Source organism: Agelaius tricolor, unplaced genomic scaffold, assembly GCF_023055355.1.
Source record: "Agelaius tricolor isolate 1412-34295 unplaced genomic scaffold, bAgeTri1.0.p SCAF_4, whole genome shotgun sequence".
NCBI classification, from domain to species: domain Eukaryota; kingdom Metazoa; phylum Chordata; class Aves; order Passeriformes; family Icteridae; genus Agelaius; species Agelaius tricolor.
Window position 1 is genome coordinate 54,667,454 of NW_027269264.1, and position 72,089 is coordinate 54,739,542.

A 72,089-nucleotide genomic window follows, 5' to 3' on the forward strand; every position below is an offset into this window, starting at 1 on the left:
TTACCTGAAGAAATGTGGAGGTGTCTAATGTGGGAGCTATTAAGCTAGAATTTATTCTGGTAAAATAAATGAGAGACTGGGTGTTGGGTTGTTTTGTTTCATGTTTTCTCCTCTTAGAGTGTTTCTATCTTTTCTGATATATAAACAAGGGGGTAGTTTCTCCTATGAGACCACTCTGCTGACTCTTCTTCTCCATCGTGCCCAGCAAGGGGAGAGGAGGAAATGGTGAAAAATTTTGTCCAGGAAATTCCCCCTGGACATGAGGCAGAACTTCTGTCCTGGGCAGTGACCGAGCACTGGGACAGATTGTGCAGAGAGGGGATGGAGTCTCCCTCACTGGGGATATTCCAGACCCCTCTGGACACAACCCTGTGCCCTGTGCTCTGGGATGGCCCTGCTGGAGCAGGGAGGTGGGACCAGATGACCCCACTGGGGTCAATTCCAGCCTTGCCTGTTCTGGGATTCTGTGATCAGCTCCCCAAATGGTCACACACTGAGTGCTCCTCCCCTGACACTGCCCGTGATTTCATCTTGAATAGATGCAAGTGTGATGGGCTGTCTGAAGCATTGCTTACTGGGCACCCTTTCTATCCCCATGGGACAGGAGGTATAACATTATCAGATGGACTCACAGACTCAGACCCATACCCTCACAGCAAATTTTCACTTGATACTGATGTTTCATGGTAATATATATGGGAAAGAACAAGTGCTGCTTATTCCCACATTTGCATTTGCACACGTATCCTTACTGTCTTACTTTCCAATTAAACACAAGCTTTCTGTGGCATGTCAGGGACGACCAGCAGAGTGCAGCAACCATTTGAGATGAGGGTCTTGCACGTTACTCTTTTTAGCATGTGCCTGGACAAAGAGAAGGCCCCTGAAGGCAGATTTCAAGCCCAGATGTGCACACATGCCAGTTTCCAGGACTAGAAATTTCTCAGTGAAGCACTTCCAGAAGGCTGCTGTAGAAAGGAAAAAAAATTGTTCCTCATACCTAATTCTGTGTTAATCAGTCTAAACTAGAAAAAAAAAAATGTGAGCACATGATCATGCAGAAACTGAGAAAAGAGACACTAAGTGCACCTTTTTAATATACAAATAGCAATTGAAGGCCTAAGTATCCTACTGTAAGGTCTGCATTACATGGAAATTTTTCATCCATTTATTGATGAACAGGATAATGATGGAGAGTAACCTTTCACAGACTGAACATGTAGAGACTCCTAGAAGGTCAGGGAGACTTTGCTGCTGGGACGATGCCACAGGGAGGCTCCTGTCTGTGGCATTCCATGTTGAACACACCAAAGGTAGAAATAAAAAAGGATGTTGAAAATGTTATCAAGTCAGATTCCAGAAAATGCATAGTAAACAGCAAGGACAAAGTAGGTTAAAATTAAGTGGGCTACTCACTTCCTTTAATGTGCCTGAAAATGAGTGTGTTAATAATTAATGCAAGCTCAAAAAAGAGTATATGAAGACAGACAGTGGGTCACATATATTAAATTTCCTCCCAATAAAAGATAACTGTCCTACTTTTTAAGAAAACATCTTGTTCAGTTTTTAAGATGAAGCACAAAGTAGACCCACAGCAAAGTGACTGGTTTGAAGAGTGATTCACATAAAGGCACCCAGCATGATTTCCCAGAGGGGTTGGATGTATTGTGAGAAAGATGGGATTCCCTCAGTCCCATTCCACAGATTTACCTAGAATATCCTCTGAGCTGGAGAGGACATAGAGTACTACAGGCAGGCCATAAAATTAAAAGCACCATCTTCTCTCATATTTGTTTAACGATTTAGCTTGATGCAAGTTTAACAACCGGAAGGAATTATAGATGAGATTTTTGGCATATTATGACAAAGCTGAAGCCATTCAGCAATTCCCAGTGCACCTTATGAATCAGTTTGTGTGGAATGCTGGATAAAAGGGTGGACAATACTTAGGGCTTCCAGCTCTTAAAATGCAGTCTTTGAAATACAGGTAAGAAAAATAACTGTTCGGTATAAAACATCTAGTACACATTGTGGTACCCAGGATTTAACTTTCAGATGTGGGTACTTACTGTGGAAAAAGGTAATGGGTAGAGGAAAAAAGATCATAAAGCAGCAGGTGTGAAAGAGTTCAAGTCTCTAGACTCTTTATCTACTCCTTCTCATTAAATTAGATTGCTTCCATATGCTTAGTGGTGTAAATATCAGTTTACCAGCTAAATTTGTAGCTCAATTCGGTCAGAACCTTTCTGAGGTGTTTATGTTTCAAATCCAGGTACTTGAACTGATGCTTATTCTTGTCCTCCTTATCCAACCACAGGCTTGTAAGTTTTCTTCCTGGTCTCCCCTAGTTTGATCCTAGCTCCACAAGAGAATTTCACAGGAGACATTCCACTTTGCCCCTTCCTGAAAACAGCTCCTTCTTCTGTAACATGCAAACTGGGTACAGATAATAAGAGAATGCTGGGCTGCCCTCAAGGTCAGAATTCCAGAAGCATACCCACACTGCCAGGAGCATCCAAAGGAAATTCTCTCCCTGGTTTTAGTGCTTTATGTCCTTTCCTCTTAAATTAATAGATCTAGTCTTGCATTTTTTGACCAAATCCTGGAGAGGTATAATGCCACCCTTGCGCCAAAAATCTCAAAACTTGGTCCTCCACAGTTGCAGTTAATTGAGCACAGCCTTTCAGAGAAAAACTTGTGGATAATGCTTGATGAAAAACTCATGAGCCAGCTGTGTGCACTCAGAGCCCAGAAAGCCAAATGTATCCTGGGCTGCATCCAAAGGAGTGTGGACAGCTGCTATGAGGAGACAATTTTCCCACTTTGCTCCTCGGAAACCCCACCTGGAGTCCTGATCTGGTGCCCCCAATGGGAGAAGGACATGGAATTGTTAGAGCAAGCTTGTTGATGAGGTCGTGAATTTAATAAGAGGATGGGAGCACCTCCTCTCTGAAGACAGGATGAGGAAGTTGGGGCTGTTCAGCCTAGAGAAGAGAAGGAAAGTGGAGAACTCACAGCACCTTCCAGTATCTGGAGGGGGCTGCAGGGAAGCTGGACAGGGATTCTTCATCAGGAGTTGTAGTGACAGGACAAGGACTAAAGGGGTTAAACTGAAAGAGGAGAAATATAGCTTAAATATTGGGAAAAAAATGTGGCACAGAGAAGCTGTGACTGGTCCATACCCGAAATTATCTAAGGTGAGGCTGCACAGGGTTTGGAGCAACCTGGGATAGCAGAAAGTGACCCTGCCCATGGCAGAGGGTGGAATGGGATGAGTTTTAAGGTACCTTTCAAATTAAACCATTCCATCATTTTACTACTCAAGAACCATGGTTGTGAGGGGATTTGATTTAGAGCTACCTATTTACTTAGGGTACTTACCTATTTAACACTTTATATTTACTTAGGACACAAAAGCCTTTATCTGAGATTCAGTGAAGCTCTTCTGAATTGTGACCCATCAAGTGATTTTCAATTATTTTCTACCTGGATCTATTGGAAATATTTTGTGGTCACATCACCTTACCTAGTGATTATCTGTTCAGTTGATTGCTAAGTAGAACTGCATTCTGTTTTCTCATTGATGATTTTTAATTATAATCTGAACTCTGTCATGGGCTCTAATCAATAAAGTGCCGGGAAACCTCAGAAGCTGAAAGAGGGAGAAATAATCATTAGATGTTATTAAAGTGATGGCCAATAGAAGCACAATTCTTTGTATGATGGCCAATGTTTCAAGTGCTTATTGATTTGCTTTTATAACAATTATACTGCACTCAGAGAAGCTGGGAAGTTGGAGGAAGAAGGAGAAAAGTCAAGGAAAAAAGAAAGAAAAACACAAATCCACGCAAGTTATTCATGCCTCCATGCACAACCTGGAATATGCCCATTTAGATGATAATCTGTTCTCCTAAACCTTTACAAAGAAGCCATGCTTTCTAAATGCATTTTCTTTAATTTTTCTTGTTAAATATTTTAATACTGCCGTTGCCTAACATGGGCCTACAAAACACAGTGCTAGCTATGCCATGATGTCCCCATTCCATGCAGTGTGATAATTCTTCAGACAGCTTTAATATGAAAAAAGTGTTCCCCATGCATGATTTATAACAGCTTTATAAGGTGAAGTAATTACATTATCAGATATCCCTGATGTGTTTGAGCAATAAGACACCTTCATAATAACAGACGACATCTTATAATTACCACAAGGCAATTGCACTCCTGGGGAGAGGAGGAGGTCAAAATACATGCCTTGCCTATACAATGCCCCCAAGGAAGTTATTATCAGGATATAAATAAATAAATTCAAGGAAAAGAAGAACAAGGAGGAAGAAGCTGATACTGAATAATGTTGAGCTGTCATATAATGTAATTCAAGATTTATGGGAAAGGGCAAAAGTGTATTTTCACGCTAGGATGCAATGTGACAGTTCAGAATATCTAAACAGCAATTTTGAGTGAGCAGAGCTAATCACAGAAGCTGACCAATCTCCTCAGAAATCTCCTTGGCCAATCAAAGCCATTTGGTAAAAAATCAGACTGTACTGAGAAATACAATTAATATGCAACATGCTTTTATGGCTCACAAAACTGTTGCAGTTTATGTTTCCAGGTGATTTAGCACATTCATGATTCTTACGTCAAGGTTTCTCCCTTCTCCTAAATGTTCTTATAGGTCTGCTAATGGAATCCTACAAACCAGCCTTGTCTTGAGCTGCACCCAAGGGAGTGTGGGAAGCAGTTAAAGGGAGAGGAGTCTGCTCCTCCACTCCACTCCATGAGAATCCCATCTCCAGAGCTGCCTCCAGTTCTGGGGCCCCCAAAACCAGAAGAACATGGAGCTGCTGGAGCAAGTCCAGAGGAAATCCAAAAGATGCTCCAGGGCTGGAGCCCCTCTGCTCTGGAGCCAGCCTGGCACAGCTGGGGCTGTTGAGCTGCACAAGAGAAGGCTCCAGGGACACCTCAGAGCCCCTGACAGGGCCTCCAGGGGCTGCAGGAGAGCTGGGGAGGGACAGGCAACGGGGAATGGTCTTAACCTGAGGGAGGGCTGGTTTACAAGAGATATTTGGAAGAAATTTTCAGCTGTGAGGGTGGTGAGGCCCTGGCACAGCTTGCCCAGAGAAGCTGTGGCTGCCCCATCCGTGGGGGCAGGTTGGATGGGGTTTGGAGAGACCTGGTCTAGTGGAAGGTGTCCCTGCCCATGGCAAGGTGTTGGAATGAGATGAACTTCAAGGTCCCTTCCAACCCAAACCTGTGATTCTGTGATCTGATAAACCTGCTATAAGTTTTATTATCTTTCTCTTCACAGAATGCAAGAGGGGAAACAAAACATTTCTGTCAGCAGAATCTGGTTTAATATTGTTTTCAGACTGTTTGCCTTGTTTTTGTGCTAATTCTAATTAGCCAGATCTCTGGTGTGTGTTATATTCAGAAGTCCATTCAATTATCCTCCATTCACTGCTTTTAAGAAATTTTTTATTTCATGGAAGGCCTAAAAAAGTTTAAGCCAGTGACTAATCTGATGGGCAACAAGATAGGCAACATTTATGTATGTTGAGAGAGCATCCAACATCTGTTGATGGGAATTAACAAAATTATGTTCCCAAACTCTCTCCAGGAGGAACAGATCAGAAGATAAACACAGGCTGTGGAGTGGGAAGGCAGTGCAGCACTGCAAGAGGTTACACAGACCAATCTAAATACTCAAAGGATTCGATTTATTTTCGCATCCTCTGCCATACTACATGCTTCTAGTTGAACACAGGACATGGAAATAAATTTAAGTACCCTTTCCCACCCAAAAGTTACTTGGTGCTTTTTTTTCTCAGCTCAAAAGGATTACATGTCTCATGTTGATGTTTCCATTTTGCAATTAAACTGAAGTTCTTAATCAAAGAAAATCGTGTCTCAGCAGGAAGCCAGAAGTGGGTAAATAGGCTGTAGGGGGCAGGGAGAATACACAGTGTTACCTAGCAGTTCATGTGGCTCAAACATTACTCAAATAATCAGTAAATCAAAGAAGCTTTGTCTCCTATACTGCATAGGGCAGAGCAGGCCATTAACTTACTCGCAGTGACAAATGGGGATAGATGGATTTTAGTTTCAGGTTTCATTCCTGAGGTGCATTTCACGGTACTCTCCAGAGCTTCACAATGTGCTTTGTTTCCCATCAGAACTTCCCTGACAACTGCTACTAAAGCTATTTATGCTTTGGGAGCTTTAATGTGAAGGCAGTTTTGTCTGGTTCCTGCTAGCATAAGACCTCTAGCACAATACACAACCAGTTAGAGATGTCACAGCAAATTCTTGGGAATTTGTCTGGGAACACATGAAACCTGTTTTGTACAGACAGGGTGGCATTGTAGAGTGTCTGTTCATCCAGCTCTCATTTCTTCTATCTTATTTTGTTTATCCTTCTTCAGTCTCCAATTTTTCTTTGCTCCTTTTTTATGTTTCTTCTTTTTTTCCTCAGTTCTCCCAAGTTCTTCTTTTTTTTTTCTTCATTTGTCCTTCTTGTCAGAAATCATCCCTACGCTTTAGCATAAACAAACATATTTCCCAAAACAAAATTCTTTCTGGAGTGCACAGAGTACTCTCTAATCTGATTTTAATGACCATGTTCAGCTAGTGGTATGATTCAACCTGTTGGTTAAAGTACATAAGTTTAGAGATTGGCATGTAGATAGCTAAACGTGACCTCAGTGCGAGCATTGCCATTGCGGACAGGGACATGAGTCAGCTGCTCTGGCACAAAAACTGAATACTCTCTGAGATTCCTAAGGCATCCTGAGTGACCTCCAGCTGACTAAAAGTACCCTGTAGATCCTGATGCAAAGGCAACCATCTTCATTTAGTCAGCTGAATGCCTCCATTGGCTGTACTGGCTAGATCTCCAATGTGGAGACCTAGCCAGTACAACTAGAGTTCAACACAGTGGAAGTGATGCCAGAAGCATGTTTGTGAAAACCCATATTCAGCCTTTCTGCAGTTGAATACCAACTTTTTTGCCTCCTAAAACTAGGATTAAACATCGTGAGTTGTGTACCTGCCACAAGGAAAGATGAAGTAAAGGACTGCTGCTAGTTTTGCCTAACTTTTCCAGCAAATTGGCAGATATGTACAAACAGTAGAGATTTGCACAGGTGAAAATAGGAAATCTGGATTTGTTTCCCACTGCCAATACTTCCAGGCCTCTGTTAAGCATTTATAAATATTTATAAAATACCTATCAGTATTTTTTTATTTCTTTTTTACTATAACAGGGACATATGTTTGTTTTTCAAAAGCAGCATCTGCTTTTCCAGGTTTCCTAAGAGATATTGGTCTTCCATGTAAATTTATATATTATTAGCAATTATATTTCTTAATTAGAAATAGAACCGTTAGAAATACCTTAAGATTTTTTATTAGTCTGAGATATACTCAGCATATGTTATGTTCTGGGCTTGGGGTTTTTTTTTGTTTGTTTGTTTGTTTGTTTTTTTACTATTTTTTTCTAGTTTCTTTGTCTTTTGCATTCTTGAAATAATGGGATCTCGGTGCCAGTTCAGTAAAAAAAAATTCACATTTTCCTTCAGCTGAATGTTACAGCAAAAGGACAAGTCCATAAAAAGTATAATTCAAACACTGAGATGAATATATCTATTAATGGCATTATGTAAGAAAGTGTTTAGTTCTTTCAGCTGTCAAACTTTGTGAGACATGAAAATAGTAAAAACACTGGTGATATCACAGAAGAAAATCTGTAAGCAAGTTCATAAGACTTAAAATGTTTCATCACTAAAGAAAACAAATAAGGATTTTCACAGTACACTCACAAAGCAGATGCTGGATTCCATATCTGGTCGAAAAAGTTATTTATCAAATCAAAGCCAACATCTTAATGGGTAGAATGTTCTCATTAAACTCTAACAAAAGTCTCAACCATGAGATAAAATCCATAAGACTTTATTTTAATCCTACTAAATCCTGTCAGGAACTTTTGTTATCAGTATCACACACTATTCCCATACTATTCCAAAAAGAGTCTGAAGTTTCTATGCTCTGCATCATTTTTTTTCCCATTAAAATGTATTCTTACCCTTATATTAGAAAAGTATTATACAAATAAAACATCCAATAAAAATCCCTTTTAAGAATGTTATGTTACTATTAAACATTGCATAAATTTAATATGAATTAGATTCTATTAAATTTAATAGGTTTTGAGTTATTGAGTTTAATTCATTTTCAATAAATTTCAATTAAGCCCAATTTGTTTCAATTTTTTATTAATTCCAGTCACTATCAATTATCTTCAATTAATTTCATCTTGTGCTACATTTTCAGGTAATTCTCCATTACTTTCAATTAGTTTCTATTAATTTCAAGTGGGTTTTGTGTCTGTTAACTGATTTCATAGGAAGCAAATGTCCTTCTTTAATGTGGGTCTGCAGTATTACTGCTCGTCCTCGTGCCATAAATGGGCAATTCAGGGCCAAACCCTGAAGTGAGGATACTGGCACAGTCCCAGCAGTGTCAGTGCATCATTGCTGAGCAGGAACAGTCAGAGGGCCGATGCTTCCCGAGAGCTAAGGACTGTCTGGGAACAAAAATCAGCATGAATTTCACCTGAGTCTTCCATGAGGTCTGGATTTCACCTAACTTTTCCAATCAAGTGTACTGATTATCCTGCCTTACTCGTCTCATTTCTCAGTAACACTGTGAGACGGAAATTAATGGTCAAGAAAATGTGGCTCCTCTCATCATGAAACAAGATAAGATCACCTGCATTAAAAGAAGTCCTGTGATTCTGCATCTCTAAGCCATATTATCCATACTGGCTGCCTCCACTGATTACAGTAGGAATTAAGATATTTAGGTTTAGACGTAGACATTGGTTGAGCAGAGATGTGAAAGTAGGTCAGAGGTTCATCAATTCAAACATGTAGGGTTTGGTAACTGGCCTGATTTCCATGAAGGACAGATGAAAGATAAAGGAATGATCTCCTGTGCTGTTTCCAGTTCAGTGCTCAGTTTAAGCTTGTGATGGGTACAATTAAAACCCCCAGTACTCTAAGTACATTGTTGTTTTGGGTAAAAGCAATTATTATGATGGGAAAATTCAAGTGGTAGAACAGCATACAAATATCCTTTGAGAACATGGATGAAGAGATTCATAATGGAGTTTAATTGAATAATGGAATCACAGGTGAGATTGGAAGGGACATTAAAGACCATTTAGTTCAATCCCCCTGCAATGAGCAGGGACACGTTCAACTGGATCACGTTGTTCAGAGCCCTGTACAAAATGGCCTTCCATGCTTTCAGGGATAGGATATCCTCTACCTCTCTGTGCAAGCTCTGCCAGCATTTCACCACCCTCATTGTAAAAATCCAACCTAATTCTACTCTCCTTTAGGTGAAAACCATTACGCCTTGCCCTATAGCAACAGAGTCTCTCCTCACCTTTCCGCGTGTATAATTGTACTGATTTATTTATTGTCAAAGCAGCAGTTACCTCCAAACAAACTCTGCAAAGCCAGGCAATAATCTTGCAACTGCACCAAGGTCACCTGCAACAAACTTTTATTTTATTATGTCAAAATTAAAGTTAAATAACCTCTTCAGCATTTCTGTACAGCAAAATTAATGAGAGACTCCAGCAGATTTTACACCCTAGAAATTCTTCTCATCATTCAAAAGTGAGGCAAAACTGTAATGTAGTTTAGCTGGAATATATCTCTGGCTGCTCAGCTTGGTTGGGTCTCTTCTATCCATGAGCCACCTCTGCTGTGACACGTGCCAGGCATCAAAATCTGGAGGAAGAGCCAAGGCTGGTTGGAGGCTGGAGGCTTCACATTTTCCTTCTCTCAACTTTTGGGGAATGTCCTGAAGCACAAGCAGCCCAAGGCTTTGGTGACCAAAGCTCTGTGTTTATTTTAGTCTGATATTAATCATCCAGAAGCCTGAAACTCAAAGGTCTGTTCAAGCACAATGATCAGGTTTTGCAGACTCAGTGATACATACGAAGGGAGAGCTGGCTATTTACACACCTGGATCTAGGAAGCAATTTCACTGTGCAGCCACACAGTTAGACAGTTTATTATCACTGACTTTAATTCTCACCTCCTCCAAAATTACCATCAAGCAAAGATTCCTGGTGTTGGTGAACCTCACCAAAGCAGTTTCAAATTTTTTCATCTAGTAGCAGAACCTGCAGGGGATGCATGAATACAACTCTCTTTTGAACAGCTGAAAATGTAAGTGATAGAAGCACTTTTCTGGATTAGTATATTCAACTAATATAATAACAGTTTTGATTGTACAGATCAGTGCTCAGAATAAGTTAATACATTCAGACCAACCAGATAGAAATGTCTCAGCACCTCCTTTCTAAAAGCTTTTCCTTTGGGTGGTCCCATTCCATGACTATTTCAGAATACACAGATGTCAAAGAACTAGAGGACTGCAAAATAATTACAGGTATATATTGGAAAGTTGCCTTCCTTTCCAGATTAATTTATAACATTGGACTACTGCTACTTAGAAATTGCAGGCAAGAGTTTGCCTGGAATCACAGGCAAGAATTCTGCTTTTGAAAGTGTTTCTATCAGAAACAAAATAAATCAAACTAAACAAATATAGAAAAATGTTCAATAAAGATGAAATTGAAAAGAGGAAAGATAGCATGTTATCCGCTGCTGTGTCAGCTGACACTCAGGAAGCTGGTGGGTTTTATTGAATATACACTGCTTTGGAAAAGTGTATATCTATTTGCATTATAAAAGCTCATCTACAAATGTACTTTGGGTTTAAAATCCCATATGTTGGCTGCCTTGCTAATATTGGTTCAAGCAAATTATGGCTTGGCTTCACTAAATGCACATATCTATTTCAGTTAGAGTGTTCTAATTTGGCAACAAATACTGTATTATTTATTCTGTGGCACAGATCAGGTTATATAAAATTAATGCCTGAACTTCATTCATATGGACTGAATTAAAATGCGTTGGTCAGAATGGAAATGAAGGGGAGAGAAAAAAAGAAACCTGGATTTGATTATATTTATGTCTGTTCCAGTATCAGCACAGCACAGTGATGAACAAGTGCTGGCTGCACTTAATACATATTAATTAAAAAAAAAAAAAAAAGGATGGCATAGTCTCATAGTCTTTGCTTGTGGAGGTTTTAATTTGCAACATATTGGGTATTTCAGGTACCAATTTAATTTTAATTTGTTTTAAAATGCCCAAAAAATATTTATTGTTTTCAAATATCACTGGTTTTCTTTGGTTTTTATGTATGGAAATCTCAGGCAAATGTATTCTGGATGGCCTAGAATATTCTGAGTGCTGCTTCTGTCTACATAAATAGCCTTGTGTTATCTTGTCCACATGCATATCCCAGAACCCTTCTGCAATGCTACATTAACCAGCTCTGCCCAGCAGTGACAATCCTTCCCTACAGATTCCCCATCCTCTCCCATCCTTACCAGCATGGCAGAGAGTTTACCAGTCAGTCAGGACTCCAGAGGTTCTGAGGACAGATAGGAATGACTGCAGAAAATGGTTGTGCCATTGATAAATTTTTCCTCTTCCTGTGGCACACCATGGACAGGAATCCCTTATTGCAGAGCCAGGCAGGGTCTGGATTTTACTGCAGATTTTTGGAGTGGTGGTGCAGTGGTTGGAGTTTCTATTAGCAATGGTGCTGAAAAACATCAGACTTGATATCCATCCATCCATCATCCATCCATCCATCCGTCCGTCTGTCCATCCATCCACCATCCATGCACTCATCCATGCACTCATATCCATCCATTCATCCATCCATCCATCCATCCATCCATCCATCCATCCATCATCCACCCATCTATCCATCCATCCATCCATCCATCCATCCATCATCCATCCATCATCCATCCATCATCCACCCATCTATCCATCCATCCATCCATCCATCCATCCATCCATCATCCATCCATCCATCCATCCACTCATCCATCCACCATCCATCCATCCATCCATCCATCCATCCATCCATCCATCATCCATCCATCCATCCATCATCCATCCATCATCCATCCATCCATCATCCATCCATCCATCCATCCATCCATCCATCCATCATCCATCCATCCATCCATCCATCCATCCATCCATCCATCATCCATCCATCCATCCATCCATCCATCCATCATCCATCCATCCATCCATCCATCATCCATCCATCCATCCATCATCCATCCATCATCCATCCATCCATCCATCCATCCATCATCCATCCATCCATCCATCCATCCATCCATCCCTCCATCCATCCATCCATCCATCCATCCATCCATCATCCATCATCCATCCATCCATCCATCCATCCATCCATCATCCATCATCCATCCATCCATCCATCCATCCATCATCCATGCATCCATGCATCCATCCATCCATCATCCATCCATCATCCATCCATCATCCATCCATCCATCATCCATCCATCCATCCATCCATCCATCCATCCATCCATCCATCATCCATCCATCCATCCAAAATGTCTCAGGGTCATCCACATTACTACTGCCCTTCATTTTGTGAGATCTGGCTGCATCTCCAAATAGTGACACACATGCCTACCCAGCCCCACACCTCCTGACATGTGACTACATCAAACTTAGGTAGACAAGTGTCTATCAAGCATAAAATAAAAAACAAAAACAACCAAGCAAAAAAACCAAAAACACCAAAACAAAAACAAAAACAAAAACAAAAACAAAAACAAAACAAAACCAACCAACCAAACAAACAAAAAAAACTGAAACAAAAGAAAAAAGTAAAACATACCCTGATGGAAAACAGAGCAATCTGTCTCCAGAACAGCTGGAAGTAAACTTGTATTTGAGCTGACCCTGCTGACTTATTACATGAAATCAAGAATTTTCTCCTCAGTTTCCAAAAATCCCATATTTCTTTATCCACGTTATCAGAGAGATAGCAGAGGGAAGCTTCACTCCTCACAAAAATCCAGAAGGAAACTCAGGAAAGAAGGAGACAAAAGTGTTTTTGCTACTGGTGCACATTGTGAGAGTTGCTTCTGGAACACATCAGAGTGACTGTAAACCTCAGCAGTTTCAGAACAAAATGTAAAACATTCTTCCATTGACCTCTCTTTCCCACAATAACACCACATAAAATAACAGAGAAAGGAAAAAAAAATACAGAGTGCTTTATGAATGTACTTTAATAAATCAATAGGGGGTTTAGATACCACAGTGGTAGATGCTGTATAAATACCCAGACAGGAAGATCCTGTCCTGGAAAATTAGAATAGGCAGTTCCTGAACCTGTTATTGTCCAGTTTTGCTTGAAGTAGGAGAAAGTGTTATTTTTTTCCCCACTGTCAAAGAAAACTCTGTTATAAATAAATATATCTCTGTGTCGCTGGTGCTGGGTATGACACCCAAGATGTTTTCTGTGTGATCCAGTCAGGGGAAGAACTACAACTTGTTTGTATTTCTGGTTATGAAGAGATACAGAAAAAGCATGGAAAAGATGAAATTCACTTTCATGTCTGCATGTAAGTAATGAAAACAGAAGAAGAAAACAAATGGTGTGCAAGATATCCATGTATTATTTCTGAGTTTCAGAAAAATGCTGAGAGATATTTTACACTCTTGGTTTCCCTTGTTTTACTGATGCTTTCAACAAGTTACATTATCCTCTTCTGAGAGAATACTGTGTTTAAGCTAAATTAACTGATTTTAGTCTGAGACCTAAGGACTGACTATCACACAAATTCTCCAAAAGGCAGCACAGCAAACACACTACATTTCACTACAGTACAATGCTCTCTTTTAGCTTGGAAAAGGAGAGGTGGGATGGATGCCATCTACAGGGACATAGAAAAAAAAAATAACCTTGATTAAGCTGAGAAGCAGGGATTCCAAGAAGGCAGTATTTTAAGTAAAACAACTGAAGAAAAGGAAACGCAGAATGTGAAAGCTGGAAGAGACCAGGCTTACAAACAGGCAGGACAGAGTGCCATGGGAAGGTCAAAAGCCAATTAAGACCATGATGGAGCAAGGGCCAGGCTTGTTGCAGCAAAGTGGGTGATAATGTCAGGAAGGTGCAAGGAGGATCCCATCAGAAAATAGAAGAGCAATAATAGTATGTGGCTGGGAAACGAAGCTGTGAAGAATTGGATGTAATTGGAAGTAGAAATAGAGCTGCAGTGGATGAAAGCAGAAAAGAGAAATGAAAATTAGATAGAAGATCTCGAGGAATGGATTAGCCAAAGTCCATCTTTGCAGGCTGAGAGATGAAAGAACAGGAAAAGCTAGTCTGGGGCTTAATTGCCACTGTCATAGCTAATGAATTATTAACAAGTAAATTATGAAATTGAGTAAATTCTTTCTCTATCTCAGCCAGCTCGCACTTCTGACAGTCACCAGTGAAATGCAAAGCTCTTTTTACAATTCCTTTCCCTGCTCTTATGCAATGGCTGGCAGTACACTCATTGGATGTTTTCCTTCAGAGCTGTTGGAACCTCTCCCTTGGCTCTTTTGGGTGGAATTCTCCCACCACAGGCTTCCACAACATAATGAGTTCTTGATAAAGCTCTGCTAATGACATCTCTACAGAAATTGCTCTGTTACTTCCATGGGTTATTCCAGACTTAAAGGCCATCATCATTACCATGAATTTATTGAAACCAGTGCTGTAAGCCAAGCTTAATGATGTTAAGAAATATGTAAAACCCACAGACCACAATGCTAGATTTTGTTTTCTTGCTCAGAGAACTTCCTTTCCAGATTATACTGGAACAAGGAAAGGACAGGTAGTTAGGAGCCCACTTTTAAAATGTCTACCATGAGTTCATTTATAATTGACAAAAAAATAAAGGATAAATTAGTACAATATCATTGAATTAAAAACTATCCACAGCACTTTTCTAATCTTGGGTATGGGCATCACACAACCTTTTGTCTTTCCATCCTGGAAAAGGATGCTTCTGCATCCTTTTCCAGCTAGAGGAGACAAGCAGAATTTTGCCTCAAAAAAAGGAAAATAAATAGGCTGCCAGGGATATAAACTGCCAAGTTTTGAGGGTAGAAGATGTGAGGGCACAACAGTTTCATCCTCCACTAGTTCTAATGCAGTTATAAATCCTAAACCTGAGAAGTCCTGTCCCATCCCCTATACCTCCATAATCTCCCAACCATGATTTTTCAGAAATTTCAAAGAAAGTAACTGTTTAACCTAAACACAGAATATGCTCAACCAAAACTAACATCTTCTGTCTACAGCAGATTTTGCTAATTTTAGTCAAAAAAACTTTTCATTAGTGAGGTTTTTTTTCAGCTAACATTTACTGACTCTATTTGGCTTCGCTGCAGGGTTGTATGTCCCTGCTGCCATAAGCCTGGTATAGGCATTACATGTGCTTGCAAAACAAGAGAATGCACAAATGTCACTTAACTGGCCCCTGAGACGATAAAGGCAGAGAAGAGAATTCTGCAGCACCTTCTATGCAAAGGCAACCAGAACAGACCAAGGAAAATATGCACAGCCAGATTTAGACAAGACATTAAACATGAGGAGCTTCTGGTGGATACAGAAATATGGGCATAATTAACCCGGGGTAAAATCAGCACTCATGGATCAGCAACCACCCAAGGGAGGGACCAGAAGATCTGCTGCTGCTCTGTTTAGCTGGCTGGGATTTGTTGCAGCTGACAGATTCTCTATGCTTCCTTCAAAAGGGGGACAACACAGCCTGAAGCAGCCACTATCTGGTGATGCTGACCAGAAACAAAGCCTTGCTGCTGTCAGCTCCAAAAGTTTTGCATTTTACTTTTCTCCTTGCCAGCTCTGTGAGCAGCTGTTTGCTCTCCTCCCGGGTGTAAATCAGGAGTAGCTTCAGTCAACATGGTGCTGTTTCTCTGTTCATCATGTGGTAAAGATCTAATACATTCTTTCTCCTGGGAGGGCAAAATACAGCCAAGGATATATGTTGATCTTTTTTTCCTTGCTCTTACACCAGCATGTGACTGTTACCATAAGAGATTGTTTTTTTTTTTGTTTTTGCTTGTTTGTTTTTGGTTTTTCAATGAGAAAAATTATCCATCTAGATGAAAATCAGGAGGAAGCAGCCCTGTGTGGTGCATCCTTTTTTAAATACAGTAATGTGAAAACAATGCAAGAAGTAAAGTGGGTAGCTGTATTAAGGAGTTCAAGATCTAGCAATATGCTTCTTGTGCATCACTGGGACTCTTGGTACTGATTGCAGATATGAGGATCAGCTTGTGCTGTGACTGAGGTGAAGACATCGTGCCCAAAGCCTGGCAGAGCTGATCATGTTCTCAGACCCTCCTGCAAATGGGATAATCAGTGGGATCTCCTCATGACCAACTCAAATTTGTGTGTCCTGCAGTGCAGTTTCAGCTTTCTCAGAAAACTGCTGGTAGCCTGCAGATCTGGTAGAAAGGGAGCACCATATTAAACACTTCTTACTGTCAGAAAGTAAATGAAAATGTGTTTTCTGGCTTGGAAGGCTTGAGCAGTTTGAGGCTTGAAAGTCATCCTCACTTAAGCTGATTTCATGTCAAGGTATCAAATGCACCGTGACCTTTATCAGTTGAAAACCAGCACAACTTCAGAGACCTTCTAGGGGCAACCAATTTCTGTCCAATGTCAATACCCAGTTACATTTGGGTGAGAGGGATTATCTCATGCATTAACAAGTACATATAAATAAACAATAAGGCCATGGGATGAAAAGGTAACTGTTGGCAAGCTTCACTAACTTTAGTTGGGGGCAGCAGAAGTCATGGAATCATAGGATCATAGGATCATTCGGGTTGGAAAAGACCTCTAAGGTTGTCGAGTCCACCCAACACTGCCACGTCCACCACTAAACCATGCCCCCAAATTGACACATCTTTGAAATCCCTCCAGGAGAGGTTTTGACTGGATATTGGGAAAAATTTCAGCAACAAAAAGATTTTCCAGCCTGAGCACAGGCTGCCCAGGGCAGTGGTGGAGCACATTATCAGGGGTTGAAAATTTCTTCTCTTAGGAGTGATTAAGAGATAAGGAAAAATGTAGTGGGAGCACATCATTTGGTTTTGCAGTGGGGAGAGTTTAGCAGACAGTGTCCCCATGAGCCACCCTGTGCCCACTGTTCTTCACAGTATCCACATGTAATCTGAAAAAGGAGCAGAGCTTGCAGGTGTTAAAAATTATACAGGGCAGTCAAATCTAATACAGACTGCAAAGAGTCAAAGAATTACCTTGAGGCACTGTCTAACTGGGTAATAAAATGGTTGGGAAAATTTAATTTCTACAAATGCAAAGTAACGTACATGTGGAAAAATAACCCTAACTATGCATATCCATTGATGGCTCCAAATAAGATTTATATCACTGTATTTCATTTACGTATTCTGAATAGAATATACTATCACATTGTCTTGCAAAGGATATAGTGGAACTGGAAGACATAGAGAGGTGACAAAGACAAGTAAAGGCATAAAACACCCACTACAAAATGAAAATAAACTGTTATGGTGGATATAACAGATATCTATAGAATGAGGAATGGTGTGAAGAAAATAAGGAGGGGAAATAATTCACTTTTTCACAGTACAATATCTCCAAGACTCCAAAGGAAATGGTTAGACAGAAACCTTAAAAGGTGGGCTTTATTTTTGTTTATTTTGCTTTGCTTTTGGTTTTTTTTGTTTGTTTGTTTCTTTTTCTTGTTTTGGTTTTGGTTTCGTTTGGGATTGTTTTCCCATTCAACTGTGAAGCTTTGTCATAGAATTTTCCAGAAAATAAAAAATTATCCACAGGTTCAAAGAAGAGAATAGACATCCATGGAAGTCCACAGATCGAGCTGCTATTAAACACAGCAGCCCATCTGTGGCCTCCAGTTCAGCACTCCCTGTAATTCTCACTGCTGGAAAGTTGTCCCAGGGGGATCACAATGCCCTTTTCACACACCCCAGGCTTTTTTTTTTACACTCTTCTGGGCATCTGCTGTAGCTACTATGGAAACAACATCCTGATAAATATCTGTCCTGATCCAGTATCCTACATCTCTTTATTGTGAGGGGGAAAAAAAACCATGAAAACCCTGACTAGATTAGTAAGATTAGTGTATTAATTTAACCCAGATCCTGCTGTTTTGCTTCTCACAGAAATCATCTGGGCCCACAAAAATTCTGTGACCAATTGTAAATACAATTTGCATAAATGATCATGCTCATTTGCATATAGTTGCTTCCTTTGCCTCCTTCCCTCAGGGACTGACAATCTGTTCCCTCTGCAGTGAGTTTGGGATTGCCTTGCACCTCTGAATTATATAATTTTACTTCCTTTCTCTTTCCCTCTTTTTCATTTCTTACATTATATCATGCTTCTTTCCAGGCTCAGCTGAGTCCTCAGCTTACCATAGTTCTTCCTTACCTTATGTCTCTTCATTCTTTCCAAGAAAATTCACTATTCTTTTTGATGGATATCCCAATAGTCCCTATAATGTGTAATCACATCAAAAGAAAAGATTACTAACTTTTTATCCTTTTGATGTACATTCAGCTTGCTCCAGTTCAAAACTGTAAAATACATACAGACAATATGAGAAACAGTTTGGTATGAGGAAAATATATTGCTTATTGCACCCCTCCATTTTTTAAATTGTGCTAAAATGGCCCAAATTGTAACTTTCAGGAGAATGAGATTGACAGGCACTTTAGGTAATTTAAGTCACCTCTCTCCCTCGAAAATCAAACTTCCTAATTCAAGTGGAACAAATGTGCAAACCAGACCCTGTATTTTATTTTCTTTTAGTGAGAAGATTTTAAAAAGAGGTGGTATTTCTGAACAACTTAGCACCCTTTTTCCAGGTTTTAATCCAAATCTCAAGCAAGATGAAGGTTATTTTTATGATTAATAAATGGACCTTCACTGCTCTCCTGCTAGCTGGCCATAGATGGCTGAGAAGGATCAGAGCTCAGACTTGTTTTTTTTTCCATCAAGGTGTGGCTGGTTTTCCCTCTGTGACTGCTGCTGCCTTCCGCTCAGCATTATTTTAGATCTGCAATAATGAGATTATACAGGATGGCCCCAAAATCTGGTAAAATCCCAGAAAAACTGAATTTAAGTCTGAAAAACTTTAAGATTAAAGCTGCCAATGTTTTCTTGCTCCACAACAGTCTTAAGAAGAATTCATGAGGTTATAGGGATACCAAACCTCATTTGATGATTAAAACCTCCTGTCAGACAAGACTGCTCTGGATCACTGCAGCTATTTTCTGGTCATCAAACACCCATCATAGAGGAGATAAAATAATTTATAGGGTGAACAAAATTAAAGGGTACTTCAACCATAGGAATACAACCTTCCCAGCCTCTTTTCAAATCTGAAATTATGTAGTTCATGTGATTTTCATACACTGCTAAAATTTATCTGAGGGAAATTATGTGAGGCTGTAATTGAGGGATGGACTTTTATTAAAGGATAGTTCTAGTGTCCCCATTCATTCTCTCCCAGAGTTGACAGATGTGGGGCTGTTGGGCTGAGTTTTCATTGTCTCACAGGATGTGCAAATGTCTCCTGTGAGACAATGCATGAGCACCTCGTGGAGCACCCACCCAGAAGAATTTCTCCTGCCAGAAGCAAGTATTCAAACATCAGTACTGGGATGTGTGCTGGGACCCCTGGTAAAACACATGCCACAAAATGAGATGGGATCCACTTCACAGGCAGCACGAGTGAAGCATGAAGCCACCAGTCCCACAAGTCTATGCAAATGTATGGAGCAAATCCGATTTGGCTAATAGCCAGCTGTATATTTTAACCACCAGGCAGCCCTTTCTCTCCCATTAGAGGGTACAGTCATCACCTCTGCAAAGCTAGAGTATCACTAAAAAGAGACCAGCTGAGCTTCCCTTCTGTTTCCTTGAGATGTGTGATGCTGTGAAAATACTACAGGCAGCGAGAGCTGGTGCACGAACAGCGCCGCGGATTAAAGAGCAGCATTCTTTTCAGCTCTTGTGCTGGAAGCCATCGCTTAGAGAGGAAACCAGCAATGATAAATGGGCTCGCTCTGTGTGAATCACCACAGCAGAGGGAGGGAACATTAAAATGTGGTAACACTTTGGGATAGCGTGGTCCAAAGAGGACAATGTCTGGTCAGGTATGGTACCAGCCGCCTGAACCGCTGTCTCATTTCCAGGTCATCTCCAAGCTGTGCTGCATATCTTCTATGGGGTGTTATTAGCTCATGATAATCACACTCTCTGCAGTTCCTTTACTGCTATTATAAAAATGCTTTTATGTTGGGTAGATGTGTTATTTATTACGTGCTAGGAGGAAATGAAGTTGGTAGTTCTGAATGTTGAACAGCAGTTGGAGCTGAGCTGCACAGTTCCCGGTCCCAAAGAACCCTGTCTCCTGTTTCATAATAATAATAGTGATTTATCCCCTGTGTTATTAAGCCATTTGAATGACTCCATGCAGATCTCGGGGCCAGCATTTTATTTCTGTCATCTAAGTTGTAATAGCTGTAATAGCAAGGACTTTATCTTTTTTCTTTTTTCTTTTTTTTTCTTCTCTTTTATTTTTTCTTTTTTCTTTTTTTCTCTTATCCTTCCTTCCTTCCTTCCTTCCTTCCTTCCTTCCTTCCTTCCTTCCTTCCTTCCTTCCACCACTTCCTTCCTTCCTTCCTTCCTTCCTTCCTTCCTTCCTTCCTTCCTTCCTTCCTTCCTTCCGCCACTTCCGCCACTTCCGCCACTTCCGCCACTTCCGCCACTTCCGCCACTTCCTTCCGCCACTTCCTTCCGCCACTTCCTTCCTTCCTTCCGCCACTTCCTTCCTTCCTTCCGCCACTTCCTTCCTTCCTTCCTTCCTTCCTTCCTTCCTTCCTTCCTTCCTTCCTTCCTTCCTTCCTTCCTTCCTTCCTTCCTTCCGCCACTTCCTTCCTTCCTTCCGCCACTTCCTTCCTTCCTTCCTTCCGCCACTTCCTTCCTTCCGCCACTTCCTTCCTTCCTTCCTTCCGCCACTTCCTTCCTTCCGCCACTTCCTTCCTTCCGCCACTTCCTTCCTTCCTTCCTTCCTTCCTTCCTTCCTTCCTTCCTTCCTTCCTTCCTTCCTTCCTTCCGCCACTTCCTTCCTTCCTTCCTTCCTTCCTTCCTTCCTTCCTTCCTTCCTTCCTTCCTTCCTTCCTTCCTTCCTTCCGCCACTTCCTTCCGCCACTTCCTTCCTTCCTTCCTTCCTTCCTTCCTTCCGCCACTTCCTTCCCCCACTTCCTTCCGCCACTTCCGCCACTTCCTTCCTTCCTTCCTTCCGCCACTTCCTTCCTTCCTTCCTTCCTTCCTTCCTTCCTTCCTTCCGCCACTTCCTTCCTTCCTTCCTTCCTTCCTTCCTTCCTTCCGCCACTTCCTTCCTTCCTTCCTTCCTTCCGCCACTTCCGCCACTTCCGCCACTTCTGCCACTTCCGCCACTTCCGCCACTTCCGCCACTTCCTTCCACCACTTCCTTCCTTCCTTCCTTCCGCCACTTCCACCACTTCCGCCACTTCTGCCACTTACTTCCGCCACTTCCTTCTGCCACTTCCTTCCTTCCTTCTGCCACTTCCTTCCTTCCTTCCTTCTTCCACAAAATCTTCAGGGAAACGTCTATAGCTGGGAAAATGGTACAGTTCAACATTTTTTGGCTCATACCCCTGTTGTGAGGACTGTTTTGAAGTTGATATTGTTATGCACTAAATGAAAGTTTTGTTTAAACTTCGTCTAAAATTCCATTTTTAATTGGAAAAAAAAAAGTGCAAATTTATTCTCACTTTTGATAGGACACTGATGCAACTCCAGTAAAATGGAGTTTTTAAATGGGACATCCTTCTCAATGACTAGGAATTTTTTCAGACCAAGCTTTGTGAACACCTACTGTCCCATGTGTTGTCTGAGTATTTAATGTTTTGAATGAGGTCAATGGGTTTAAAAAAATATCCAAGCAAAGAAAAATCTCAAAATAAAACAAAAGGTTACTTTTCTCTTGCTCTATGATGTAAAAAAACGGTGCTTGAATTTGACCAATAATCAGTCCCTTGTACACTTGATTTGGCTTCAGCCCACCTTAGCTTCAGAAGGGGGACTCAGTTCACTGCTTTAAAGGTCCAAATAAATCAGTATCTACCTACATAAATAAGTTCACTTTTCAGTTAACTCAGGTATCATTTGGTTCCCCAGACTCCATGAAAGGATCTCACAGTCATGTCTGGAGATGGAAGTGGGACAGTTTCCCCTCTTGTAAAGATTATTTTCTCCATAGCGGAGGAATAGAGATTACTTCATTCTTTCAATGTATATGCCACCAACTGTGCAATGAAATTCCTTAAATTATGATGAAATTGCTCATTTCCTGAAGTGAACACAACAAACTAACAGGCACAGTAATTTTTAGTAGATTTGGATTCAATTCAATTTTCCAGATGTTCGCCTGCAATCAGCCTAGGAACTCAAATCTCAGAACGGTACTATTCACACAACAGCTGTTGCAAATTTTTCTTTTGAATCACACCAATCTAAGTGTGGATTTGTTTACAGGCAGCCTTAGTCTTACATGAGGAACTGACTGATTACATAAAAAACAAAATCTCAAAAATGTTCTCTGACCATTTACATAGTTTCTTTGTTATTATATTATGGTACCTTTTTAAAGTGATTTTTCTCATGAATTAGTAAATTTAGTTCTCTTCACCAGTCAGTGAATTTTGTTGGTGAATTTAATTTTTTTAAAAAAATTTTTGTTGTTTTTATTTGACTCAGCTTCTTGTGAGGAATGTATTAGAAGGAAATAGCAGAGTAGTCACTGAAGACCTATTTGGAGTCCATTGTTATCAGCATTTGCATAAAGTAATATGCTCCAAGGAGTGTAATTAACAGGTGCTCAGTCCAGCAAAGATTAGCAGCACCTTTAGTTGGACTTTGTATAGTTCACACCTTAAATTATAACCCTCTACAGAACTCAGTGACCTTTTTTTGATTTGCAGGAAAAAAAAATTATCTGATACATTATTCTGGTGATCAGCTGTTTTAATAGTGCCCACCCTTGTGTTTGACTTCTGGCATATGGCAAATACAGTTTTTATATTATGTCTGGAATTGTTTTATTGAAGCAACCATCTAACCTTTCCTAGCTCACCCACTTCTTGTGGCTGGAGAAGAAAATATTTTATGCATATTTACTATTGTGCACACAATATATGTCCAACTTTTGCTGTCTAAGGGTGGTTCATCTGGACCTACAGTCAATGGACAGAAAAACAGGATGACTTTTGTTATATTTAAATCTACCCCTTGGTTCCTTTGGATCCATCCATATTTGTCCCCTGGCCACAGTAGACAAAAATCAGGCAAACACATCTGGATGACATTATCACTTGGGATCACTTGGGTTTGTATGTTTTCAACTCTTGTCCCAGCCAGAAAAGAGCACCCCCAGATTTCCAGGTCCACTCTTTATGGGGGGAGGTAGAACCTGAATGCAGCCTACAGGAATGCTATAGTGCTGAGCAAATACTGAAAGAGGCTGCTTGAAGGTGTCTGGAGAAAAACATTTACATGGTCAGATGGTGATGGGACAAGGGGAAATGGTTTTAAAACGAAAGAGGAGAGATTTAGATCAGATGTAGGGAAGCTCTTTACTAAGACAGTGATGGTGCCCTGGCCCAGGGTGCCCAAACAGCTGTGGCTGCCTCTGGATCCCTGGAAGTGTCCAAGGCCAGGTTGGATGGGGTTGGGAGCAACCTGGGACAGTGGAAGGTGCCCCTGCCCGTGGTAAAAGAGGTGGAACAGGGTGAACTTTGAGGTACCTTCTAACCCAAACCGTTCTGTGACTCTCTGAAATATCATGGATGGAAATGTGGAGATGGCTGTAGCTGAGGGATTGATGTATTTGTGCCCAAGCTCTCATTTACAGACATCTCACTAATGAGGATTTACAACTAAAAAGCTAGACAAATGGCTAGCAAAATGATGCTAAATTGTTTTGGTTTTTTTTGGTTGGTTTCCTTTGTTTGTTTTATTTTTCTTCTAATAAGGGAGAATAAAATTAAGTTTTTGTATTTACAAGGAAATTATCACTATTAATGATGTAATCCAAGCAATTAACACTGCAAATTCACTAGATCTTAGTCACTAGGTCATAAAGGAAATGTAGTGTCAAGACACCTTGTAAGAGGATAATGAAGCTAGAGTACTTTTTTTCAAGCTGCCAACAAAGTTATTGTTTGACAACAGGGTGTGTCTGGTGACATTCTAGTGTATGTGCCATACTGATTGATAGACTAAAGTAATTCAACCAGAATGTGAAGTGCAGAACCAGGGGGTTCATTGGAAAGGGTTCCATACAGGGAGAAAAGCTCAAGTGACCTGAAAATACAGTATCTTTCATTCATAGTGCTACTGAGACAAAGGTGTAGGGAATATTCACATTTTGTAGGAAATTGTTCACATTTTTCAAAGTCCTTAATGATTATACTGCTAAAAGACTGTGCAATGTGTTAATAAAGATTAAATCTGAGGCGGTTTTGCTTTTTCAGTGTTGCTTTTTCTAATATCTTTCAAATTTTTCATGTGACTGTTTAGAAGGGTGAATTAAACAGAGGGTATTTAATTGACTCATTCCATCTACTTATACAAGACTCCTCTTTTCCACATTTTAAGGCAATGGGCACTGTGTTCTTCGAATACATCTTGACAGAATGACACCTTTTCCTAAAAGTTAGTGGAATGTTTTATTCGTTTTTCCAGAATATTTCCCTGTTTGACAAGTTGTATTATGAAAGAGCCTATCTGTTACCCAATTCCTTCTGCTCTGTGGAACTATCTAGACTTTTCTAGACCTTTTTTTATTTTGTGTTCTTTCCATCAGGTCTGCTATGGATTTAGACAAGAGTGTTTCGTTCTGTAATATCAGAGAAACAGAAATTGCTAAAGTAAAAAGAACTTCTTTTTGAGTGGATGCTCCTGAATGATCCTTCCAAATAGGATCATGCATACAAACGTGCATACAAACACGCATGTTTATCTGAGAAAACTTTACAGAAAAAATCTGCAGCAGTCAGTAGCATTACCCAGTTTCCCCGCAAGGGAATTGAGACTAGAGAAGAAATACATGGCAATGAAATAAACCTGATTAATTTTCACATGAAGAAGATTCACCACTGAGGATTTTGGTTTCTGTTGTTATTGTTTTAATTTTTAACACATGCATGTGCATAGAAATAGGTAGAGTCTGCTTTAAAAACCACTGGGGTAATTAAATGAAATTAACTTGATGAATGCTATCGTGTGCATCCTGATTACTGAGTACTGAAGTTCTTCTTCCTTTAATAACTTCGTGAGATAAAGTGATTTTAAACAGAATGTGAGGTATTCAGTTCAGCAGGCAGCAACTGGAGAAATCCAAACCCATCCAAAAGATAGAGAAAGCTGTATGGCTTGTGAAATACACATGTTGAATTCACATCACATTCTCTTCATTCAAGAAAAGTTGTCTGAGACATCATCAGTGAAGTGACTTAGTTTCATTCAGATGAGATATAGATGACACACATTCCCAGTTGTGGTTACTGGAGAAGACTAATTACACCTGCTAGGAAGTGCAAAAGCCTCCAAGGAGAGGAAAGATTTCTGTTTTCTACTCTTTTTCCTCCTTTTCCCTTTCTTCTTTTAACCCTTCTTTTCTTCCTCTTGTCTAAATCTCTTCTACATTTCTATCATCAATTTTCCTCACTTTTTCTTACCCTTTAAATGAATCAGTTTCTCTTTTCTTCCATATATTCTCTCAGACTAACACTCTTCCTAAAGAAGGTTCCCACGTTTTCTTTCTTTCTTGCATCCCAAGACTTTACGTTCTCTTCCCATATCTGACATTGATAATATCACTCTGTGTTTTATATTTCCTTTTTTTTTTTTTGCTGCAGAATAACCATTCCAGTAAAACAAAGCATTATTTTCATAAATGATATGTTGCTTAGGTAATTAATATAGCTAAGTACCTCATACTGCTATCAGAGTCATTGTGCTGTCTTCTCCTGAATGATGGTTACAAATGAATGGAGCTTCCAAAGCATTCAAAAAAAGTGTGGATGTGGAAACTGGGGACAGGGTTTAGTGGAGTGCTTGACAGTGCTGAGTTAATGACTGGACTCAGTAATCTTGGAGGCCTTTTCTAACCTAAAGGATCCTATGATTACGTAAATTTTTGACTAAATAGAGCTGTATTAAAGCCACTGTCATTCAAGCTCCTTTGGCTCAAAGATTTGGGGTTTGGCAGACTCCTTCTGTATCCTGCATGCTGCTCTGGGCAAACTCCTTGTGGAGAAGAACAAAAACAGGAGCCCTGCTTTTTGGTACACTTTATCCTCTGACTGATCTGCTGAGCACAGCCTGAAGGGTCTTCAGCTGTATGTTTCTAATCATGAAGTCAAGTCATAAAATATGTAGGAAGAATTTCTTCCCTGTGAGGGTGCTGAGGTCTTGGCATGGGTTGCCCAGAGAAGCTGTGGCCACCATCCCTGGAAGTGTCCAAGGCCAGGCTGGATGGGGCTTGGAGCAACCTGGGATGGTGGAAGGTGTCCCTGCCCATGGCAAGGGCTTGGACTGGATGACATATAAGGTCTTTTTTAACCAAAAATTGTTCTGTGATTCTCAGATTCTATTCCAAGCTCACGGAGGTTGCAAGTCCTGGACAGCTCCCTTAAAGACATGTCAACATCTAAAACTCACTTTGGGTCATGCTCAAAATCCAAGTAGTCAAAAATTTACCTCAGAATGGAAACCTTGCTCGTCTGGTCTATACCCTCATTTAATTTGATTTGTATTGCGTGCACAAAATGATTATTTTGTCCATATGGTTGATGTATGTAGTCACCATCAGCAGCAGCCACTGAGTGGCTAGTGGGTGTAATTTAAGGGCTGAACTGAAAAATCTCAGACTTGAATGAAAAACAAACTCTGTTATACGTCAGCAGGTTTGAGGTTTTTAAATCAAATTAATATCCTGTTCATTCATTAAAAAAGGTGGTAATATTTTCAGGGTTCCTCAGTGCATAAGTTCGCTTGAAAATCAGACAGGGTGGAGGTGTTTAATGAGCAGTTGAAAATTTCAGTCTCCCTCTCTTCCTTGAATAACCATTAAATAATTCAATGTCTCAGTCTCCCCTTATGAAATAGGGATAGCTGCACTTCCCTTACTAGGAGGGAGAATGGAAGTTCATAGAATAAATAATATTTTTAAAATATTAATGCACGTTATGTAGGCATTTTGAGTCAGCCAAAGTCCTGTCATCAACTACGAGGTCTAACCCTTCATCACTAAGTGTTACTAACCTTTTATTCAGACATTTTTTTTTTCCAAATGGGACACTATTCTTTTACAGAAAATGACCATCAGAAAAATCTTAGCCAATTATGATTTTGAAAGCTAGTGGTAGAAAATAGAAATTAATCATAATGGTGTTCCAGAAAAGCCTATTTTGTTTTTATAAGCATATCTTCCATGAGAAGTCAGAGCAGAAGGGAGACATGCATAATATATTTCTCAGTATTAATAAGTTCTTCTTCTGCTTGCACATAACAAAAGAGATTTTATCTCTCTCTTTGAAGTGAATATCTCATATTAATCTTTAGACAAAATTGGAGCAAATGAATGTAAAAATCTAGAGTATAAAAGGACCCTCAGAATTCTTATTGAAAACAACGATGACCCTTATTGAAACCATCATATTAAAGTATCCAGTTGTTTATTTCCTTTTTCTTTTTTTTTTTTTTTCCTTTACAGGAGCTCCTTATTTTCTGCTCTTGAATAGTATTTCCCTAAATAAAACTGCACCACACAAAGTGCCATTATGATTTCCAGCATTCATTTCCAGAGGGGCTCCTGCTAGTCCGTAGCTATAACTATGATGAAAAGGGGCTGTGGACAGCCTGTTGCAGTAATGCTAACTCCCCATCTATCAACCCAGCAGATTATATGAGTAGCATCTCCTTAGAATAGAAACTTGGAGATGTAATAATCAATGAGATCTGGCATGCTGAGTGCCTACACGAATCCATTCCTATAAAGGATGCCAAATTATTAGTGCTTCACAAAAATCTATGAAATTGTAGTCAGTGGGGCTGAGACCAGGAACAAAGGCACTAAGGATTGATTGAATATTTTGGTGATGGTCTCTGTTTTCAGAGTACAATATGCCATTGTAGTGTATGTTTTGGAAGTTCTGCTTTTACATGTTGCAGGAGCCTTAGTGGCCAAAACAGGGTCAGAAGCTACCACATCCTTTCCACACTGCTTTCTCCCACCTTGGAACAACCTGCATTTGGACAGTATCTGTGTGAGAGATGGATCAGGAAGCTGAGCTTTCTCGCTCTGTTTCTGAAGGGAAATATCTTGCTTTTCTGTTATTGTAGTTCCGAGTATCGAAGATTTTTAATCCAGACATGTTTCTTCCTGCAATATGAGTATAGGAAGAAACAATCAAAGGCAGAAAGGAGCAGCTGTAACTCCTTAGTCTGATATTCCCTCCAGACACCTCTGATCAAAACCTTTCAGAATGCAGGATCAGGTAATCAACCCAAGGTCTGATTTGTGCTGTGTAGGCTTGTTCACTTTTCGGTGAATGAAGACCAAAGACAAGCAGTAGCTTAATTTAGAAATAGCTGCTGAGGGCCTGCGTGGAGTGAGATGAGAAAAACCTTGCTGTTAGTGGCTTATATTAGAGGTACCAAAGCTGTTCTAGCTACCCAAAATCTGGAAACAAGATCATGAGGATTGGACAGATCCGGATTGATCAGCAGTATAAAAATAATAAGAACATTCACACACCTGAAGTTTATACACTCTTCCGCTGACAATATTGTTCCATAGATGGTTACATACATAGTATGTAAGTTATAAATAGCTTACATAGTATGTAAGTTATAAATAACTTTCATAGTATGTAAGTTATAAAGTTACTACAAGTACAAGCTCAGGTCTTCATACACCTATGGCATGCACACTGTTACAGGTGTGCCTTGTATTTTGTCCCTGAAATGTATTTTGATCTGAAATTAGAGATCTGCTTGAACTAAACGTAGAGATCTGCTTGACCTATCTAGACAAAGAGAGTGAGAGGTTACACAACTGCACCCAAGAGAAATAAGTTCTGCTTAACCAGTTCTCTTGAGATGACCTGCACTGTTCATCTTTCATGTATTTGAAACCATACACAAGAACCACTGCACACCTTTAAGCACATGAAAAAAATAACACAAGAACCAAATTAGGCAGTGATCCAAGATTCAGGCCAACCCTGACACTTTAATTTGCCTCATGGTGCTAGAAGTGTTTACTAGAGAAGAGGAGACTGAGGGAAAACAGCATTGTGTTTCTCCTGGTGGGAAAGAGAAGGACAGGCACCTATCCCTCCTCTCTGGTGCCCAGTGGCAGGACCTGAGGCAATGGAAGGTGTGCCAGGGGAGGTTCATGCTGGCTGTCAGGAGAAGGTTCTTCACCCAGAGGGTGTTTGGGCACTGGATCAGGCTCCCTCCCCAGGGAATGGGCACAGCACCAAGTCTGACAGAATCCAAGAGTTTTGACTGCACTTTCAGGCACACAGTGTGACTTTTGGGCTTTCCTGTGCAGGATCAGAGGTTGTACGGAGTGATCCTTATGGGCTCCTTCCAGCTCAGGAAACTCTATGATCCTGTAAAATGTTCTTAATGGACTGAGCCAGCCCTCTGTTTCAGCAGGACCTGCAGCAGATGTCCCCCTGTGCTGCCCACCGCCACTGAGGGTTGCAGCAATGGGCATTAGAATGGCACCCACTGTCCTCAGAGGCTGAACACGACCTTCAGTGCATTTTCTGCAAAGTGCTTTTCAGACCAATAGCTCCTTCACTGACCCACATTGCCTTTCGCAAGGAGCAAAATATTAGGAGGTGTTTCATTCCAACAATTTAACATTAGATGAGAATGTTTAAAATTCCTAGGAAAGGCTTTTGTTCATAGTCTGAGGCTGGGTTTTGAAGTCTTTACAAACTCTCTCTCCAGGGAGGCTGTGTGGAGAGAGCCATCCTTTCAGCTCACCCTTGAATGCACTTTGAACAAGCAGCTGCTTTTACTGTAAGCATGTTATTAATGGTCTCTTTTCAAAAGCAGATATAGTACCCTGGAAAATGTTCTATTGATTTTTTCCCTTTCCCTGTCCCTGTTTCAATCACACTCGTTTGAATGGCTTTCATTTTTGGCAACAACAAGAGATTTCTTCGAAGAAAAGTGGTGTCTAGGTGTAGCCTTAAATAAAATCACTGCTCAATTTAAGCTCTGAAAAATACTATTGATATTTTAATAGAAGATTGGAGAACCAATTGCTGGTTCAATAATAGCTACAAGGAGTTTATACATAGGAAACATGCACGAGGATAATTTTATTTCTTTTGCTCTACGTGTTAACAGAAAACAGCAGCCTAAATCTTGACTCACAGGGTTATTACATGTCAAGGATCTCAGGAACATGGAAATATTTCATTCCATTTTTATAAAGTGGAAGCGTGCACTGAGATACCTATGAGCAGAGTGCAGAAGATAGAAATGCAAATAATATTGTACCATATATTTCTATATAATAAAACTCATGCAGAGAAATATTACGTAATAAATTGTGCACAGCTGGAGCCATGATTTTGCTTCTGACTTTGGTTAATGTTATTATTAATTGCTTACATCACATAGAGTCAAACAAATTTTTTCTTGTTTTTTTTTTTTTTTTTTTTGCTGGGAACCAGAGAAGAAATCACATTCACTGTTTTGGAAACCTCTAAACTGAGGACATGAAACCCACACTGAGTTATGTGCTACATAAACATCTAGGGAGAGACTGGTGATGTCAATTGCCATGAGTGCATCCCAGAGTGGCTGATATTTATTCCCCATCCCTGGAAATGCCCAAGGCCAGGCTGGATGGGACTTGTAGAAACCTGGGACAGTGGAAGGTGTCCCTGCCCATGGCAGGGGGCTGGAACAAGATGAGCTTTGAGGTCCATTCATACCCAAACCACTCTGTGATTCTGTAACTGAGCTCCTGGAAGTATGAGATGATGTGAGAGGTTCTGCAGGAAGGAAGGACAGGAGTGGGGCCATGGGTAGAAAGGCAAGACAAGGCAAGATGATCTTGATTTTGGGGAAAAAATCTTGAGAATAATGCGCTTACTATTTAATTCCAAAATCCATACAAAATAATATATTTAAATAAAGAAACAGATCAAATATATATGCATAATTAGAATATATAAACTAAAGATATATCATTAAGGAAAGAATCCATATAAAAGCCACCCATATGAGGAATAGCAGAGGGAGATGGGACTGTTTAGCCTCGAGGAAAGAAGGCTCAGCAGTGACCTTATCACTCTCTGTAACTCCCTGACTGGAGGGTGGAGCCAGGTCAGTCTCTTTTCACAGGCAAACAGGGACAGGAAAAGGGGAAAGGCCCTCAGGCTGTGCCAGGGGAGGTCCAGGGTGGACATCAGGAAGAATTTATTCATGGAAAGGGTGGTTAAACATTGGAATGGGCTGCCCAGGGAGGTGTTGGAGTCCCCATCCCTGGAGGTGTCCAGGGAAGGCCTGGATGTGGCACTCAGTGCTCTGGGCTGGTGGCAAGGTGGGCATTGGGCACAGGGGGTGGACTCGAAGGTCTTGGAGGCCTTTTCCAACCCAAATGATTCTACCATTCTAAGATCTGATATTTTCATCAAACTCCTGTCTTCCCAGTACATTTTTAAGGCTGGTAACTGAAAAAATCTACCTTAATGTACTTTTCAGACACAGTGAGTAGAGAAAATAACTCTCATGAATACTAGAAGCTGTTGGATATGAGCCAGAAGTCTAACTTCTGCTTACTGATGGAGATGCACAATTATGTTATGCATAAAATTTACACAACTTTGCTCATAAACCCATCTGACAATTTATTTTTTTTTGTTCCCTGAGATCAGTTGTGTTGCACTTAACACTGAAAATTAAAGTTCTTTAAAAACCAAGACACACATCTGAGTATGGGTAATTACTTTAAAATTCAGGCTTGACTATCTAGACTGTTTTCAACCAAGAATATTGATTTGTCCTTTCACATGTATAAAAAGCATCAACCAACAGAAAAAAAAAATATCCTCCATGAGGAGCTGTCTTTGTACTCTCAGCCCTTTGCCCATAAAGACTTAGATGTTTATCTGATGGCTGCTTGCCTTCTTTAACAGGCTGTGGTTACCAGTGTGAGCCTCGACAGGAGAGCTGTTACATTTTTATTTTAACACTATGTCCTACATAAAAGTTGGCAATAAGAGAAAGTGCTCCATAGGATATGACTCCCCCATGGACTCTTCCTTTGCACGCTGGCATTTTTTACATGTCAACAATGCTGGAGTGAAGATATCTTATTTAAAAAAAAAAAAAAAACGAAAGAAAAAGAAAGAAAGAAAGGACAAAGAGGAAGGGAAAAGAGTGTGGGTGAAGGCAAATAAAATAAGCTGAGGGATCTTCTGGTCATGATAGTAATTCAGATGTTTCTTTTTGTTTAAACTGATAGATGAGCTTATGAGAAATTGATAGAGATGTAAAAGAGGTGTGTGCGAATTAAGTGGCCTGATGCAGGTATGAAAATTTGGTTCCATAGCAACATTAACTGTTGAGAGTTCCTTTCCTTTGTCTTGAGTGTGTTCTTTCCAATGCCATCCCACCTCAAATTCAGTCCCTGGCTCCACTCACTCTCACATGGAGGTTTATTCTGTAGCTCTTCACTGCCTCTGCTCTTCCCTGCTTGCTGTCTCACAAAATTGTTGTTAAAAGTCCATGGTTTATGTTATCAGTTGTTAATTAGATCCATTTTCTGTTGGAATGTGATCCTGATCAGGTTTTCACAAATATTCCATTAAGGTTCTGCTTCCATGTTGCAATATAGAGTTGGAAAATTCAAGAGGTCGTCTTATATTCTTTGTTACTTACCTTAATACAATATTTGTTCTCCAAAACTGTGCAAAATCATTGGCTGGTGTTTAGCTTCTGGTCCTTAATGAACTCCTCATGCTGTCCTACAGAACTTCTATTAAGCCTGTCATTTCCATCTTAGATTATACTTCCCAAAAGATGTTACCAGTTATTTTTCTTCACTGAATTTCAATCTAGATATGTTTCAACATATTTTCCTAATATACATGGGTCAATTTGAATAAATTTTTCTTCCATCAAAATGCATCAAGATTTCCCCACCAGTCTCTGATCCAACAATTTAGAAGTCAGATTTTATTCCACCATACACATCACTGATACCAGGAATTCAGTGGTAAGACTCAACTTCCCATGCCCTTCCATTGACTGAGAAATGCTGATAAATCCTATACAGGATTTTTTTAAATTTTCTTTTTATTGACTAATTTTTACTTTAATTGTAAACAAATCTCATTTATGCTTCTTAGCAGAGATAGATACATGATGTAGTTATCAATCTTGCTTATATTCTGTCATGCTTTCAGCTGGTTAGTAATAGTCCAAATAAGCAGAGCAACTATTTTCTCATTCTGCAAATGAGAATATTTTGTATTAGATCACAATAAATAACATTACTGAATCAACATAGTGCAAGCTGATTTAAACTACAATACAAAATTTTGTCATTATTTTCCTCCCTGAATTTTTCCCCTTGCTTATTATCTTATAATATGCAAGGGGAAAATATAACTGTTCTATCTCATGCTTGTTCAGTATACTGTTTTGTCTGCTTATTTTCACTATCCTTCCTATTCATACAAATTAAAAAAAAAAAAATAAGTCTCTTTAATTTCCTCCTTTGCTTGCATAGTGCTCTTGGTATTATTTTTTACTGTATTTTACCATTTGTATTCTTCTTTATCCTGGGTGCTATACTAAACACTGCTTAGTCATCAATATAATTGCTGCCTTTTTGATCATGTGGTTTATAAATTCCACGATAGGAAGCTTATCACATTTGTATCTTAAGATTTCCTTTTATCTGATTAGTTCACTGAGTGGCTTCTTGAGATCTATTGTCCTCTCTGGTCTGGGAAAAAAAAAAAAACAACTGAACAAAACACCAAAAAACAACTTTCAGAAATGTGGCAAAAATTGCTATTAAAAGTAATTGCATGACCAGTTGTAGAAGAATTCACAAACCATGAATGGACAAGACATGTAACCCCACCTGGAGACACTAAGAAAAAACAGCTTTGTTACACATACAGGAGCTGTTCAGATTCCTTTATGTTTCCCTGCAGAGGTAGCCTCTCTCATAATTTACAGTTCATTATTCTCTCTACTGAATTAAAAGATTCACTATTTCCTAAAGTTAAAAAAGAAAGGAGGAAAGTGTTGTCTATTAATAGACTCCATACACTGGAAAAAGGAAAAAAAATAAAGGTAACTTCTGTGAACACACTGTAAGTAACAGTTTCTGCATTATGAGCTAGACAAGAAGGCAACAGAAAGATTCAAACTGAAAAAGGAGATTTAGCTCAGATGTTAGGAGAAAATAATTTATTCAAAATGGTAGCAAGTCATTGGCCCAGGGTGCCCAGAGCAGCTGTGGCTGTCCCTGGATCCCTGGCAGTGTCCAAGGCCAGGCTGGATGGGGCTTGGAGCAGCCTGGGACAGGGGAAGGTGTCCCTGCCCATGGGGGGGTAGGATTGAATGAGCTTTAAGGTTCCTTCCAAACCAAACCTTTCTCTGAGTCTATGTTTCCTCAATAATTATATTTTCAGCACCAATCTCTCAATAAGGCAAACAAGTCAGCATTACAAAACAGTCATGGAGAAGGTGAATATTGGAGTTTTTGGTAATGGCCTGATGAGGTTCTAATGCCATGAGTGAAATCCCAGAACAGAGATAGTGTTCTGATAGAAAGGCTTTTTTCACCTTTTTTGACCTCATTGCCAATTTAACAATCCAAAGCCTAGTTCTGCACTCTACTATAACAGGCTCAATTTCTACTGTTCTTTAAGTCATGTTTAGTTGTTTCAAGAGGATATGACAGGAACTGTCCTGTCTCCTCAGAAAGCAGTGAATCAACATACAGCACAGATCAGAGACACCCTCTGAGCCTCTACCATTCAGAACATATTTTTAAACTCTCAAGTAAGGATGGCAAGTCACAGCTGCAAGGATCAACTTTAGAACTGGTGACACCAAGTGCCAAGTCTGTAGAGAGCTGGTGTCACTCTCTGTAGAGCTCAAGACTACTGTTTAGACAGTATTTTACAGTATAATAACTTCTTCCATGCTTCTGGCCAGATCCTTTTTTTTTCCTGCTTTCAAATGGCAAGTCTTGTTGACCAGGACTACTGCCTTAACCCTGCAATTTGTTCCATTTCATGTGTCTGTCTCTGATGAAAAAAGTGCCCAGAAAACCAGGTTTTTTGCTGTTGTTGTGGTTTTCTACATTTTATAAGAGAAACCTTTGATTGATTTGGTCCTGCTTAGATTCCATGCACGTACACTTTACAGGTGATATGACTGACCATCAAATGATCAGTGTAAATGTAGTCTGTGGACAGAGTAGTCTGAATTTGAGAAGCTGTATTGACTACAATACAACAATCCTTTTTCTGCTTCACCTGAACATTCACCTGAATATTTCAAGTCAACAATGTTACAATGTTGGTTTGGTTTTTTTTCCTGTGGCATGTATCACCTGAGCACAATATTCCACAGCTGCCTCAAATTCATGATTCCTCACCTTCTTTACAATGAATTCAAAGTTCCTTAAGTTGTTCATATCTGTTCTCTTGTCTTTTTCAAACAAGGGGAGAATTTTCAATTTTCTAACATGAATTCTCACTCAAGCTGGCAAATAAGTTAGTGAAATCCCTTTGAATAATGACTTTTTTAATTCTAGTAATTAACATGGCACTTTGAACCTGTGTACTTTTCTTTTTCACTCCATATTCTTTGCAAACTTCCTTCATGTGTCTAAAAAAATACATAAATGAGATCCTGATTTTCTAATGATAGTCACTGTTGGTGTGTGCTGCTGAACTCCTTCAAGTGTGATAACTTAGGAATGGTGGGCGGCTGAACAAATGTGATGATTCTTGGTTGTGCATACACCCTAACAGTGGGTCCACAACTATCAGGGAAATGGAATCACAGGCTCACAGAATGCTTTAGTTCAGGGGAACCTTAAAGTTCATCTCATTCCAACCCCCTGCCATGGGCAAGGACACCTTCCACTAGAGCAGAGCTCTGAGCCTCATTCGAGCTGGCCTTGAAAACTTCCAGGAATGGGGCAGCCACGTCTTGTCTGGGCTTGGCCTCACAGCCAAGAATTTATTTCTGACATCCAATCTAACCCTTCCCCTGTCCTGTCACTTCATGCCCTTGTGAAAAGTCCTTCTGCAGCCACTGGACCCCACTCTTTCAGTGTGACCACCCAGCCAATTCCTTATTCACCATGTGATCCAGCTGCCAAATCTTGTCTCTCCAATTTAGAGATGAGTCTGTGGTGTGGGATGGGACAATGTCAAGTGCTTTGTACAAATCCAAGTAGATGGCATCAGTCACTCTTCAAAGCTGTACTTTTATGACCACTTTTTGCTGCAAGTTGCCAGGAACCTGAGGACAATAAGAATTAATTCTTACTTCCTTAATTCTTCTGACCAGGCTGCCAGGGGTCCCCTGTGTACCCCTGCCTTCAACCCTTCTTTCTCAGTAGATCTCAGAACTTCACTGTCCTTAGCTCCTCTCCTGTGTGGGCCCACAAGAGACACACTGTGGCTTGTCTCCAGCCTTCTCCTTTGCGCTGTTAAAACACTGAAAACTCTCCAGGTCAAACAGAAGTATTAAATCTTGTAATTACCATTGATCCAAAGAAATTCCTCCACATCTTTGCAAAAAATGGTCATCAGCCACTGGAAGGACGTCTTGTAGTCCCAAAATGTAAAATCTACATAATTGAAAACATTTAAAGCATTTTGTTGATTTTTTTTTTTTTTTTTCCTCCAGAGACTGAAAAAGTAGCTCAACCCAAGTGCAATACAAGAGACAGTGGCCCCAGGAGGAAACACCTCAGTGCCAGATGAGGGAAGGTTGCAGGGACAGCTCCTGAGGGCAGACCTTGCTTTGTTTATTATTAAAGGAGTTGGAGTAAAGAACAAAACAACTCTTTGGAAAGACATAGCAGTTTGTGATCGCTGAGGAACCTCTAATACTCTGCTCATTGGAAAGTCACTGCAGCATCACAGGGGTGAAATGAGAAGTCACGGGAGCAGCTGAGGACCTGATGCTGCACAAATAATGAGGAAAGAGTTGGAAAGAATAGAGAAGAACATATTGCTTGCCTTAAAAGAATCTAGTGAAAGACCTTTCACATCAAAAGCAAATAGTGTCAGTCACCACTGATAGTGATATGTCTTTTCATGAGTTTGGCATATTTAATTGCTGATGGATGGTCAGACTCACAGCCACTGGGCCAAAACTTGCCCTCATTTACATCAGCTGAAATCCGGAGAAAGCCCACCAGAGTCAATACAAATTCCTTCAAGTTTCAGAGAAATGTTTGTGAGGCATGTTTGGCTCACAAACACAGTATGGGGGAGGACCAGAATCACTGGGTTTTCATCCTGAACTGGATAAACAGATGAAATCTTAAAATGATTCATGGAATGAATCAATCAAAGTTTCCTAGAAATTATATGGGAAATGAAATAATTCATTCCTGGTAGTTTTGATGTTAGCTTTCATCTCTCCAAGCAGTTCTGTGCTTCACGGGAGCTGTGCACCAGCAGCTGAGCATCTTGAACACTGTTGGCTATGGGGTCCTCACCTGCACTGTGCCTGCTTTAAGGTAGGCACCCATTTATACACCTAATTAAAGCTGAACAAGAGCAGGTCTGAGGATAAAAACCATCAGTAACCACAATTACCTGTCTTCACTGGAGTTATGTTCTATTTATGCTGAGTTACGTTGAGGCTGGAGGAGTTTGTCAATGGTGGAAGAGTTTTCTCTGGAATAGGAGTAATCCCAGTTGCTCAAATCAACTTTATTCCCTTTCTCCTTTCTGTGTTAACCTTTATGAAGGGTGCATGCATCACTCTGTGGTTAAACAGGGTAGATGCTAACAAGGACAGCTGGTAGGATGAAACTGAAGAGCTGCAATATAGATAAATGACACCCCAAAACTGCAGTCTGAGTGGAGCTTATCAGCTCATTCTAGTGAAAATTTCATTTAATTGGGTGGGTGAGAGCAGTCTCAAAGCTTATGCATTTAATACTGGACGAAGGAAAAGCCTTTAATAATGGAAATTGCTGCACTTAGAAGCTGAGGACATGGAGAACAAGCTGAGTGGTAATTCCTACTCATCATCTTAAATCCTCCCATGTGTAACCCAGAAATGCTGAGCTGAGATCAGGCTGGTTTCCAGGATGGTCTGGTCCATTACATTTGGAAGGATATTTCAAGCCCATCAAGGAAAAGGGGTGGTCAACTACTTTTGTGGGAAAAATTCTGTGTCTGAGTTTGGTAACAAAGCACGCTGTTATTTCAGCCAAGGCAGGATTCCACCTGATAGTTTTTAAATCTCCACACATCAAGCTTGTTTCTGTACCTACAAGCCCTATCAACACCAGCAGCAAGCCTAGCTTTTGGCAACCAGGGGAGCTGCTCTTTTCCTTCAACCACTCCTACCTGTTGCCAACACTTTCCAGAATGACATAGAGAACAGGGGACAGCTTGTGTTTGCTTCTTTCCTGTCTCAACAGAATAAAAAATTGGTCTTATAATTTTATTTTTTTTTCAAATTCATGTGAAACAATATCAAGTTTGGTTTGTTTTGCTCACTGATACATGTTAGTGCCTTGGAAGAAACTCATCTCTCTGCCTTTTACACATTCTTCTGGAGGTATAAGATCCAAGTATCATCTGAGCTTTTCTGCATGGCACCACACCACCTTAATTTACACCTCTCAAATGGCTTTTGAAGGTTGCATTTCTTTGAGGAAAATGCATAGGCAAATACTCTTCCCCAAACCCCATGGAAATAAGCATCTTCTAACTGTAGTAAAGTGAACAAAAAATTTAGGATCTAAGCTGTTAAAAGACAGAAGTAAACCAATGTCTGAAAAGTGTTATTGACTTTAACTCTGTGACAGGTTCCCAGGATGTATAGGTAAGTATGGTTCCCCCAAAAAACAATTTAAAGAAAGCTAATCTGTACTATCTGGCCTTTTGATTTCAGTGACAATGATAATTTATGTATTTCTTCAGCTCAATTTCTTTTGTGTCCATGGCAAATGGTAAAGAAAAGAAGCAAACCATCAGAAGGTGAATTTTTTTTTTCTTTCAACAGTCATTCATTTAGAAAGCAAAGGTTGGTTGGCCTTGGAGCCAATAAGATACTACAAGTCATTTTATACATCAAGGTTGAGGGCAGATTTCTTAATACAAGGGGGAAGATTACGTACTTTGTGCCAAATATTTTGTCTGAACAACAGAAAACCCTTATCCATGGTCATCACTACACAGGGAAAGAGAAAAAATGCAGAAATCTGTGACCTTTGGCAAAGGTTGTTCACTTTTTTTTAACTGCATTCCTGAAAAATTCCCCTAAGTCCATGTAATTCCGTGAAAATATATATATATATTATATGTGAATGAAAGTAACAATTCTTTTAGTGAGGGTATCCAAGACTAACTGCTGAGGTAAAGAAGAAGATGGAAAATTGTGCATATGGAAGATATGTTTTTTCCAAAAGAGATCACTGTGAGTTTGGTGCAGTCAGAACTTATCCCTTCTCAATAAGAATAACTAATGTGGAAATCATTCAGTCCCTGCAGATTTTAGAAATGTGGAAAACCATATTGGTGAAACATCAATTTCTTTTTTTCCCCAAAAGGAGGACCTGAACTGAAGCTGACCATGAATGCATGGGACAAATCTTCTCTTATACAGAAAGCCTGAAAACACACAAATTCAGATGTGAAAGCTGACCTGTCTTAGAGGTACAGTGAATTAATGTCTCATACAAAGAGCCTGAGGACTCCTCATAGAAAGAGTATGAGTACTCCTCAGTAGAGTACCCATACTACTGGAGCAAAATCACAGAGCCTGAAGCATAATCCAATTTAAGTTATTTTTGTTCATTCAAGTCTGTCCTACAAATGCATTACCTGCATACAAAAATACTGTTTAACATCACAGGAACTTGGTTTGGATCAAAAGCAAAACTAGTCAGTTCTCCTTCCATTACTTTGAAACTTCAGATAAAATAAAAACAAAAAACAGGAAGGATTTAAGTTTAATCATGGTACTATTATTTAGGGAGGGTGTCTTGCTTTCGAGCCCTGGTGTCTATGGTGTCTAATAGGGGAACTGACTGTATATATATATATATATATATACATATATATATACACACACACACATACACACATACACATATATACACACACATATATATACACTTTATATATATTATATATATACTATATATAAAAAGATATATAAAGTGTATATATATACACTTTATATATATTTATATACATATATACATATATATATATGAATATATATATATTTTGGTGTGTATATATATACATATATATATATACATATATATATATATATATATATGTATGTACATAATGGTTTTGAGGTACTCTACCTTAACATTTTTTAAATACTCTGCTTCCTGAAGTGCTGAGCCTCCAGAGTCTGGCCCCAGTTCAGTGCTACCATATGCGCATATACTTTCCTAGAAGTTTTTTCTTTCACAGCTTGTCTACATGGAGAAGTTAGATTAGTGTATGAATTTACAACACACTAGATACTGCATATGGTTGAAGCACAGGCTGCCCTGAACCTCATGAACTACAAGTTTCTTTTCACCTTACTGAAAGTGAGGCCAGGAGAAGCTAAAAATTAGTAACAAGTACATGAATACCACCCCATTTCATGTTTGGTCTAGCTCAAGGCTAATCTATTAAGATGGATTGGAAGACAGCTTGAGTTCATATCGACATGAGAGATCTCAAATTGCAATTACAAATGTCTGGATTAAAGGATTAAAGATTTTCAAATTATGTTGAGGACAATGGAGAAAAAGCAAAGTTTCAGTTCTCATTTTCCACTCATGCAAAAGGTGATGATGATTCCATTGTTCTGAGGACTGTGCTGTCCATGGAAACTACATGGGAATCGCTGCAAAGATTCAGCAGCGGCATTTACAGAAAGGATGACGTGCCAGAATTGTGCATTGGCACCACTGTATCTCCCATCAAAACACGTGCAGATACATCTGAATTTAGTGTTGCTGACATCAGCAAAAGGGCCACTAGGCAGACCACACAGACAGGGATAAAATATTTTTCAAATTCCAGTCATTCTTCAATGTACATGGAAATGACTATATGCTCCACACAATTATTGTGAAAATTACCAACCATCCAGCACCTGAAAGGAGCCCAAAAAGAAAAAGGGGAGAGGCTATTGTAGTAATAGGACAAGAGGGGATTGAAAGAGAATAAATTTAGATTGGATATTAGAACTAAATTCTTACCATGAAGGTGTTGAGGCTCTGGCACAGGGTGCCTAGAGAAGCTGTGGATGCCCCATCCCTGGAATTTTCATTCAAGCCCAGGTTGGACAGGCCTTGGAGCACCCTGGGATAGTGGAAGGTGTCCCTGAGCATGGAAGGGAGTGGAATCAGATAAGCTTTAAGGTCCGTTTCAACCCAAGCTTTTCTGTGAGTCTACGAAAAACTGGATGTTCATTTAAAAGACTAAAATAATGAAAATATAAACGTAATAATTTTTTTAGCAGATTTCCATTTTCCTAGATGACAATTCAAAAGCTCTTAGTCCTATTTATTCTACAGCCACCTACAAAAATGTAAGTAACCATGACTGAAGAATGAGCACAAATAGAAAATGAGTCTATTATTGTGTTCTGGTCCATTTCCTAACCCCAGTAAAACCATGGAAATGAGGAGAAGATTCAAGCCTCTGTTTGAGACTGGTACAAACAATATAAGAAGAACATTTCTTAAAAATCTTATTCTGCAAAGTTCCCGACTGGATGCACAGAGGTAGCTTAAATAAGGTTAAATTAATTAGACAAAAAAATCTGTGTAAATGGACTCGTTACATGCAAACTTCTCAATTTTGCATTTCAGTTATCACAAGCTGTCTGCCTGTTGAACTACTGGTGTGATTTCAAGCAGTCATGGATTTTCAGGCAAGGATTGAAAACAGATGGTCTCTGATACCTTTTTCATTATAACTTCCCTAAGTTTTCAGAAATTTGTAGCTTTGTCTCCAAAGCCTCTTCAGCCTTTGACTTCCAATCACAGCAGGGGAAAAAAGCCAATATTCCTTAAAACAGTTGAGGTGCCTTATACTCCAGGAGATGGAAGGAATGAGATGGCTTCTGACAAGGAAAAAAACCCACCAAAAAACAGCACTTCTGTACCAGAAACTGTTTATTGAGAAAAAAGGAAAAGAACTCTCAAGGTAGCTTCTGTAAAACACAAGATACCATGGCTCATGGCTGTGGTTAAATGGCTTCAGGCCAGGCAAGGAAAATAGGTGAGAGATGGGTTAACTCTGCTGCTGCAGATGGTAAAGCATTGGGATGTGTATTATCTGCCCCAGTAGTGGAATGAAGTCTCCCAGGCACACAAATCTGGGAGAAATATCAGCAATAGCCACTGAAAAGTTTACTGTATCAAATCTGTTCAGACTCCAGAGCCCTCGCCAGCAGCTGAAGGACATTACAGCCAATTGATTTCTCCAGTGTAGACAACACCTGAAAATAACCTTGGCTGTCTGGAGTGAGCGGTTCTGTGTTTGTTCGTTTTCTCTTTAGTTACAGCCTCTTTTATATGCCTTTTATGGATTCTTCACCTGGAAGTTGAGTACTTTCTTGCTTACTCTGTCAGCTTTTGTTTTTTCAACCCATTACAGGGTCACCTAAGAAAAACTTTGAAGGTTTGACTCACAGTCATGCAACAAAATTTGTTTCGGGTGGTAATGTCTCCCAGTAGGAAAGTGTTTGGATTGTTGGAAAAGTAGTTTGTTATGGGAATATAAAACCGTTTTCCAGGATGAACAAGTGATTTTTTTTTTGTTCCTTTGTAGTGCAGAGTTAGCAAGCAATAGCCTGAGGGAGTCAACTCTAAATCAGGCTAGATCATTCCTTGCTTTTATTTTGATATCTTTTTGCTTCCATACAGCCCTGGTCTACAAAATTATTTTCCTTTTTGTTTCTCTAGTTGGGGTTTGGAAAACTATGATCAAAACTGCAAGTGTATGGGTAACCAAGTGATGTGGACACACTTCCCACGGCTGTGTGGGAGAAATATGATCTCTAGGATGCCTCCTTTATACTGACTACCATGATCCTTCTACAGGTATGGGTTCTTTGAGAAGCATTTGCCAGCCTGTGCAAAGGCTAATGTTAATAGACTAATGTTAATATTCTGTTTTTATGGGCACACTCTGAAACTGGAGTCATGCTGGGGTCACTGTAGTTTATCCTCTTCTTCTTTGGACATTAGAAATTTCACTTGCTTTATTCTTTTACCCTTGCCTGAAACAATAACTCAGTGAGCCTCTTTACCTTTGAAACTTACCAGCATCTAGCTCTGCTTGTCGGGGGCACAGCTCAGATCAAAACTACACTGTAATAATAGTTACTACTTTTCTGTGGACAAACAATGCACTGGGGCACTCATAACACATTCGCCTTTAAAGGTCAGGATTTCAGCTCTTCAGGCCCTTGGGATTAACTGTCCAGCTAGGCTAAAATTTATTTTAAATCAATAGAATTTTTTATTGATACATTGTGAGCTAGCCAGTGTCTCTGGAATTGGTGCCTGAAATTGAGTAACTATGTCACTAACCTGATTCTGTAGGCTGGATTTCTCAAATGGTTGCAAACCCAGTGAAAGACCACAATTCCAGTTCAAGAGGAGTGTAAATGTCTGAAAAATACACTGTTGAGAAAAATGTCATGAACAGAATGGATCAGGATATGGATTACACTGGCATATAACACAGTGCATTATCAACTAAGTCTCAGCAAGAAGTTGGTGTTCCATCTGCTTGCATACAACCTTTAAAGCAAATCTACTTGAGTTGCTCAGAACAAATCTACATCTGAATATATAATGATTGGATGGAAGGAATATTCCTGAATTTAAAACATATAAAATCTAGGGATATAGCATTAACAAGTTTACTTGGTTCCATCTATCACTGGAAGGTGTGCTGAGTGTTCCTTCAGAGACATCTAAACTTTATTCCTCTCTTGAGGAAGAGAATACCTGTGTAGTACCCTGTCAAAAGAAGAAACTGTGAGGTTTGGCACAAATTTGCTGTTCATGAGACTCTGAACAGACAGGTGTGTAATGGGCCAACACAAAGGATTGGAGAAAGGAAGCCCATGGGACCCCTAAGGACTTCAAGCTTTTTCTGTCAGGTCCAATTCTTTAGTCAAGGAAGGCTGATTTGTGCCATGATGGGCAGTCTAGAAGGAAAATTAAGCCCCTTACTTCTATTTGTGATCTCTTCCTGGCAAACTGTGAGAACTTATTTGGCCTCATTCCTGTTTAAACCCGTTAAGTATACCAAAAACAGAGCACTTGCAAAGGTAATTTTATGTTATATACTTCGGACATCCCACTTCAACTGAAAATGGAAACTATGGTAGAGGGTGCAAAATCCAGTTAAAGTTTTACAAACAGATCACATGGTATGTGTATGAACATATTAAGGATATATTTTAAACAAATATACACATCTATAAATTATAGATTGACATAATCTCTTGGCATCAGTTCTGCTCATGAACTATCCTATTGAGGGTATACTGGTGCTAAACTCATAATTCATTACAGTTCTGTGTCTTACCATGTAGACTACCAATTCTGGTGGATGTTAATACAGATTTCAGTAATCTCCACTGTACCATTCAGATGTGACATTTTGAAGTGTGTGCACCAACAGACTCATTACAGGCCAAAGTCTATGTTTATTAATACTCTGGGGAGATGCAGCTGTAATATCTGTTGTGGATCATTGTTGGATTTCTTATGCAATATCTCTAGAACATGATACATCTAAAATTTCTTGAGCTTTGTTCATCATTTCAAGCAGGAAAATACTAATTAAATCTGACAGCATTTGCATATAGAGTCTAGCAATTAGATGAAAGATTTCTCTCTGTAATTCTAGAGGGCAATAGTACAAATTATTAAAGAAATTTGAGAGCTAGCTGGAGTAAACAATCATCAGGATAAACAGCATCCATAACATTCACAATTTTAATTTGCATATATAGATGGCTATAAAGTAACTTCCCATGAAAATTGGAGAACTAAATTAGGAAGCCTTTTATTGTGGGCTTGAGGCAATTTTTACAGTAAATGGTGCATTTTTTTTATATTGACTACAATGAGGTCTGAATCAGCTTATAACAAAAAATTTTCTCCATAAGAGAATGAAGTGAATGAAAATTGTGAGAGCCCGTCAGGATCCAGATCCAGAAGGGCTTCAGTATTCACACATCTGACAGCCAAAGAGAATTTTTCATTACTGCTTTTCCTCTAAACCTTTTGTCACGAGGTGATTAAAGAAAGGCTGACAACCAATTTCTGACAAAATCATTTCACAATTTCATGTTGGCTTGGGAGCCTACTCCTTACAAATAAGCTTTCTGATGACAAACCTGAAGAATATGTGCATGGATCTCTGCTGTCCTCTGTGGAATTAAAGTAATATAGCTAAAGAGACGCTTTACATGTCTACAGTTTTTTTGCTTTGAAATCCCCTTAGGTATTAGGAATTCTCCAAAGATCTAGGAGTGTCTAATCAGCAATGCAATTTAACAAAGAAATTGCAAAAATATTGTCTTTCCTCTTCATAAACAGTTTGATGAAGTGTTCGGTATACTGCAAGGTGTCTTTATAGAACTGATATTAAAAATAATAGAATCTAAATGATGGAAAATATGCAAAAGTGAACAACAAAAGATCCTAGTTTGACCAGTTTAAGATGTTGGTTAAGGGAAACTAGTTGCAACAGGAGTCAGTAATAAATGCAGACACAAAATTACTAGAAAGATGGTACTGCACTATCTTCCATTAGGGGGAAGTTCTGGTTAGAAGTTCCTTTGTTAAGTAAATAATCCCCACTATGATTTTATTGTGAATACTGGGCCTGTTTTCCAAAAATTTGTCTGTTCTGGTTTTTTCCTCCACAACATCCTACAATACTCAATTCCCAAGTACTTTTGCATCCTGTATGAAAAACCAAACCAAGGACCCCCAAAACAAAACAAAACAAAACACACAAAACAAAAAAAACCAAAATGAAACAAAACAAAAAACCAAAACCAAAACAAAACAAACAACTCTCCAATATATTTTCATTCCTTGCTTTACACTTACTGGTATTTCATCATGTACTTATGCTGTAATAAACAGCAGAAAATCATTCAGTTTTGTTGACAGCTTTGCTCCATTTGTCAACAATAAATTCTGTTTAACTTTTTTTTAAATCCCTTCATATATCTCCTTTTGAAGAAAATTCCTGATCTATTTAGTCTCTGATTTAGAAGCTGTCGCAATCATCCACATTACCATTCTTTGACAATGACACTGTTGTTGTGTGTTTATGAACATTTAGAGATTTTCATTCAGGTTAAGGTCTTTTTACTCTCAATTTGACATTTTGCTTCCTCTTTTTGTAATAAAGTATTTTTTGGTTTATTCCTCATCCAAATGGTTACAAGTGAAAAGCATTAAGTGCTGCAGGCACCCATTATTAGTTATTTAGTTTATACAGGTTTTCAAGAGACAGGCAGCCCAATAATGTTCATTACTTTTTGGAGCTAGTTCTTGCTGCTACTATAAACCTTCCCTGCAGGCAAAATAGTGGAGGTTTTCCTGAGAATTGTTCAGTGAAAAGCAGTGAGCACTGAAGGATGACAAAAAGGAAAGTCAGTAAGCCCTTGTTCACTGTGATTCATCATATCAGGTGAATGGTCAGCAATATCACCAGTTACTAAACAGAATATGCATTGCAGCCTTCCAAAGATGTGTGTAAAGGGTCTTCCCTTAGAGAATAAGAGATACTGGATATTCTCTAACTCATGGAATCCCTCCACTGCCAATGCAGAATTATTCTCTGAAGTAAATTTCTGAGGGATCTGCTAACTACCTGCACAGACACCACATTCTGGTCAAAACTCAGGCATAATTTTATATGATATGTGGATAGTTTTGCAAGGCCTGGAAATTTAGAATGTCCTAACTTTCTCTTGACTTTCTATTCCTGATTCTTTTGTGCTACTTTGAAAATGCAAGTGGGCACTGTTCAGTCTGTACAAGACATTAACATGAATTTTTATGGTTATAAATGTAAATGACTGTGCAAGTGTAAAACAAATAAAAATAACAATATCTTCTATATTTTCATTAACAGCAATGATAATAGGTCTTGAAAGACCATTACTTAAGTCTGTAAAGATAATCTACTGCTGCTCTAGGAATGAAGGTTGAAATCAGTCTGATAAAAGATAAATATAGCCCACTGTGTCCATTTCTAGTGAGCCAACATTGCAGACTCAATGGCAGGAAGTCCTTGTATCAGGGATAAAATTCATGGGAACATGTGGAAATTTAGTTGTGAAGAGACCTGTGTAAATCACTTAGTTCAATCCTGCCTAAATCCAGGCTAAATTCAATAAAAGACCTGGTTACTTGTCCAGTCAAGAGTGTTGCAAATGCCTTTGCAGACAGGAGCCCCGTTTTTTTGCTGAATTTCTGTCTCTGCTGTGAACCTGTGTTGGGAAGCATTTTTATAATAGTCAGTGGAAATATTCTCTGTTGCAACTGGCATTTGGTGTGCCCTGCTCTTTCACTCTGTGTAAATCTCTGGCATGGTCTTTTCTATAGCTCTTGGAAGAGGGTGAAGGACTTCTATAAGGTTTTTCCAAAGCTACAATCAATCTCAAAAAGAATCTTTTGCATGCGTTCAAGTTTCTTGATCTTAATTGTCATTTGTTATAATGCAAGCACGGAATAGCTGTATCAGTAGTGTATAGATGCAGATATCTACAACTGCACAAAATTTAGCTCTATCACAGATGATTCAACTGATGTATCTGCAAGTTCTCACCGTGTGACAAAAATCTGCGAAAATTTACTTTGATTGCTGTTTGTATTTATTCACTGAATAGAATCCCCCCAAAACAGGAAGCAGTTGCTAGAATCAACAAAAATCTAAGGGCCAAATTTCTTTTGTGCTGATGGGCAGAGCTGCATGGCACTTGAGAAGAATGCACAAGTGATGATTGAGAATTTAGAATAAAAAAAGGGCCAACCAAAAAAAACCAAAATCCTACATTTCATACTTTTATGGAACTGCCCTTTACTAAATTAGTTGTTATTCCTGAAACCATTAGACTGGTAATAGCTCTAATAGTCTGTGCATTGAAGTAAAGTGTCTAGAAAATGTACAGCTCTGTGCCAAATGAGAATATCCTTGATTAACTGGGATAATCAGCATGGCCAGGTTGTTCCAGGAACAGCTGGATGGATATTTTCCTTGGAATAAACCTTGGCAAATGTGCTATCAAGAAGTGTGTATCTTTAATGGTCATGGTAACCTTGCCACCAACCTATCATATAAGTGTTAGAGATGTTCTGAACTGTGGGTGCCTAATCACACAAGGATGAGATAAGCAGTTCAGACGTCATAAGAATGAGATTTTTTTGACCATGGATCTAAAGGACTTTATTGTTTTTTTTTCCTATTTGACCCTTCTATGAAATCAGGACTGGCTGCTAAAATACTAAAAGTTTTTCTCTTATTTTTTGTTCCACTTTTTTTCTCCATAACACAACCATCCACAACTACAACAATCACACAATGAGTTACACAGCCAGGAAACAGGGAAATGACTAATTTTGAGTGTACTAGTACTGGAGTGAATAAAAATCTGAAATTTTTTTAGTGAACCCAAATGTTTTGGAATTCATATACTTGCTGCAGTGCTAATCATGCAAATTTCAGGATCAGTGCTCTAGTGTAAGCTATCTACATGTTAATCACCCTCTGTCATCAAGGAGCAGACATAGCCAGAGACGAACTCATCATGCTACAACAGACTGAGAGGTCTATATGTACACTACCTCTACACCAGTGATGAAAAAAATAAGAGAATCTGACACTGTGTACTTAACATTTAAATGGCACAATGAAGAATCTTTTCCCAAAAAAAAAAAAAAGGAGAAAAAAAATTGAGTTTCACTCCCCATAATTGTCTTTTTTTTTTGTTATTTCTCAACCATTTCATCAATTATTTCATAATCCTGCAATTAACTGGAACACAGAGCAAAATGCATAGTTTCCTTGTGTCAAAAGAATAATTGTAAATATCCATTTGTCTTTACTGATTTTTAGGTGACTACTTTCTTTACTTTTAGCTCAAAAGTTAGTCAAAGCCTTTGTCATAATATGCATTATCACCAAGCCTATTTTTTCTGGCAGTGCCTGTGTGTTGCTTCTTGTGGTGTCCAGGGCTGCCTGAAGCTTCAGAAGCAGCTTTATGTTGTCGCAGGTGTATGGCAACCATGTACAAGAGCTGCCTCATCAACAGAAAAACTAGAATTTGAAAATTCTGATTGTCGTCCCACCTTGGACTCACCTTTTATGACAATTTTGCTGGACACATTGAAGAACTTTTATTTCACCTGCATCTTTAATTGCATGGATGAAAGTTTCTTTCATCCATGTTTTTGTCCATCAAGTTCCTGCAGAACCACAGGCACTGAATAAAATACTACTGTGCCACAAATTTCTCAAAGGACAGGAATATATTGATGGCTAGCAGTGAGTACAGATGGTCCTTAACTTGTTATAAATTAACACTGAATCTCTCATGCTCCATACTGAATGCCATATTCCAGAGGTTGTCTCACTTTCACTTTCAGTGGAAGATGTCCCTTACTATGGCAGGAGGGTTGGAATTCGATGATCTTGAAAGTTCCTTCCAACACAAACCATTCTGTGACCTGAATACAGCTGTTTAAAACAGTTGGAATAAAATATGTCACGTTGCAAGACTGGTTTTATCCTAGGTCATGATAGAACCTCGCAGGGACTGATAATGGGTGCAATTATCCTAATATTTTCCTTTGTTCCCTGACAGTGAGCTTAGCAGCAGTGCATTAGTGGAGCCTCATAACAGAGCATGGGAGTCACTGCCTAATTTTGCTGCTAAATTCACTTTGGAAAAATGCCTGGACTGTGTAGAAGAAGGGGGAATGGCTTTAGCAGACAGACATCAGAGTTAGAGGTGATATTGGCAAGAAATTCCTCTGTGCCAGGGTCAGGAGGCCCTGGCAGAGGTGCCCAGAGCAGCTGTGGCTGCCCCTGGATCCCTGGAAGTGTCCAAGGCCAGGCTGGACAAAGCTTGGAATAATCTGGGATAGTGAAGGTGTCCCTACCCATGACAAAGGTTTGGAATGAGATGACATTTAAGGTCATTTCCAACCCACATCATTCTGTGTTTTTATGGTTCTACAAATAAAAATGTATGGAATTAAGAGGGGAAAAAAAAATTTCTTCCGCATTCCATAGGGAATATTGAGAGCTTTGGCAAAATCAGATTCCTCACATAAAAAATTACACCAGACCTGCATAAATTTAGAAAAAGACTGAGAAATAAAACCAGAAAAATCCTATTTCAGGTGTCAACACAGGCAGTAAGGCTGCTCCTGCCTATCACCTGTAGATACAGCAAGGCTTTATCACAGAGCGGGGCTGAGGAGGAGGCAGCCTGTGCTGCTCATCACCTCCTCAAACTCAGAGATAATAGGCACAATTTGTCTGCTTTTACTTAAGCTGTTACAAGTTAAGTGTTTGGAGTCAGTGAGTAGATCCCTCAGGTCCATTTACATTCAGTGGAGGAAAATAGTCATGCTCAGAAAGTGATTCATTGCATCTTGAGAGATCAAGCATGAATCACCTGCTGGGTATGCCAATTTCTCTCTGTTCACTTCATACCCAGCCTGGGGCATCTGGCTCAGGCTTACATTTCTAATACTCAGATAATCAAATTTAGGTGAGGAGAGCCCTACCAAGATAGACTATGACACCAAAGGTATCTGAGTTAAGCACCCTCAGCACCCACATGGACTGAGCCCACAGTCCTTAAAAATGTTGCCCATATATGAGAAATTTTTTGACCCTCCTCAATGACTGAAGTTATTAACAGTCACAGATTAAAAAAAAAAAAAGAAAAAATCAGAGCACCTTAAACTTTGATTTTTTACTTCAATGCTGCTTGTTTCTAGGTTTTCTTGCAGATCTTATTTTCACATTCCTCAGTTAACATGTGAATCTCTGTAAGTTTCCTAAGTTGTTTTTGTTTTGTTTTTTTTAATTAACTTCCTGAAGGTGAATTTATAAAAAGAACCCTCAAAAAACAAACAAGCAAACAAAAACACACAAAAACCAAACAAAAAAGCCATAAAAAACCAAACCAAACAAACAAAAATAGAAAAAAAATCCCTTACATTTCATTTGACACTCAGTGGAATAGTACAAATTAGCAAGAAAAAAAAAATCCACTTTTAGCATTCATGAAAATTTCTATTTCCTGATCACTTGCATCTGTTATATGTGTGTGTGTGTCACTATGCAAATCATCAAAGAATCAAGAATTGCACATCCAAAGGCAGACTTTTCAGAAAAAAGATGAGCTTAAGAAAAACAAAATCAAACAAAAGCAGTTGGGGTTTGGGTAAAGGGTTATTCCCTTTGTCTGTAGACCTTAATGATTAATGAAGTCAATGTTTACTTAGACACTCTGGTTACTAGAGTGTATCTAATATCTGCAAATTTTGCTTTTAGAATATGATTACTGTGTTTTAGTGCAATTATGAGTGTTTTAGAAGCAGAGCATTTTCACTACCTCTTCATCTCTCTGATCACATAAGTGTATTTTGGGATGCCTGTCAAGAAAATTTGAGCAATGCATTTTAACAGCAATAACCTTTTGAGCAAAAAAGCACTTATGAAAAGGCCCATAAAACCCTGAGTTTTTAGGTACTCAAAGATGATTAAAGAATTATGCTGAAGGAGCCTGACTTGAGAGTTTGAATAAAGCATGCTATTTGGAAGAATCATTTATTTCTCTGTATTTTTCTATGGGAGTAAAATCTTGGATTAAAATTTTACATAATGAGAGAAGAATTGTAATTATTCTTAAGAGGTGTTCAAACAAGATCCTGCCTGTTTCCATTTTCAGAGCTTTTGTTCTGAATTTTCTCAAGCTGCTGTAAAAATCAGGTATTATCTTGGTGGCTGCTTAAATTTATGTTGTGGCCTTGGTCTGAAGAAGTAAATATATGTGATGGGCCTCAGGCTTAAGTAGGACTCAGGGCCTCCCTTCCTCAGGTGGAAAGGGCACAAATATTGTATTGGAAAGCAGTTAATAAATAGTTCTCAAGAGCTCCACCTTGACTTCTTATCATCATGCCCTGTGTCTGGAACTTGTCTTGATAATTTTTGTCATTCTTTTGTTGGTCTCACTGTGTCTGATTTCTGCTTCCATGCAAGTTTAGCTCTGTTTGACAGGATTTATTGGCTGGGTTTTGTGCCATTCTTCTGTCCCTGGATAAACTCATGCATAAGAAGTGGGATTCAGGCCCAGAATCAGGAAACTAAGTTTTGTTGTCTAGTTATAAAAATAGCTACATCTCGGTTATGTATCATATAACTGAGATGGAGCTATATAGAAGTGATTCAGTTGATTAAATCTGGGTTCCAAATACTATTTTAGATGTCTTATTGTGTGCTAGATAGCTGCAAGACATTGCTATATTGCTATATAGCTCTGTTTCAAATGACATTCATACACCCAGGCCATCCTGGAATGCCATTTGGTGGCCATGCAAGATATCCTAGAGCTTCTGAAATAGCACCAGCTGCCTGCAAAAGCAACTCTTGTGGTCCCTGGAGGTCTGTGAGGCCAATGGGCTACTGAACAGCCTGCTAGGGACAAGACTATTGCCCAAGCATTGGTGTCCAGTGTCATTTGACTCATTCTCTAATCTAAATTCACTTTATTGGATAGCTCTCCATCAGCTCTGGGTGTTCAGGGGACCTATTTGCAGCCTTTCAGCGTCTGAAGGGAGCCTACAGGAGAGATGGAGAGGGACTATTTACAGGAAGCAGTGACAGGACAAGAGGAAATGGCTTCACACTTTTCACACAGAAAAAAAGAGGTTTAAACTGGATATAAAGAAAAAATTCTTCCCTCTGAGGGTGATGAGGCACAGGTTGCCCAGGGAAGCTGAGGCTTGCCCATCCCAGGGACTATTTCAGACCAGTCTGGATGGGGCTTGGAACAACCTGCTCAAATACCAGTAGCAGGGTCATATTATTAATGAGAGGAAAGAAAACAAACAGCAGGAGTGACAAAAGGAGACAGATGGAGGCTCAGAAAACAGTTTATAAAAACTAGCAATTTTTTCCCCCCCCAGAAATGTAGGTCCAGGATCTAAGATCAATTTTCTTTTATATTGCATTTATTATTTTTTCTGGAAGCATATGGAAATAAAATAAAATAAAATAAAATAAAATAAAATAAAATAAAATAAAATAAAATAAAATAAAATAAAATAAAATAAACATATACATATACATATATAATATATACATTATATATATTATATATATAATATATATTAATTCTATATTATATATAATATATATTAATATATATTATATAGAGATATAATATATATCCCTATATATAAGATATATATCTATAAATTACATATATATATGAATATACATATATATATATATATATATATATACACATATTTCCTAAAATAAGGTTAGAAATGTTTTTTAGCTTCCAACACTAGCCAAGCAAGAACCATGCTTCCCTCCATGATTCATGGTTAATAGCATACTTCCTTTAGACACCTTTATTTATCCTACAATAACATGAAAAACATGCCTGAAGTGGCTTTATTTTTAGCCAGTTTTATGTTGGCATTCCTTTAGCTGCACATAGAGGGAGGGGTGCAGGGGGAGTCAATAAAGAAGGATGTGAAAATGTGTCCTTCTATAAAAACCAAGCCCCAAGTAGCAGTTGGACTTTGGCATATGTGTGGTCTATTAGTGCCTTCTGTCGTAATAAGCCTTCTGGCAAAGCAATAGCATCAAGGTGTTGTTTATACTCTATAAAATGTTAAAATGGCATTGTAAAGATTAGCTGGAAGGCAAGGATTGTTTCGAGGGCTTGGTTGTTTTGTTTTCCTTTTCTATTCTTGTCACCAAGAAGCACCCCTCTCAAAAAATTGCCTTCTCCACTAGTTTCAATGGCTCTTTAATGGGAAAAATGTTACCTGCAGAGAGGTAGTATGGCCCATGGCTTAAAGGGACTAAGAAAAGGACTTGGTTGGAATCCTCAGCTCTGCCACAAATATACTTTGTCACCCAGGTTCACATCCCCTCAATGTGCCTCTTACCTCAACCAACATTTGATGCAGCTGGGGGCTCAGACACTGAGAGCCCCAAGAGAATTATTAAATCCCTGCACAACAGAACAGTTAAAGGCAAGGAAAGTATCCAAATTATGGGGTTTCCACTCTGATCTGCTTTTACCTAAGGTTCAAAAACATAAAGCCATTAAGTAGTGCCATCAGATCATCAGTTTAAATTTCTTAAACAGAATGAGTTCAGTGTTTTCAGTAGCTCAGTCCCTTTTGTAGTTGAGTTTTTCAGGAGAGATTCCTTACAATCAATCCAGGAGAGATTCCTTACAGCAAATTACCATAAAGAGAATTACCATGAGAGCTTCCCTCTGCTAACAGACATCCCCACGATTGCAGGGACAAGAAAATCATCACACAGGAACACGGAAGAGATATTTACCCAGGGCTCAGCCCAGCTGTCCACTGAACAAATGATGCTACAACACCATGTGAGATAATTTAGGGAGTTGAGAACACCAATGTAGAGCTCACAGATATGGTGCAGAAACTCCCTCTTTAAGGTGACAACTGGAGGGCAGCCAGGATACAGACACAAATTAATATAAAGTTAAGCCTCTTTGAGTGAAGGTTCATGTTTCTAGACCAGCATTTCAAATATAGCTGCCTCTGTCATCAAAAAGATTTCCTGGGATTGAAGAGATTGAGCCCATTTCAAACCCCACTTTAAAGGCTTTAAATTGACAGGTTGGAGGGGCTGAGGTACATCTTCCAGAATGCTTTCTCCAAATCCAGAACTCTGTGGAAGAAATAGAGTTGAAAATCATAATTTTCAATTTCTAAACATTGAGTACCATTTTCCCAGCTCTCCTCAATATTTTGACTCCTCTGTAAAAAAAAATTCCTGCTTCCCAGCTGGCTTCTGAAGAGTAACAGGGAATGGGAATGTATTTAAAATCTTGATGTTAAAATTAAAACCTTTCCTGAAGAAGAAATCAGGGGGATAATCAGAGATAACTTTATATAAGCTCATGGGAACACAACCTCTCCCGCCCAACTTTTATTTATTCATATTAATTCTCAGTATTGCATTATTTTGGATAGAACAACCCAGATGATTTTTAGCACTGATTCCAAACTCTGGGCTTCCCCTGTCTTTAAAAGTCCCTGAGCAGCAGCCTGCTGAGACCTGGGAAGATGTGCCAGTCAAACAACCACTCAGCACTTGTTCAGTTTCTTAGATTCTCTCCCAAAACATCTGTTACTGATTGCTGTCAAATGCAGGATACTGGGCTAAACTGAGGGGATTTTCTGCCCCAAAGATTATGTCATTGTGTAACAAATATTTCCATGACAAAAAGTGCAAATTTTGATTCCTACCACCTTCTGATGATGAGGTTTGGAATGTGGATGGATCCAGGGGAAAGCCATGCGTTGGAAGAAGTTTAAAGGGGTTATATAGTTTGGTCCAATTATTTATATACCGGTTTGGCAGCTATTTTTCTAATCAGTTTGCAACAGACCTGAACAAGGAAGGTCCACAGACTCCCTGGAGTTCATTGCCCTAACTTGGCTCATCTCCAAGCTATATCCCCTTTCCTACAATTTAAGATGAATCTGATTCTCTTATCTTCATTAAACATGGGAAATAGCTTATTCTTACTTTATTTTTATTTTTTTCCCCCTACATTTTTAGGGTTTTACAGTTATTTCCCACAATTTCCTTTCCGCACCAGCATCTTCATCTACATGATTGTTGCATAATCTCAAGGTCTCCCACAATTAAAACTATTCCATGATTCTATGATCAATCTTTTATGATAACTCATGAGTTTTATCTGACACCATTCCTATAGCCCTCTTCTTCATTTTCTCCAGTTTTACTCTTCAGTCAAAAATTTAAGGTCCCAAATTGGTGACAGTACCATGGCTGAAGGTTTATGTCATTTGAAAGTGGGCAGGGGAAGAGACCACTCTTTGTGTGATGCTTTCTTCTCTCAGGTAGGTCTGACTGTGTCACTAATTTCCTGTGGAATCTTTCCTTCAGCAAAATCAACCCACAGTATTATTTAAGGTCCCAAATTAAAAAACAAAACCAAAACCAAAAAAAAAAAAAAAAAAACCAACAAAAAAACCCAACCAAACAACAACAACAAAAAAAATAGATCAAAGAAATAGATTCTAAAACAAAGCATCAAAGAAATTATCAGACATCATTTGCTTTATTATCACCATCATAACAAGGCAACAGATTTCACTTCACACTTCCTTCTTGCAAAAGGTGAATTGTGTTTTGTGGTTTGCATGTAGTCCAACCAGCAAGCACCAAGAGAGATGGCAGCATTTTAATTAAAATTGATAAAGCCTCTCTGAAAATGAGTCTGGGGAAAACAGATCTTGTAGAATACAGAGCTGCCAAGTTTTGGCTGGAGGCTGAAGCAGGGCTTGCAGGAACTGGAAAGAACCTGTACTGGGCCAGTGGGAGACCAGGAACAAAATCACACTGGTACAATCACTTCTGCTGAATTAAAAAGTGCTCAAGGAAAGACAACAACTTTAATTACCAAAATGCCATCATGTGCAAACAAAAAGGAATTGAAGAGCTGGTCTCCCCTGTCATCTCCAGAAGGTTCAAAAATCCCCAGCTCATTTGACATACAGTGGATGATGGAAGATACCTTGGCTTCCTGTCCCTTCTCACTTCTGAATTCTGAACAGTATGTTCTCTAGAGCAGGAAGAATTCCCTAATAATTATTTTTCCCCTAATTCTCTAGTATTCCCTATGCAATATTAATGTGGCCTAAACCCTAACCTGTGTTTAACTACTTAATGTTCTAACAACAACCCATGAGGTTTGAACCTAGTGGAGAGTAATGAGGTGGAGATATGTACCTGCTACTGAAAGATGAGTTTGGGCTAGGGCTGTAATACAACAGCTATCATGCAATGGATTAATTCACTCAGCCCTGCACTTGTCACCACAGCCTGGATTTTTTTCCGGAGTTTTTTCCAATGTGAGTGTCTTGTTTCTTCTCACCCTCAATATCAGCTGTCCTGAAGATATTTCTCTGTCCTAAACCATACCTAAACTTACATCAGACCAGTGGGAAATGACTCTTTTGTTATCTCATGGATGTGGAATCCCAAACAGCTCTACATGTAGTTCCACCTGATGATGTTCACCAAAGCTGGTTGTGGTGTGCACCAGGAGATGTGGAGGGGCTGGGCAGAGAAGCAAAGGGAGAGCTGTTTTGCCATCCCTGCTGCATCTCTGTCTCCACTTATGTCAAACATCCCTTTGGCAGAAGCTCACCATCACTGTGCAGGAGCATAAAGCAGGAGCTCTGTGCAGGAGGCAGAAGATTGGCAGGCCAGAAGCATCAGCTGTGCTATAAAATTATGTTAATGTGCTAAAACGGAGTTTACTTGGAAATAACCACTTTGAGTTATGGACGACTGGGTTTCTTGAGCTCTTAGGGGCTTTTTTGTGTGTGTGTGTCTTTTTCTCCTGCCCACCCACCTTCATCCTGACCTGGTTCCTCCAGCTTTCTGCTGCAGACACCTGGGGCCAAGTGCAGAAGATGGGTTTTGTGTTAGCAGCAGCCACCGGTTGGCAGGAATAAACTACCTACGCCATTAAAAGCCTGTCACCTCTGCTGTCAGCTTTACAGAAACTTTAAATCCCTGTAAAATGAAACACCAACAGCTGCCCATTACTGCATATTGTGTCGTGTATTATTCCGTCTGTGCTGCAGTGAAGTTTTGTGGGGGAAGAATATATATATATATATATAGATATATATATATATCACACTTTCCCCCTTGCCAGAAGCAACATGTGCATCTGGAGAAATTTTCCCAGTGAGCAAAAACTTGATACAAAACCATACTCTGAGGAAATTGCATTTTATCTTGTATTTCCCATTCTGCATGAGCAATTATTTGTGTGGATATATGATTTCTTTGGACTGCACATGCCCATGTCTTTGACTACTGGTGACTTCAGAGCAGTGCTAGTTTTGTGCAGAATTTAACTGCTGACACAGGCTCCACATGAATAAATAAATAAATAAATAAATAAATAAAAATAAATAAAAACACATTTGCCCAGGAAAACTACACCATCACCGAGCAAAAAGCCCCTTTTGTCACTGCATATGCAGTAGCTCTGCAGAGAATAGCCTGCTCTTTGTTTCCATCCAAAGAGACATTATTTTATTTGACACCCATGGAGCTGCACAAATGAGAGTCAGCAGGCATCAAGCCGTCCTCTTGGAAAAAGAGTTGGCATCTCCCTCCCTGGCACATCTGGTGAGTTTGAATGGCATTCACTGGCACGGCTTTGCAAAATTAATTACATTCCAAAGCCTTGTCACAAACAATAAACCCTTGTGCCAAACGCTGATCTTTTGTTTTCTGCCAGATGTAATGCATCTGCTTCTCTTTATCAGGTTTAATCCTATTTGGCTTTTGCAGTGCAGTAAACAATGCTGTGGAAGTTGGAAATGAAAAGTGGAAGAATATGGAAAGGCACTGAGCAGGAGAAGAGACAGAGATGCCACGTGGTTAAAGCACTTGGTGTGGAACAGCTGGAAAATGTGTTGTCATGAGGCACAGCCATGGTGAGAAAGGCCTTTCCTCCTTAGTGAGATTGCATCAAGCAGCAGTGTGAGGATGGATCCTCAGTGAGCTGTCAGAAATCCCCCTCAGTGGGCTTGGTGCTCAGTGTCTTATTGTGCATGTCTAATTTTTCTCAATGATTTCACCATGTGATCTGGTGCAAGAGGATATTTCTCAGTGTTGTGTCTGAAACTCAGGGAAGGCTCTACCCAAAAAGGGAAATAAGGTACAATTAAGCAAAATTTAAAAAAAAAATTAAATCTTTATTTTTCCCCATATCAGAGCTTAATTATTTGTTAATCCTAAAAGAGAACTGAACAGGTTCAAAACAAAATTGAATACACCTGCTGCTACCACCTGGCATGGTCTTGAAAATTCTTGAAAATTCTACAATGGTCTTGAAAATTCTTCTGTGATTTTACAATGTAGAGGGCCTTGGTTTTGTTATTCCTTCCCTCTCAGTCAGCCTCATGTACCTCATTATATAGAGATACCCATGTACTTCTGCTGCTGTCCTAAATATATTTTCAGTGGTGCACGTAGCTGCAAGTCTGTGACTCCCTTCAGTCCTCACACTCCATCTCCTGCTGTCTTTAATTTTGCTGGGGTACAAGAGTGATCTGAATGATACAGCTCAGTTTCTCTTAAATTCCTTAAATTAAACAAGCAGTGGTATGGTTGTCACTACTGGGAACTCAAACCTTGTCTGGGCTGTGACAGGGAACCAGAAAGAAGCAGCCTGAAGTGCCCTCTTGGTGGGGTTTGTGCTCTCTAGGGATGCCTTTGTCACATGGACTTTTCATTTTTAAATACATTTTTCAAGAGGAATAATTTCTAACTAGTTCAAGGTTAGTAGTTTCTGACATGTGTGAATTGGAAATAAACCAAAACAGTTTCAATCACAGATGAGCTAGAACTGAAGTAAAATTTACTGGTTCAATGGCCTTCCCTCTAGGTGTGTTGAAATCAAACTTATATGACTGAAAAAAAAGCAGAAAGGAGAATGAATGAGGAAGCAGGAGATTGGATTTCAATTTGACTACCTGGTTTGTAATGTTTCCTCTATTTCAGTTCAAGGGCACTAATACCCTCAACTCAACTGCCTGATGTGTTTAGAATTCTTTCCTGTCTGTCCCAAAACTTTCTGTAGAACTTTTAAAGTATGGACATCAGTTTGGACTCGTAACTGCTATCCATCACCATAACTTTATTTAAGTTTTAACAATAGTGGGTCATTTAGGCATGAGACCTCATTCCATGAGATCTCCTTATCTTCTTGTGAGTGAGTTTCAGGCATCAGTCACACCTTGGGTGTCTACAATAATTATTGTTGATTAAACAACCCAGACCTCACACTGGGAGCTATCAGAGGAAAGAAATAGGGCTGAATGAAACATCTCTGGGAGCCTCCATTGGACAGGAAATGTTTGCTGCCCAAAGGAAACTGTCAGGTCAACAGATAACAGGAATTTGAAAGCCAGGTTCCAAGAAGTTAGCAAGAAGACTCCACTGGAGCAAGGATTGGAACCTGTTGCCCAGGGAAGTGGTGGAATCATCATCCCTGAAAATGTTCAAAAAACAAGTCAATGCTGCTCCTGGGGATAGTGTGTAGTGCTCAACATGGTGTTTCCAGGATATCAGATGGACCTTAAGATTTTAGTGATCTTTCCACCTTAAAGGTCCTATAATTCTATGTCTCCAAAGTTGCAAAACCCAGTTTGTTTTGTTCTAAGCATTTTTAAAAGGACACGAAAGGGACTTTAACTTTTCAAAGGTTAATTTTGAAAGATAGCTAAACGTTTGTCAGTTGTTATTGGAAGTTAACTTCCTTGCTCATTGTACACAATTCAGTGCCACCTGAATTCCACCGAGTCACAGAGCCCAGATGTCTCAGAATTCCTTTATTACAAATTACTGCAAAATGACTATCAATGAAACCACATATGTGTGTATATATACACACCTAAAAATATATAAAATTGAAGAATTGTAGAACTCTTAAGGTTGAAAAGGACATCTAAAAACAGCACGTCCAACCACCAATCCACCATCACCATGCTCACCATGAGACTCTGTCCTGAAGTGCAGTATCCACATATTTTTTGAACACTTACACAGATGGTGACTCCAAAACTTCCCTGGGCATCCTGTGCCAATGCTGCACATCCCCTTCTGTGAAAGAACTTTCCATAATATGTAATCCAAACCTCCCCTGGTGCAACTTGAGACTATTTTATCTCATTCTGTCACTATTTTATCTCATTCTGCCACTTTTTACCTTGGAGAAGAGACTGATATCCACCTCCATACAACCTCCTTTCTGGTAATTGTAGAGAGCAAGAAGGGGTCCCCTTCAATATATAAGACATATAATATATTGCAAGCTATTACAGAAATCCAACCAGTAAAGTAAATATATGCTTATGAACCTTTATTCATGTCAGTGCTAAAAATATATATATGTGAAGTGTTGCAGGCAGAACTTGCACCACACCATTCCCAGAATTTGGGCTTAACAGCAGAAAACTCTCACTTCAAAAATTACCTGCCTCATGGGGTCTGGAGTCAGCCAGGTGTCCCCATTGAGGGTCCAGTTTGTCTGGGACATTATATACAGGAAAGACCTTGCAGAGAAATTAATTAATTTTGTGTAGGTATTAAGTTACTTTTCATGCCTTTTTTGAGTTAGACACTCATGAAGATGAAGTTGTGTCAAGGGATGTTTGGGTTGATTATTAGGAAAAAAAAAATTCACACAGAGAGTTGTTGGGCACTAAACCAGGATCCCCAAGGGAGGGTTCACAGCACCAAGCCTAACAGAGTTCAAAGAGTATTTGGACAATGGTCTCAGGGACATGGTGTAGGATTCTTGGTGTTGTCCCATCCAGACTTGGATGGGACCCTTTCAATTCGGAAATCCAAATCCTTGTGGGTCCCTTTCAATTCGGAAAAGAACTATTCCACTCTATTCTATTCTATTCTATTCTATTCTATTCTATTCTATTTTCTATTCTACTGTATTCTATTCTATTCTATTCTATTCTATTCTATTCTATTCTATTCTTACCAAAACTGATAAACTCTATGGTAATCTCCATAATAATAACAACAATAAAGAGTACAACTTCAAAGTGAATCCCCTCCAATCTTAATTTCTATGAACACTTTTATTAAGCAGACATATCAGGAAGATGCAACCTACCTGATTTGTGTTCACATCTGTATGCAGTTGCCATAATCAGTTTTCATGTGTGCAGGTCATCCTAGAACTTTAGGGTCATATTAGCACCTCAGAACCTCAGACACACCTCTGCTTCCAGAGGGGGATTGTGAAACATCTTCTGCAATTTTGGAGGCATTGTAACCCCAGTTCTTCAGATTTCCACTTTTCTTTGCAGAGTCTGCTCAAATTAAACATTTTTAAATAACTGCATCCGTACCTAAGCTGTGATGCTTTCCTCTACATTAAGCATTCTCTGTCACTGTCTAGGATGAGATAATTAAGAAAGTCCACACAAGACAGTTACAAGTAACTACTATAGTCTGTCAGTGACTTTATTCTCCCTGCCATTCCTTTCATAGGCTCAGTTTACTGTCTATTTATCTTTATTTATCTATTTGCACATCTAGAAGACATTTTCCTGGACAACCTGTTGCAATTGTTAACTTTACAAGTTAGTGAATAAGAAAATAGTCTTTCTTCCAGTTTTGTTGCCTTTCAGTTATACAAAAGATATCCTCATTTTGCATTAGAAAGGGTTCTGAATCATTCTGGATATATATATCCAAACTCCTCCCTTTCCTTAATTTAGGTTTTTCCAAAATCCCTTGAAGAGTGCAAGAAGACTACTAAATGTCACTGAAGCCAGTAGATATTCATGCTCTGTAAACTGCATTTTGCAGTGACCTGTACAGCTCAATGTATCAGTACTTGATTTCCCTGTTGTCAATCCTAGACCTCTGTATCTCACTCAACATTGTTAGCTACACAATTTTCTTGCAATAACTGAATACCTCTAGGAGTTGCATGGCATGGCACTTACAAGGTTTAAATATTTCCTCTTCCACTGCAGAGAAGTTAATTGCACTGGGGCTGTGCTTTGGCAGCCCAAATTAACACAGAAGCTGAAAGTGCAGCTTAACATTCTGGTCATGTGCATGGGTATGATCTGTGACACCTCAAGTACCTGCCCTCCCACATCCTTTGTTCCTTCCTGAGGCTTTGTAGGGGTTCTTGCCTCAATTTTCAAACATCAGAGTTCTGTTTAATTGGTATGAAGTAAAAGCATTGGAAGTAGAGGGGATTTTTAGAGTTCCCATAGATGTTTACAGCTGAAGAATCTCCACCTAGTCCAATTAAGCTTGAGCAGCACAATAGCCCAACCCCAAATTCCCAGTTCCCACGATCATGCAGGTATCCATTGCTCTGCCTTGCAGAAAACACACCAAGATTTTTGCATTTGCATCTATATAATTAAAAGAAGAATTAAGAAAATCTTACACTTTCCTATTCTTTCAAGAAAGTTCCTAAAGCAGGGCCTAAAGGAAGTGACAGAAAGGGGAACAGAAGAGTGTGTGGATCTCTTAAGCTTGGCAAGTAAAGTGGAACTATTGGGTACTCAGCTCTGAAACAAAGAATTCCTTGAATTCAAAGAGCAATAAAAAAAAACCAATATCATCATGGTTGGCTTGAACAGCCATCTGAATCCCCATGACTGTGGCACGGCCAGGTTAGGAGAAGAAATGGACAATGCATTAGGATACCTGTGATTCCGTCTTTATTTGTTTACCAGAACATATGTTCTTCTTTTTCTGAGTAGAACTGAAATCATTTGAGCATTTTTTTTGTACTCAGGGAACAAAGTTTATTTCAGTCAACACTTGTATCTTTGCCTTCAAAACACGTTGGAGAGACTTCAACAATATTTGCTCTACACTAGGTGCAGGGAGCTGTAATGTAAAGAAAACTAGGTTTAGATTTACAAGGAAGGCTTAGGTTTCATCACTGTAATAACTGACTTTAAGCCACCCTTAAGCTGTTTTTTCCATCTGCGGGAACAGAAGTTCACTGAATTAATCTAGCTCAACATTTTTTCGAGGTAGGATGCTAGGCAGCTACATACAGGAACTGTACTCTCCTACACTCCATGCTGGTATATTAGCCCTTATGCCTTGATCCTTCTGTGTTTTCACTTCTTCTTGAAAATACAAAAATGTGCTTGGGTTTTCAAAAAGAAATCTACATTATTGCTCAAAAATAGACTTGTGTGTATATGTTCTTCCTACTCTTATTACTGCTACTTATGCACTAACTGTACCTAACAATCACAACAGCTATAGCCCCAGCCCCAAAAGTAAATATTAGCATTATCACATTACTTGCCTTTGTGGGAGTTTCACAGATTTTAAACCTTTCAGCTTTTTCTCATTGTTTAACTCACATATTCCAAAGTCCAATGTTTATTAAATACTTGCCACAGTCATCTTTGGTTATAATGGTTTAACTCCTAAAGTGTCTAACTCCTTAACTTCTTTAACTCCTTCTGTTCTTTTTTTTATGTATCTAGTTTTTTTTGTATTCATCATACAAAATTGTTACCAGCTGTATCTCATCTCATCAGTAAACTAAGTATCATATTTTTTTTGAAGAATTGGCTAATGATGTACCCTGCCTCTTGGAGAAAATTAAGATGGCGTGAAAAAGAGGGAAATTTGACTACAAAGTCTTTGCTTAACCCATGAGACAATTCTTTGGGGAAAATGTGTAAAGTGAATTACCTCTATGAAATGAAAACACAACCTAAAATGACTGCAGTTGATAAGAAATTAGAAAAATGCAGGACACTGAAAGGACCACTCAACACCCAACTGCTGGTACAATTCAATGGAACCAAGTTTCTAAATCCCACTAAATCTTATGAACATATTCCCCAAAACTGACGTATAAACAGCAGCATGTTGGGTCAGCTTGGACACACAGGCAAATTCAGGATAATTCCAAATGGGCAGTGGCAGAGTTTCAGTGGCATAAACCTGAGGCAAAATATAGAACCAGGTCATGACAAGGTGCAATATCAATGTTTCCACTGAAGAAGTCATAGTGTCTCCATTCATGTCTAAAAAAGTTAAAGAAAAAAAAAATCTGTAGAAATAAAGTGATTCTGTGGACAAAGGAGGGATATGGGCTGTTGAGGGCTCCTTCATAACTAACAGCTACTGGACAGAGCCAAAATCTGAAACAACCAGACCGACCAGTGTCCAGTGACAGACCGTATAATTACTGAGTTACAGAGCATAAAAACAACTCATTGCTTCCAATTATGATGTGAAAGGGCAACTTCACAGTTGTGCCACTTCGTAGTTCTGGGGAAAGGCATAGGAAAATGTGTTAAAGGCCTAATGAGGTGTGTGGGTGGAAGTTACTGCCACAGTTTACAGCGGCTCAAGTTGTTAGTTCCTACCATGTGTTGCTATCCAAGGGAAAGAGGGAACGTGAGGGAGGCAGGGGTGGGAGCAGAGTGTGGGAAGGCATTTTCTCACTGGGATAACTTCAAGTAAAGATTTCCTTTCTCTTACTTCTTCCTGAACAGATCATTATATCAACAGACATTATATTTTAAAAGAGCCATTTAAAGATTCCCAGACAGATTCAGTAATTGATTCAGCATTTTTGCCATCCACGAGACACATTTGCTTATTTTAGACAGTCTGGGGATTTGTTCCCTCAAATTCCTTAAAAACCACAACAGGGAAGAAAGAGGTAGGGACCTTAGCACATCTGCAGGAACAGACAGCACAGAGGGACCACTGTGTATAATATTGTATATAATAACCCCAATGAGAATCTCTCAGGATACACTCAGCCCAAATAAACTTCTTCTCTTGAAAGACCCACTGCATCCTCCCCTTATTCACAGAACACACCATCTTGTCACTTATAGCTGGCACGGACAACCAGAGATGGCAGAGAGTCAACCACAGTATCTAATTCATTTGACAGCCCCTAATTTAAAAGATAAATCACTTCTGAGTAGATTAATAGAGTTTTCCAAGGGGCATTTGCAGCCTATCCTTTTGGCAATGGCGTTTTTCAGCACTGCCTTTCCACCTACCCTCAAGGGGTGAAGAGATCAGCAGACTTGCTTTGTGCAAAGAGGCTGCATAATCTGTAGAGAAACACAGACAAATAGCTATTTGGTAGTTTATGATGACACCACAATATCAGCTCCTTGAGATTCTGTTCAGGCTGTTCATCCCCACGTGGTCCTTCCAGGCTTGACAAACTGGCATGCTCTAAATCCTGAATTATTAAGTATCTGTTATTAAAGGAAACAGCAGAAAAAAAGGCCACAAAGAGACATTGTTGTTATTTTCCTACTTTTCCAAAAATTAGGAGTCCTGAAAGACCCTGAAAACCCATAACTTTATGTTGGATGAGAAGAGGGTGTCTTGCTTTCATTGTTGGGCAAGGCTATTGCAGAATTTTAACCTCTTCTTAACGCTTTGAGTTGCGTCTGGTTTGAACTCAAAATTTCCGAGTCTCTGCAAGATGAGCCAAGAAAATAAGTAGCTCAGCCTGCAAAGAATTTAGGTGACACTTAAATAAAACAACAATTCAAATATTCCTCTCACAGCTGGCTTACATCTTCTACAGCTGATCAACTCCTTGTCCTATCAATCATTACAAGCCCTGCTGACCATGGGGGAATCACTCAGAGGGTTTTTTAAAGGAAATTCAGGTGTTAGACCTTCCCTTCCCCTAAACAATACGATCCAGAAGCGTTTTCAAATCAGTGTGCTCTCTATGCACATTGTAGATGAGAACAGTATTTTCACTCCAGCTCCCCCAACAGACTCAGACTTCCACCACTTTACACCCAAATTTCTCAAACCCTTGGTTACAGTGGGCAAACTCTGGATCTCCTGCTCCTCACAACACAGAGGAAGTCACAAAACTCCCCAGGTCCCAGATGACTTAAAAAGGTCTCATCCAGGGAGCCTCCAGTGGCCAGCAGCTGCTTCAAAAATACTCATTTCATTTTATTATGGGAATATCAAAATTGCAGAACATTAAAAATGACAAAATAGGAAAAGCCTGTTTAATCAATCAACTCCAAATCCTTCCCTTGAGCTGTGGCAGGAATCATTGTATAAGGGAGAGTTCAGGGGTCCACCAAAGATGCTCAGCCAGGATCTGCCAAGCCCTCTGCTGCTCCTCCCCATCAGTCAGCTGTACTTTCATTTTCCTTGAACATAAAAACCAGCCATTTCCCTAATTAGTACACAAGCTATGTATTCTTTCCTTTTTTCAGACCATCACTGCTAAATTCCTACACAAACAGGATTTCTTTTGATCTAGAAAAATGAGATTTTTCAGTCAACAACAAGCATGTTAGCACAAGTCTCTCCTCCTTGCATTAGTACACACCATGCCTTGGTGTTGTGACACCATGAGCAGCACTGGAGCTGCTGTTTATCTACCAAGAAATCATATCAAAGAGAACCAAAAATCAAGCAAGTGAAAAAAAAAATCAAGTGAAAAAATAAATTACAGTGAATTTAAAAAGTTCTTTCTCTAGGTTAGCATTTTCCTCATGGAAAACCCTTTTTCCATGGAGACAGGGTGAAATATTTTTATTCTTATTTGATAAAATAACTATGTTTGACAGAAAGCTGTCAGGAAAAAAGTGATCTGAGTTTCTCTCAGCATAAAAACCACATCTCAGCAGAAATGGGGTTCTGGGCATGGAGCAGAAACTCTGGAATCTCTGGGAGCTGGCTTGGGAGTGAAGGGAGAAGAGGAAGAATAAGGATTCATCTACAGTTTCTAAGAATAATCCCGAGAAGCAAATGAGCTCAGGGAAATGTTTTGTCCACAGGGTAAACCTTTCAGATACAGATGAACAGGGCTTGTTTGTAGACCCTGATGAAAAGTAGTCTGAGACATTTGTTTCTCTTGGCTGTGGTGGCAGGGGTTAGCTACACGCTTCTGCTTGTTGTGGCATCCAAGAGTCTGGGAAATGTTACTTCTTCTCCTGAGGAGAGGGTGCTTTGGAAACAGTGGTACATCTCAGTTACAATTAAAGCAGCCTTGTAAGATGTTTTTCTTTCTTTTTTGTATTTTTCTTTTTCTCTTTTTCTTTTTCTTCTTTTTCTTTATTTTGTATTTTTATTTTTATTTTTATTTTTTAATTTTTTAAATTTCTTTTTCTTTTTTTTTCCTTTTTTTCCTCTTTCTCTTTTTCCTTTTCTCTTTCCTTTTCTGGTTTGACTGACCTCCTCCAAGTGGAGGCATTGTAACATGGCGTTGTGGTTCCTCACTCTGCAGCTGGAGAAATTCTGCCATGTCACACACTTGGGGAAATTATGTTTGAATTGCCTGCACTTTCTGAGGTGAGACAGGGGCTTCTCAGTTGTCTGAAAGTCCTGGAAAAGCATAAATTCTATTTTGCAAAGTTTTGTGGGCAGGCAAGAGTTTTGAGGCAAAGCACTGAAAAAGCAAAATCCATTACATCTGCAAAGGAATTATTTTGTCATGAGACTCAAATCACACAGAGATGATGTATAAGTCAATCTTTCCTCAGTCTATTTTCTTTTTAAGTGTTGTAATCCCAGAAGTGGGTTAGTGCAGGGATTGGAGGTGGCTCTGCTGTCATGAAAACTGTTTTATTGGATAAAGGAAACTTTTCATAAAGAAGTATCTTCAAGAGAAATTCTTCAGACCCTTTGAACTACACCAAGCCACTATATTTTATTTTCCACAGGGAAAGAAAGTAGCTGCATGTAGGACTATGTCTGGAGTGACTTTTACTTCCACAGGAAGCTCTCCTGAATATTTGAATGTTTGAAAGGGCTTGTATGTGGCAATTCTCCACACCAGTACTTCACAGAAGAATAAAAATACTTTCCTTAAATCAAAAGTCCAGGAGAAAGATGGCCAATCATTTTTTTCCCTTTTTTGTATTCTCTTATAAAAAATTCTGAAATCTCACTCTAACCACCCAGGAATGTACCACAATTTGCAAATGCTAGCTACCATTTTTCTTTGATAGCTATTATAGTAATCTTTCACATTTCCACATGACTGAAACAGTCTCCACTGTTTTCATGGCCTAATAAAATGGCATCACACTGAAATGGAATTTATGCCATAGTTATGGATGTGGAGCACAGGCTGTTCCTTGACCGTGAGCCAGAACAGGAACTGTGGCTTGAAATTTAAATCAAGTCCTGAGTGTCAAGTTAGGGAAAGTATTGCATATTTAAGTCTGTTTATCTTCCTCTGGCAGATTAAAATTGTATGGGTGCCTTAGAGACAGGCTATTATCTTATCTGCTTTAAGCTACAGAAAATAATTTTGTCTAAAATATACATGTAAAAACTCTGCTCTAATATTAATTCTTTTAAACACAGAGATATGGCACATTCTTTGCAAAAATTAAAGGCATTTTCTTCGTGAGGCATCCACACATCTCTTGTCTTCAATACATGTGTTGCACTAAGAATCAGATATCTTGCCCCCAGTGTGCCAGGGAAATCTCTGCCAGTCTTGCCAGAATAACTAAAATTAAATTTGCCACTTTCTTCATATTTGTATATCTACGATGAAGCAAAAGATTCCTAAGTGTTTTTTAAGAAATATTTTTTCTAACATAGACTAAAGCAAATTCATATTTATTTCCTGTTTGTCTTTGGCACGAGGACTTGAATATTTATTTCTTGATCTGTATAAAGCACTGGGCAATCTCAGCCACAGATTATGGGCTTTTCAGTTTATTCCCCTTTGATATATCTAAACTGGCTTCTTATCAGTCCTATGTGCACAGGGGAAGTGGCAGATTTGGTTCATAATGCATATTTGGACACAAGGGATTGCAATGTCACCTTTTCCTCATATGCCACGTCTCCTAATGGCTGTCAGGAAGCCATGCTCTAAAAAATGTGTACCTGGGCTTATTCCTACTGAGAAAAGAAGCAGTGACTAGTTAATGTTTAATTATTTTGGTGAGCTGGAGTTTAATTTCATAAATAAAATTGAGGCGTGGAAAAGCCTCACTGGGCTACTCAGACACTCTTTTATTACATGAGGGAAAATAAAGGAACCTAAACAAACTACATGAAGTTTCCACGGGAAGCAAAGAACAATCCAGAAGGCAGCAAGCCAGACAGAAAACACTCAAAACATTAGAAACAAAACAAAGATTAAACAAAAGGCAGAAATTCTTTTAAAAACAAGTGCACCAATTAATGTCTGAGCAGCTCTGCATTCTCCTGAAGCACACCAGCAACTTGATTGAAAGGAATGGCAAACACAAACCTCCACACTGTAGGTGGTCTTAGACAAAATTCACTGAAGTGCTGCTTATGTCAAATAATATGGAAAACAGACCCAAAGCCATGCATTTATTTTTAATAATAAGCTTAGAGATGAAGACATAGGGAAAACAAAGGAGGATGGTCTTGAATGTATTAGGTTTAGACTTGGGAAAATGATCCTGTTCCCATCTCTGTCAAAGAGCCTTGGTTTCTTTGAGCTTGTGGATGAATAACTAGCCCTCACTATGCCTCAGTTTTCCATTTTGTGAGCAGATAATATTTGTTTTGACATCTCTTTTAAAAATAAAGTTTTTTGAAAATATGATCTCTGAGATATTTGGAGGGATACATGTGTTTTTATGTGGCAGCTGTAAAGTGCCATGAACACTGTGGAATTTGATCATCATTACTGCACGTATACACTACAAAAATAAAAAATACACTAGAAAAATAAAAACAAAATGTATGTTCAAATTTCTTATGTACAAATCTCTACTATCCATATAGACCATTCTGTTCCCCAAGGCAATGTATCACTTTTACAGTGATCTCACCTGCAGGAGAAAATAGGGCCTCTGCAGAATATTAGTGCAAGCAATTTTTTTTTTTTTTTTTTTAGATTTCGACTGAGATCAGGAGTATTATCAGCAATTCTGCAAAAGCTTCAGCAAATCTGAAAAAGAACAGAAAAAAAAAAGGTAAAACCTCTGGAGCTGATTTTAAATAATGTCATCACACACTTGCTCTAAATATGCTTTATTTGTTTCCCACAGCCCTTGAACAATCAGCATTATGTCAGGTGTCTGCATGTTTGCATAGATGATAATCCCTGACATTTCCTAATAGAGAGATGCCAATAGCACTGTCTGATCCTCTGGCAAGATGCAGTTTCTAATGGATGCACCCATTCTGCTTTCAGTTTCAGGCACAAATCCATCTCCCTCTAAACACTGGGCTCCTTTTTGGGGGTGTTTTTTCTTTTCCATACATTCTCCTTTCCAAGAGCACATTAGAAAATCAGGTGAATGTGTAAGATGGGAAATAGAGAAAATTTGCGCATGTACTCACTCGTGTTTGAGTTCCTCCTCTCCCTCTAAACTTCAGTTTTTAGTATCATGGAATCAGAGAGTCATAGAACCATGAAATCATAGAGTCCTGGAGTCATAGAGACATAAAATAATGGAATTATCGGATGGTTTGGGTTGGAAGGGACCCAAAGATCATTTTGCTCCAACTGTCCTGCCATGGACAAGGATGTCACTCACTAGACCAGATTACTTACAGCCCATCCAACCCGGCCTTGGACACTTCCAGGGATGGGGCATCCACAGCTTCACTGGGCAGCCTGTGCCAGGGCCTCACCACCCTCTGAATAAAGAATTTCTTCCTAGCATCTAATCTAAACCTGCCCTCTGTCAGTTTAAAAGAGCTGTCCCTTGTTCCATCACGATCTGCCCACATAAAAAGTCCTTCTCCCTCTTGTGAGCTCCCTCCAGAGGAGGGAGGGCACACAAGGGCTCCTCAGAGCACTCTCTCCTCCAGGCTGTACCTCACTAACTCTCAGCCTGCCTCCATAGCAGAGGTGCTCCAGCCCTCACAGAATCTT